Below are 72,089 nucleotides of genomic sequence, written 5' to 3'. Positions count from 1 at the left end.
ATAGAGACATTTTCAAAGAAAACTGTGACCAAATTCAAACAAGGACATCAAATTTTGGGGAATAGCCTCTGTCCAAAATGATTTACAGAGGTTGGAGCATTTACAAATTATATCAGCAATCTCTAAAATTTGCCCTTTAATTCTTACATTTGTTCCACAAAACTATATTTAACAATTTGGGTCATTTGCCTGGAAATGTAAGTTCCATCTAATTATCCCTTTTGTCAGTCATAACATCACAAGGTTTTGTTCATTTTTTTGTTTGTTTGTTTGTTTGTTTGTTTGTTTTTTTCCAAGCAAGTGTTTCGTCTGAAATTTCATAGAGTCAGGGAACTTTGTGAACAATTTTGAAGTGGGCACAAAAGATCACTGGGAAACTATTTTTGTCTTTTACCCTGAGACATTTTGCACATCTGTAAATTATAAAAATATTGATACTATTGCAGACCATTTTGCCCAGAGAGATGAAAATATACCATCCAGTGGAAAGTAATTATTCCCTGTGGATATTGACCGCTTTTGCTTCTATTTATAAATTCAGTTCAGCATTACTGAGTTACTCATATTAGGTGTGGTTATTTGAATTCTCCTCGGAATCAACTGTAACATCGTAATGTTTTCCTCATTAATTATTGGTTAAACAAAATCTTTAACTTGTGTGTATTTCCTATTTGTATGAGACTCATGATTTCCCCGCCTTTTTTTTTTTTTTCTTTCCTGATAACATGGCTAGAGCCAAGGGTCATGATTTAAACTGAAGAAGGCACATTGGTTTCTCAGGAAGCCTTAAAAGATGTTGCCGATTCCCTTGCGGGTGGAAGAAGGATGGCTCAGCAGCAGTGCAAGTAAACATCAATTGAAGCACCAGAGGCTTTAGGTGTCAAGTTGATACAGGAAACAACTTAAAAAGACAAACGCACGCAATGCTTCTTAACTTCATCTGTGATTTTTATGATCAACTACGGTATTTAAAAAGCCTGCTGTGTAGTACGTTGAAAACACCTTAGAGAATGACAGGGTATGATTTCTGTTCTTTTTTATGGCAGAGAAAAAAAGTAATTTTATTGTTGTTTGAATATTTTTATACACATCCTTCACGCTTGGGCTCCCTTATCATGAAAATTGTGGGTTTCCTACTGTTGCATATCGTTATCGGGTTAAGGACAAAAGGTTTACATCTCATGCAAGATTAATTAGGTTTTTTGCCAATTTTAAAGGCATCATCTATATCCTGTGGGCTCAGAGAGAACTTGGCAGCATCGTCAATCACTTCCCACTTTGCCTGTATACTAGTATGTACAAATAATCGGAAGGCAAGCATGCTTTGTGTATAATCACAGAGAAAAACGTGGGCTTTTTTCTAAATGTTTCTATTTCATGTAAAAATGAACTCACAAGTACCTTTGATAACGGCGCAAAGCTTCAACCAATATGAAGTGTAAATATATATATCTGTATATATAAATTAAATATAGATAGATGATAGATAGATGGATAGATGGATGATAGATAGATAGATGGATAGATGGATGTTCTTTGGCCTAGAAATGGACCTTAATGCTAGGAACAGTAGTTATGGGAGATGAGCAATTAGAAATAAAAACTGACATATCTAAGGATTGCTTAGTGAGTGGTACTGTGGTTTAAACAAACAAAACAGTACGTGGTTGGAATTTAGATCTACTAACCCTTTTTGGCATGTGAGAAAATGTTAAGGGAAAAGGTGATTGTTAAATATTAACATTAAATCTAGTTTAAAATTTCTCCAATATTTAGCTAGAGAATATAATGCTAAGACTCTTAACTATAGACAACTAACCGATCGTCACCAGAGGGAAGGGGAGTAGGAGGATGGATGAAACGGGTGAAGGGAATTAAAGAGTACACTTACCCCGACGAGCACGGAGTTATGTAAAGGACTGTTGAGTCACTATATTGTACCCTTGAGACTAATGCAACGCTGTATGTTAATCTAAAAACATTCCGCCATAGAATTAGGTATTCCTCATTGCTTAGCTCTTAAAATATGGGATAAAATCCTTTATTCGTCCTCATTTCCTATAGACTCTGAAGCTTTGAATTTATTCTTATGAGTTGATGAAAATAAACATAATCCCAATGTTTCTTTCTCTCTTTTTGCAAAGATTTATTTATTGATTTACTTACTTACTTACTTTAGAGAGCATAAGTGCACAACTGCGGGGATGGGCAGAGGGAGAGAATCTTGAAGGACTCCCCACTGAGTGTGGACCCTGAGGCAGGACTCAGCCCCACGCCCCATGAGATCATGACCTGAGCAGAAACCAAGAGTCAGACCCTCAGCCAACTGAGCTACCCGGGCACCCCAACCAATGCTTCACCTTTAAACAAGTTCTGACTTATTACTACTGACCAAAATAGAAACAAAATGACCATCAGAATATTTTTTCTCCAATAAGACGTACCGGTTAGTGTGCTTTAGGATGGGGCCAATGATTTGTGGTCACTGCGATTTGCTATGTTGATTTTAATGAGCCCCAGTTAGTCCTAGGAGGTCGCCAAGAAACCTCAAGTGTTTAGAGGCTGATAAGCAGATAAATGACAAGCAGATCTATTGACCTTGATGCTAATTACTAAATCATTTCTTTACTTGGGTCAGATTAATAGTTTCTCTCAAAGTGGAAGACTGTCATTTAAAAGGAATTACTAGCCATGGGGTAGTCCAGACTTACGATTCATATGCTGACTAGTAAACACGGAGATAGTTACTTTATCAGCTTCCAATTAAATTTCAGATGACAGAGTAAGTGTGGAATGGACTGCCTCTATTTGTGATATGAATAAAAAAAAATGAGCAAGAATTAATTCGATCAAAAATACAATGACTTAGAAAACGTGCCACTGATCCCTGTTACGTATTGACATACGTTCCCATCATCTTTTTGGCTGTAGGATCAAGGATAATTTCTGGGTTTCTGTCCCCAGGGTAAAGTGAATTTGTCCTCGTTTGGCATTTATAGAGTTAAAACTATGTGATTTATGATACTTGATTGACTACAAAGCTAAGCATAAAATGCAGACATACTTTAAATACCATTACTTGTCACAGACTATTTTACACAAACATACAAATAGAAAAGTATAAAAAAAAAAAAACTGCATACGTTCTAAACCTTCAAAGGGGATTTTAGTTTGCAACCAGTAAGAGTATTAAAAAGTTGCATTAGTCTTTTGTGTATTGACCAAACTTTTAGTACAGGACTTCTACACACTTGTTTCAGTAATGTACAGTGATATGATAAAAGGTACTAGGAACTCATACATTCCAATTACGTCAGCCATACATCATGTTGACTTTGCCTTTCCATTATCATTGTGGTCTTGAGTTTACTTAAAACATTTATCTTGCTGCAAGTGGATAAAATCTTTGCTTTTCATTCTTTTTTTTTTTTTTTTTTTTTTTAGATTTTACTTATTTATTCATGAGAGACACAGAGAGAGGCAGAGAGAGAGGCAGAGGGAGAAGCAGGCTCCCTGTGGGGAGCCCAATGTGGAACTCGATCCCAGGACCCCAGGGTTATGACCTGAGCCAAAGACAGATGCTCAACCACTGAACCACCCAGGTGCCCAATATAGAAGAAATTTTTGAGAGCATTATTGCTTCCATTGACCATGAAATGTCCCAGGATCACCTTGTTTTTCCAGTAGAAAGGTCCAGTTCTACAGGAATCAAGGAAACCCAGATTCCTGTTGTAAACGACAGTGTAATGAGAAGAAAGTCAGGGCATGGGGAAAGCAGGCGTCAATCTTACCTGCTGGGGCAAACAGGTGACATCAGGGAAGCAACGATTTAATGAAAGTTTGAACTTTGTAATGTGATCAACTATCAGCTTTTCCCAGTTTACTCTAGAACATCCTCCAGCCACTTTAACTGTATCATGTTTAATAATGGATTGACTTGTAATCCTGCCCACCACTTCACATTCATATCACGCATATTCAAATTCCAGGCTACTAGTATTATGTCTTTGTGTGTAGCGGTGGTGAGGCATGTGGGGGGGAGGCTGGTACTACTGGTTTAAGGCCCTGAATTTACTTTGCGTAGTCCTATTTCACTTTATTCAATTTGCCACTAACATGTCCATCCATGGCACACACAGAACGGCAGCAGGGACAGTTCTACATAAGATGGGATTACACTTCTCTGCAAGTTTTGAGACATGTAGAATGAGTGTAGACTAACTGTAAAACAGAAACTTTTATATATTTAAATTAACATCCAGATCTAGCCAATATGCACTAATTAAAAGCAAAAAGCAAATCATGGAATTGCTGTCATCAGATATTCAGAGCCGTCCACGTACGCTCTACATTGTAGAGAAAGCAGTCACCTAGGAGGCACGGATTCCCCGGTGACATTTCATCGCCTGCCCCATTCATTTCTTCCAATCCTCCTCTTGGGATTATTTACTCCATGTGTCTATTGGATGAGAGAGTGAGGAGTTCGGACAGCTCTTCAGAGTGACGCCACTTTTTATTTCTTGACAAACCACTACTCTGCGCTTTCCACGCTGTGGGGTGATGCATCTTCTATCACAGACCCTGTGATTGAAAACTGTTTAATGGTCCGATATTTAACCTCGACCAATGATTTTTTTTTCTCCTAAAAATCTCTTCCCCATCAGCAACATATAGAATTGCTTTATTTCATAAGGCTAATAGTTGTGATCAAGGTTTCCCTAAGGTAGGATGCCAGCTACTCCAACCCATGCACAGGTTATCCACTGACATCTCTCCCATCACTCCTCTGAGTAGATGGGCCAAACTTCAGGAAGCGTCTGGTTGATGGAAGGTTTGATCGCCAGGCTGCACTCCACCCTCCCCCACCCCCCGCCACCAAAGAACAACAAACAAACAAACAAAAACATGTTAAAAAAGTTTGTAAGTGGGTTATAGTAAGCTGGCAGATTTCACGGCTGATGGGAAGGATCGATGCTACCCGAGAGGACCTAATTTAAGGAAACAACAACGACAACATGTCATCTGTGCTTATAGTAGGCTTATTTCTAAACTTTACATCACCAAAGCTGGAAATCCACTTGCTAGTTGGCCTCTCTTTGTTGATAATAATTATATTTTGATGTGATTTGCCATCTACTTACTTATCAATAGATCTGTAGAGGGATGTCCCTGTGAGTGAGCAGGATGTCCCTGTGGCACACTGTAGGCTTTGTCATATACCTGTGTTCGACCAGTCCCCACCATAATGCTGGTAGCCATTTCATATGCTGGCCTCTGCTCTCAAACCCAAATGCTTCTTCCTTGAACCTTACACTCAAATGATTAACTCCTTTGCTTTGGAGAAATCGTTCATAACTTCCTACAATCACATCTACTTACCGGCCTGCCTCTGAGTCCGTGTACTACGCCCTTCATCTTATTATTTTAGGTCTCTCTAAAGCAATACATATAAGTTACTATCTAAGGCCGAACTTTCCATCGTGCCCTAGTTTTCACTCCTCTTGCTTTCTCAGGAACATTGAATCAATAAGACTCTTATATATATTATGCATCATTAATATTTTCCTCTTCACTGGATTATTCAAATCAGTGTATAGTCATGGCTTAATTTCTCACATATTTAAAAAAGTAGAGAAATGAAAAAAAAAAACCTCTCTGGTTCTCACATGTGCTTCAAACTACCACACCATCTCTTTTACTCCCTCTCAGCCCTGTGTCTGTTATAAATCTTCATTCATCTCTCTAAAATATCTAAGTTCCCCTCAAGATTTTTCCCTTTTTATTCTAATGAAATGGTTTTCTTACCAGTTACATGTATATCCCTAAATCAAAGACAATCTAACCAATCTCATCACACTTAACCTATTAGGAGCATTTGGTTCAATTTATTTGTCCTTTACTACCCTCTACACTCAACTTTTAGGATACCATGCTTCTTGAAAAACAAGAAGATGGTACCAAATAGGAGTCTGTGGGGATATTAGGGAACAGATTTTCAAAGATCTTACATTTTACATTAAGAAGCTTGAATTTATCCATAAACCTCCGGGAGCCAAAGGAGGATTTCTTTTTTTTTTAATTTTTTTTTTTTTTTTTTTTTTTTTTTTTTATTTATGATAGGCACACAGTGAGAGAGAGAGAGGCAGAGACACAGGCAGAGGGAGAAGCAGGCTCCATGCACCGGGAGCCCGACGTGGGATTCGATCCCGGGTCTCCAGGATCGCGCCCTGGGCCAAAGGCAGGCGCCAAACCGCTGCGCCACCCAGGGATCCCGAAAGGAGGATTTCAAGAGAAGAGTGACGCAATAGCATTTGTTTTGGAAGTACAACTCTGAAAAGAGTGTTATTATGGGGCGCCTGGGTGGCTCAGCGTTTGGACGTCTGCCTTCGGCCCAGGGTGTGATCCTGGAGTTCTGGGCTCCCTGAAGGTACTTCTCCCTCTGCCTGTGACTCTGCCTCCATCTCTGCCTCCCTCTCTGGGTCTCTCATGAAGAAATAAATAAAAATCTTTAAAAAAAATGGAGTGTCATTAAATCAATCAATCAAAACATATAAAAAATGTGAGGGATTTTAATATTGTTCCTTAAAACTCACCCCCTCCCCTGCAAAAGAATTATACACCCATGCTCTTTGCCATAAGAAGCCAAGTATCTCTCCATAGACAGATAATACTTCTCTATCCGTCTTTATGTTTGGTCATGTGACATATTTTGACCAATGAAACATAATTAAACTTGAATTATGTCATATTCAAGCAGAAGCTTTAAGTGCGATTGTGTACTTTGCCTTGTCCTCTTGTTTTCTTGCCTTCTGAAATGAGAACAGCACTTCCCCAGGGATGGTTGTTTCCTTAGCTTGGGTCCTAGAAAGGAAAAACACATGGGAGAGAGGCAAGAAGAGCCCAGCAGTCAGAGCCAACCCATAGATTTTTAAGGTAAAAGTGATATTATCATTAAGTCAACTACACTTTGGAGTTAGTGGCTATGCCTAGGTGTTTCCCAGAGTAAATTTGAAAGAACTTGGTGATTAATCATTTGAAATATAAATAAAGAAGAGTGAAAAAATGTTGTTAGGGGAAGATAAGCTTTAGTTTAGAAATGTGTGAGTATAGTTGCAGATACAGTCATCTGTCTCCAGAAATTATATTAAAGCAGAAAATCAATGGAAGCCAAAAAAACAAGGACTATGGAAATGACACTGTCATTCTGAGTGCAGTGTGAAACTGTGGTTGAGAGGAAAATAAGATCCTTGGAAACGTATATTTAAATCCACACACTGGTAGTGGTAATAGAAAAAAAATATTATTTCAAGAATTATTTCTAAAATAACTTTTAGATTTAGGCTGAAGAATGGCAACAATTTATTGCTAACATTATAGAAGAAATCAAGCAACATTTTTGCTCAAAATTTGGTTAGAATATTATGTAATTTGGGGCTGAAAAATTTGAACTTGTCCTTGAGGATTATAGAGTGTTCTTCTCTAAATCTAATAGCCAAGTATCTAACTAAAGTTATTTGGAGAATCTGTTTAACTATTCCTAAATAATGTGAATGACTGGCTCAATATCAAAAATGGCATGAGCTCTTTGAAAAACAATTAATTTCCTTTTTGCCTCTTTTCAAAAAGCCAAAAATGCATAAAGCATATGAACTAATGTTGTTTAAATTTGACGATAACCTCACTTTACCTGATATGCTTCATTTAATCCTCACAATCGCCAAAAGTAGATACTATTTTTATTTTCCCCATTATATAGATGAGCATAGGCAATTTTTCCAAGCCCACACAATAAGATAGGAGGCTAGAATCAAACCTAGGGCTGTTTGCTCATTACATAAGTGCTCAGCTTCTATGAGAACTATGTAGTCATTTAACCATGAAAATATTGTAATTTGCAATTCATGGATTTTAAATGCTACATATCAAAAGAAGAATAACAAATGCTAAAATTACAATAGGTACAGAATTTATCTCAGGATAAGCTGAAGATCCATTATTTGAATATTAAGGCACAAAGCTGGAATTAGTTATTGTGATGGTATCTACGGAACTGGTTAGAGAATAATTTCACCTGACATCTGTCCCCCAATGTGTGCATGCAAACGTGCACATGTGCACACAAACACACCTTTATCTTACAGCCAATTATTTTCCCATAATTGTGTGGTTACCGAACATCTCTGTTTTTACAATATTACTCTGCCCACTTGCTATACATAATTGTTGGCTCTGGGATATGCTAGGCCTATGGCACAACAGAGTATAGCCCTTGGATTCTATATTTTGAAACTAGACCTGAGAAAGTTATTCAATCTCACTTTAGAGCTAAAGTTATAACTTGGACAACTTAGGGAGCATTGGTGGCCATGAGTCACTCAATGACAGATTCGCTTAAGGAAAAAAAAAAAAAAAAAGCCAAGTATGAAGCTTGGGAAAGTGGCAGAGTAGAAGAATCCTGAGCACCAAGCCCTATGGTTTTAACTAGTTATTATCCACCTCCAAGTCAATAAAGTGGAGAGTAATCCAAAGACTGGCAGAAAAAAACTCCATAACTAAATATACAGAAGCAGCATGGAGAAGTCAGGAGGGTCAGAAAGGCAGAGGGAGGATGCCGAGGAGGAAGGGAGCATCACACATGGAAAAGGCAGAGAAATGGGAGCTCAAAGGAGGAAGGCTAATCCCTGTAACTTTTGGCTATAAAACCCAGAGGAAGTAAATTCTGTTAGTTTGTAAAAATGAGTGGAAATTGGAGTTTTAAAAGTCAGCTGACTCAGTATGGGCGAGCTGAGGGGCAAGTGATAGCTGGGTCACTGCCCTTAAAGGGACAGCAATCCTATGTGGATAGGGCAGTCTACACAACACAAGGGGCAAACGGGAGACAGATCTGTTCATGATGATTTTGGAAGGTGTTGGGAGACTTCTCCAAAAATGAAGGAGCAAGTAGGCACCATTTCTTCCCCTGCTTTCCTTCATAGACACAGAGCCGCCTGCAGTAGGTGGGGCTACACACAGATGCTAACTTGCTAACAGAGCACCACGTCCATGAGTTCTCCTGAGGACTCACCCATTCCAAGTCTGCTAACCTCTGTCCTATTCTCAGGGCAAATTTTGTTAAAGCCATGCATGTGCCCTCCTTAGCTGCCAAGTACTCAGCTGCTCCATGCTTCATGCCTAGTTACTGTGCTGGGCTCCATGGCCACATGGTACTCAGCCCTGTGCCCCTGGCCATCCTGGCACACAGCCACCAGCCACCACAGTGTTTTAGGGGATCTGGCATTGGACTACTGGCCCAATGCAAATTTTACTAACACTACTCTTTGCCTAGATTCCACTAATACCACAGAGAGCAAGCATAACCCCTAACAGGCACAGACTCAGTCCAGACAACTGCACTGAAAAGAAACATAATTCAGATACAACCTAAGGATATAAACAACTCATGTAGGATAGTCTCTAGAAGTGCCAGGTTCTGAACAGAGGGTGGTGCACTGCGAGGCACTACAGGACTTCTTTTTCATAAAATCACTACTTTCAAGAGTAGACACAGCTGATGTTCCTAACACAGACAGAGATAGACAAAATGAGGAGACAGAGAAATTTATCCAAAATGAAAGAAGGGAACAAGGCCACAGTCAGAGATCTAAATGAAACAGATATAAGTAGCATGCCTGATGGAGAATTTAAAGGAATGATCATGAGGAAACTCACTAGGCTTAAGAGTGGAGGACATGAACCATTTAACACAGAGATAAGGAGTAACATAAGAGAGATAAAGGGCACTGTAATGAAATGAGGAACATACTTGTTGGAATGAACAGCAGGATGGCAAAGTAGAAAATGAACTAAGACTTAGAAGACAGAGTAGTGGAAAGTAATCGAGCTGAAAAAAAGAGAGAAAAGAATCATGCAAAACAAGTACAGACAGGAAACTCAGTGACTCCATCAAATGTAGCAACAGTCATATCAAAAGAGTCCCAGAAGAAGAGAAAGAAAAGGAAGCAGAAATTTCATCTGAGGTAATAATAGCTTAAGACCTCCCTACACTGGGGAAGAAAAGAGATAGATATCCAGATCCAGAAGACAAAGAGAACCCCCAACAAAATCAATTAAAGCAAACCCACACCAAGAAATATTGAAAGTAAATTGACAAAATATTGTTGTAAAGAAAAAAAAAATTTCAAAGCAGCAAGACAAAAGAAGTCATTAACTTAGAAGGGGAAACCTATAAGGCTAGCAGGAGATGTTTCAGCAGAATCTATGCAAGCCAGAAGGAAATGGCATGATATATTCAAAGTGCTGAATGGGAAAAATCTGCCGCCAAGTATATTCTATTCAGCAAGGCTATCATTCAGAACAGAAGGAGAGGAAAGGAGTTTTCCAGACAAAGAAAATTTAAGGAGTTCATGACCACTAAACCAGCTCTGCAAGAAACATTAGAAGGGGCTCTGAGTGGAGAGGAGAGATCAAAAGTGACAGCATAGAAAGAGGAAACAGAAAAACGGTAAAAATGAATATTTCTGCAAAAAATCAGTCAAGGAACTCACAAAAATTGATATAAAATATAATAATGTATACCTAAATGTGGAGAGGAGAGGAGAAAAAACATGGGTTCACCCTTAAACAACCATCAACTTAATAGAGATATTAATATTACATATACCATATGTAGAAGAGGTTATATACAAACCTAATGGTAACCATATATCAAAAACACCTAATAAATATACAAAGCATAAAGAGACACAATCCAAATATATCATTAAAGAAAATCAACAAAACATGAAAAAGAGAAAGACAAGAAAGGATCAGAGAAAATCTTGAGAAACAACTATGAAACAAGTAATGAAATGACAACAAATACATAATTATCAAGAATTACTTTGGGGATCCCTGGGTGGCACAGCGGTTTGGCGCCTGCCTTTGGCCCAGGGCGCGATCCTGGAGACCCGGGATCGAATCCCACGTCGGGCTCCCGGCATGGAGCCTGCTTCTCCCTCTGCCTATGTCTCTGCCTCTCTCTCTCTCTCTCTCTCTCTCTCTCTCTGTGTGACTATCATAAATAAATAAATAAATAAATAAATAAATAAATAAATAAATAAATAAAAAAACTCGGAAAAAAAAAGGAATTACTTTGTTCTTTTTTTTAATTCCCCAGTTTTTTTTTAAATATATTTTATTTATATATTCATGAGAGAAACAGAGAGAGAGAGAGGCAGAGACACAGGCAGAGGGAGAAGTAGGCTCCATGCAGGGAGCCTGACGTGGGACCCGATCCCAAGTCTCCAGGATCACGCTTTGGGCTCAAGGCAACGCTAAACCACTGAGCCACCTGGGCTGCCCTCAATAATTACTTTGAATGTACCTGGACTAAAAGCTCCAATCAAAAGACACAGTATAACAGAATAGATTTTAAAAAAAGAAAAAAAATCTAAACAAACAAACAAACAAACAAAAAGACCCTTTTATACACTGCCTATAAGATAGTCATTATAGACCTAAAGACACCTGCAAGTTGAAAGTGAGGGAATGGAGGAGCTTGAGGGGCTCAGTCAGTTAAGCATATGCCCTCACCTCAGGTCATGATGCCAGGGTCCTGGGATGAGCCCCACTTTGGGTTCCCTGCTCCTCAGGGAGCCTGCTTCTCCTTCTCCCTCTGCTTGTGAGCACTCTCTTTCTCTCTCTCTCTCTCTCATAAATAAATACATAAATACATAAATAAAATATTTAAAAAAAAGAAAGTGAGGGAATGGAGAAATATCTATAATGTCAACGGATGTCAAAATAGCAATATATATATCAAACAAAACAGACTTTAAAATGAAGATTGTAACAAGAAACAAAGAAGGGCACTATATAATAATAAATGGGACAATCCAATAAGATATAACAATTATCAGTATTTATTCACCCAATATAGGAGCACCCAAATATATAAAAGAGTTAAAAACAAATATAAAAGAATTACTCGGTAATAGTATAATAATAGTATGGGACTTTAACACCTCACTTCCATCAGTGGACAGATATTCTAAACACAAAATCAATAAGGAAAGAGTGACTTTGAATGGCACACTAGACCAGGTGGATTTAACAGATACATACAGAATATTCCATCCTAAAGTAACAACATACATAGTCTTTTCAAGTGCACATGGAGCATTTACCAGAATAAATCACATATTATTCCACGAAACAAATTCAAAAGTTCAAAGTCATGCCATGCATCTTTTCTGAAGAAAATGCTATGAAACTAGAAGTCAAGCACAAGAAAAAAATCTGGAAGCAACACAAATACATGGAAGTTAAATAACATGCTACCAAGCAATGAGTGGTCAACTAAGAACTAGAAGAAGAAATTATTAAGTACATAAAATTAAATGAAAATGAAAATTCAATGGTTCAAACCTCTACAATCCAACAAAAGCAGCTCTAAGAGAGAAGTTTAGAGCAATACAGAAGTTTAGGCTTACCTCAAGAAGAAAAATTTCAAACAGTCTAAACTTGCACCTAAAGGATATAGAAAAAGAAAAAGAATAACAAACAAACCTAAAACCAGCAAAAGGAAGGAAATACTAAAGATTAGAACATAAATAAAAGATATAGAAATTAAAAAAAATAAAACAAAACAAACAAAAGAAACAATAAAACAGATTAATGAAACCAGGAGCTGATTGAAAAAAAAAAAAAAAACAATACAATTGACAGACTTTCAGCCACACTTATTTTAAAAAAGAGAGAGAGAAGGGACTCAAATAAAATTACAAATGAGAGAGGAGAAATTATAACCAATACCACAGAAATACATACAATTATAAGAGAATATTATTAAAAACTATATGCCAACAAATTGGGCAACCTAGGAGAAATGGATAAATTCCTAGAAACATACAAACTACCAAAACTGAAACAGGAAGAAATAGAAAACTTGAACAGATCCAAAACCAGCAAAGAAAAAAAAAAAAAAAAAAAAAACCAAAAACAAAAAAAAAACCAGCAAAGAAATTGAATCAGTAATCAATAAACTCCAAAGAAACAAAAGTCAAAACTGGCTTTACAGGCAAATTCTACCTAATATTTAAAGAAGGTAATACCTATTCTTCTCAAACTATTCCAAAGAATAGAAAAAGAGAGAAAACATCCAAATTCATTCAATGAGGCCAGCAGTTACCCTGATACTAAAACAGGGTAAAGGAGCCCTAAAAAGGGGAACCATAGGCCAATATTCTTGATAAATATGGATGTGAAAATTCTCAAAAAAATACTAGCAAGAAGTAATTAAAAATATTTAAAAAAAAAAACCATTCCCCACAACCAAGAGGAATTTATTCCTGGTTTGCAAGGGTGGTTCAATATTCACAAATTCATGTGATACCTTACAGATCAACAAAAGGGAGAATAAGAAATGTGATAATTTCAATAGATGCAGAAAAAGCATTTGTAGGTTTAGAGGGAACATACATCAATATAATAAAGGTCGTCTGTGAAAAACCCCAGGTAACATTATCCTTAATGAGGGAAAGCTGAGAGCATTTCCTCTAAGTTCAGCAATAAGACAAAAATGTCTACTCTTACCACTTTAATTCAACAAAGTACAAGAAGTCATAGCCACAGCAATCATGTAAGAAAAATACATAAAAGGCATCCAAATCAGTAAAGAAGAAGTAAAATTTTCACTATCTGCAGATAACATAATACTATATAAAGAAAACCCTAAAGATCCCACCAAAAACTTCTAGAACTGATAAATGAATTCAGTAAAGTCTCAGGATACAGAATCAATGTCAGAAATCTGTTGCATTTCTACACAATAATAACGAAGGCACAGAAAGAGAAATTAAGAAAAAAATACCAGTAATAAGTGCACCAAAAAGAATAAAATAGCTAGGAATAAACTTAACCAAGGAGGTGAAAGACTTGTGCTCTAAAAAGTATAAAACACTGATGAAAGAAATTGAAGACCACGCAAAGAAACTGCAAGACATTCCACACTCATGGGTTGGAAGAATAAATATTGTTGAAATGTCTGTACCACCCAAAGCGATCTACACATTTAATTCAATCCCTATCAAAATACCAACATGAACAAACAATCCTATGAATTTTATGGAACCATAGAGGGACTCTGGATAGTGGAAGCAATCCTGAAAAAGGAAAGAAAAGCTGGAGGCACCACAGTTCCAGATTTAAGTGTATCACAGAGCCGTAGTGATCAAAACAGTATGGTACTGGCACAAAAATAGACACGTGGATCAGTAGAGCAGGATAGAAAACCCAGAAATAAGCCACAATTAATCTTTGACCAAGCAAGAAAGAACACCCAATGGGAAAAAAAAAGAGTATCTTCAACAAATGGTGTTGGGAAAACTGGACAGCAACATTCAACAGAATGAAAATGGGCTATTTTCATATACCATGCACAAAAATAAAACCAAACTGGATTTAAAAACTGTGAGCCCTGAAATCTTAAAAATCCTAGAAGAAAACAAAGGCAGTAACTTCTTTGACATCAACCATAGCAACATTTTTCTAGGTTTTGATACTACCTGCAGTTTTGGGCATACACTGAAGGTGCAATGAACTACCCATTAGGGCCGTGGTCTCATCAGGTGACTATGGAGGGAACGTGCTTCCAAGCTCACTGACCTGGTTGTTGACAGGCTTTAGTTTAGCCATCTTCAAAACATCTCAGGGAAACTGAGGAGCACCTGTTTATCCTGGAGCATAGCCTGGGCATCACTCAGTGGTCCCTGCAGCCAAACGATGAACACCTGTGTATTGAGTCGTGCAGGTAGGGACCTTATGCCAAGGGAAAGTGAGCTTGGCAAAAATTTTCTATTGTCTAGCCGAATCCCATCTTTTTAAGACAATTCTGCAGTTATCCTGTTGGGAAGTCTTAAGTAGATTAATGTCTACTCATTCAGTTATGCATCCTTTAGCTTAACTGACTTTATTTAGCATTTTATTAGTAGGACTTAACAATGAAAGTAGAAGCACTCTAGGTATTCTCGGTTGGAAGATATTCAATATCGGGCATCGTGTAGGCTTTCAAACCACTGGTAGTGTGGGAGAGCAAAGTTTAAAACAGGTTTTGGGAGATTCCAAATCATGGTGATGACAAGGTAACTATCACTGATAGTGTTAGCCATTTACAGCTCGGAAGTGGAAATTCTCAGGAGGATGTTTCAAGCCCCAGGTGAAAGTTCGCATTTGTTATCTTTCAAAGCTAGAGACCTTGTAACAGCATCTCAGTGGCATTTTTCCTTCTTTATGTCCCTAAAATTTTGCCCAGTTGCCTCCACAAGTAGAATGTAGCTCAAGCTCATTATGAAGGGAGTCTTGATATCATAATTTCTAGACTTCGCCTCCTTGAAGTACAAGAGATAACTTAGAAAAGTGGACATGTGTCAACGAATACCATTGTTATCAGTGAACCGAGCGCCCATCCCTGATTACCTTGGCCCCCTCTAGAGAAAACAACCCTCTACAGAAAACCAAAACTCAAATACAAAAAAAAAAAAAAAGGATAAGTTTCAGAAATTATCCTGGAGTATAGATTTGAAGTTTAGAAAGGCATAAAATAAGTAGAAGATGAAGAGACTATACGTCATCCAAGAAGTTTTATACAATGAAATTCAAATTCTGATCCCAGTGGCCTGGCTCTTTTAATTCTAGATCTGTGCAGTCTGGATTTCCAGAAAATATACTGGGACAAAAGCCTGAATTCACAAAATATTGTCTCCTACATGATACTGAACTATATTTAAATAAGCCATTACTTTATTCTATAAGGCCACCTGTTTCTGTGTGCTGAGGTTCATATGAAGGCTGGGGTAGATCCTACTTAGTATCCCCACCGCCTAACATTTCTCACTGCGATGTGAGTTCCTCATGCAGAAGCATTGCTGCGTGTAAGACTAAAATCGTATACAGTAAGCCAAACACGTACGTCTGGGAAAGACCTGACTGGCATAGGAATAAATACAAGCCAGAATGTGTTAACGTAAATGAGGATAAATTACTACCCTTTGCTTTCTGGCAGGAACCTAGCGTACTTTACTTAACATTAGGTGCCCGGCTATTTCCCCTCAGTAAGGCCATAGTGGCAGCTGAGATGCACGGGGCATTTGGCAGGGCCTGCATCAACCTTGGTGAAGCAAAGACCTTATTACTGAGTCCATGTATGGTTTTCATCCTTATTTGCATTCATTCAGTTTAAGAGACCAGATGAACATTCAATGAGGAGCCAAGGAAAAGTAGACTGACTGAAATAGATTAAAAAAAAAAAGTGTGGATAATAAACAGCCTTCTCTGCAGTAAGGCCCCTTTGGGAAGCATTCCTGTGGGACACACATAGTAACTGGACCTATTCTGGAAAGTCAACTCATTGTGTTTTTCTATATTTTTTATTATCAATCTTTTTTTTTAAATAATAAATTTATTTTTTATTGGTGTTCAATTATCAATCTTCTTATCTGTCCTTCGAATCCCTTGGTTACCTGAATAGCTGTTGGCTTCTTGTATCCAACCATCTCTATTTCCATGAAAAGGTGAAAACAAGATGCTCCAACATCTTTTCACTTGGAAGATTTACTTTCTCTAATGTCCCTTATAAACATCCCAAATGGACTTGTAGAATGGAGGTAGACCATTTCGGACACATGCCAGTGTATTATCCAGAACATTCCATAAAAGAGGTTTTTAATTTTTCTTTTTCATTTAACTGATGACCTAAACTTTTTACAGGCATCTGTACATCCTGAGACAGGCGCTATCTCTGTAGTTAAACTGCAGGGCATACTAGGAAATTTTTATCCTGAAAATTCTTTGTGTCTGAAGTAACTATTCAAGCTAGACATCATATGTCAATTCTACTTAACTGAATAGTCTCTGTTATTTACGACTCTGAAGTTGCTTGATTCCTTTTGGGCAGCTCTGGTCACATGATCAAATGTCACCTAAGAGTCATAACTCACCCGCTATCAGATCCTGGGTAGAAAGGATTTGTCAAAGATGTTACTTTCTTTTCTTATTTTATTTCATTTATTTTTTTGTTTGTTTGTTTGGTTGGTTGGTTGGTTGGTTGGTTCGTTGGTTGGTTAGTTGTTTTTTTTGTGTTTTTTTTTGTTGTTGTCATCTGGTTGGTTTCTTTTAGAGAGAAAGAAAGAGGGAACATGAACAAAGAAGAGGCAGAGGGAAAGAGAGAGAATCTCAAGCCGCTCTGTGTCCCACACAGAGCCCATCGTGGGGCTCAATCTCACCACCCTGAGATCATGACCTGGGCCAAAATCCAGAGTCCCAAGCTTGACCAACTGAGTCATCCAAACACCCCAAAGATGTTACTTTCTAACTACGGAATGGCTGTTGCTTCAAAAGCTGGTGTCATTTTCTCTGATCTCCTAATGCAGGCTGCCATCACGATTGCTCGGCCTCCCTGCTGGTCACAGATTCTTCAGGCACAGAGGATTACTTGGGCATATAGGCAAGTGGAAGAACAACTTACTCTTCAGTGCAGATACCAGCTGCTTAGCCATTTCTTTATTTGTATTTCCACAAAAGTTGGTCGATTTTGAGCCAAAAAAGTAAATTAGGTCAAAGCAGGATTCCAAAATGTTACATATTTATTAGCTACAGGTGATTCAAATTATTAAAAGGGTTTATCAGGCAACATGTATGCTGATAAATTGGGAAATTATGTTGACAGAAGTTGAAAGAGAAGAAACAATATATTTAGGAAGTCATTACGGTTAGTTAGAGTAGGATATATTAAGGCCCTTAAAAAAGGCCATGGCGATAATAATTGAGAAAAGGAGACTCAACTGAGAATTGTTAACATGAAGAATAGCTTGGTTTAGTGACCAATTATGTTAGGAAAGAGAAAGAAGTTGAAATGATGCCCAGATTTCATGTTTTAGCAATCGGTTGAGCAAAGGAACCCCTAACAAAAATACGAATGGACCAGAGTCTCTAGAAAAGGGATGAAAATGGGAAGAATTAATTTTTTTAACAGGTTTAGTTTGAGGCGAGGCTTGTGAGATATGAAAGGCTGAAGCAGAAAATAGAAGTTTGAGCTACTCATTTAGAAGTCATAGCATTTGGCTACTGGTAATTGAATCCACTGAGGCTGGTAACGTATCCTTTAAGCCAAGTACAGCGCTGTTGCTGCCCGGCGATCATGTAGTGCACAGGTGTCCTTAAAAGTTTATTGGCTAACTTTTGCATTATAATATTAATATATGAATACCTTGTCTTTTTTTTTTTAAGTTTTTTTTTTTTTAATTTTTTTTATTTATTTATGATAGTCACAGAGAGAGAGAGAGGCAGAGACACAGGCAGAGGGAGAAGCAGGCTCCATGCACCGGGAGCCTGACGTGGGATTCGATCCCGGGTCTCCAGGATCGCGCCCTGGGCCAAAGGCAGGCGCTAAACCGCTGCGCCACCCAGGGATCCCTAATATATGAATACCTTGTCTTAAACAACAATCACTTAGTACATTTTTCAAGGATTTTGTGCATCAGGGTTTGGGCGAAGAGCTCATAAGAGCAGCTCTGGCTTATGGTCTTTCCTGAAGTTTCAAGTATTTGTTGGCGGGAGCTCTGATTACCTGAAGGCCTTACTGTGCTGCTCACGTGGCAGCTGGCCAGGGCCTGGCCGGGGCTCAACCACGCAGTTGACCAGAGGGCCCACTCATCTCTGTATAATGTCTTCTTCACAGCAGTGTGGCCTCAGGGTACTCAGGAATTCTCCCAAAAAGCTGAAGATTTCAAGTGTGATTGTACCACACGAAGCAGAGGTCCAGCTAATTGCCTTCAATAACCTGGACTCAGACCTAACGTAGTTTCTCTTCTTTTGCATTTTGCAGGTAAGAATAAGTCGTGAATTCCACCCACATGTACGGGAAGTGGATTAGACTCTTGTCTCAATGGGAGGAAAATCATGATTTTTTAGATACGTCTTAAAACTGCCAAGCCTTGCTAATGGGTTTCCTCTTTGTTCTCGTGTTGGTTTCCTGTAACTGTGGTAACAGATTAGCACAAATACAGGGGCTTACAAAAGCACAAATTTATTATATTACTGGGATGCCCGGGTGGCTCAGCAGTTGAACGCATCTTCCTTCCACTGAGGGCGTGATCCTGGGGTCCTGGGCTCCCTGCATGTGCTTCTCCCTCTGCCTGTGTCTCTCATGAATAAATAAATAAAACCTTTTTTTTTTAATTATTATATTACTGTTCTGGAGGTCAGAAGTCTGAAATGGGGTCTTACATGACCTTAATCAAAGTCTGCTTTCCTTTTGGAAGTTCTAAGGGCAGAATTTGTTTCTTGCTTCTTTAGCTCCTAGAAGCTACCCACATTCCTTGGCTCCTTACCTTATCACTCTGACCTCTATGTCCATGTATCATGTGTCTTTTTTTTTTTTTTAACTCTAATCATCTTATCTCCTTTTTATAAGGACCCTTATGAGTATATTAGGCCCACTGGATACTCCAGGATAACCTCTCCATCTCAGTATCTTTAACTTAATCACATCTCTATGGCCCCATTACCATGTAAAGTAACAGGAATTAGAAAATGGATATCATTTTAGCTCATCATTTGGCCTATCATCCCCCTTGGTGAGAACTGGAAGGCCAACCATGTCTTGATACCACAGTTTGCGTGTAACCAGAATGGACAGATGTATGAATATTGATCTGCTAGGCATCTCGGTCTACTAGGATCTATAGTTTCAAAATGTATTCGTATTCATCTATTTCAAAATGTTATATATTTGAGAGAGAGAGAGAGAGAGAGAGAGAGAAGGCACATACATGAGTGGGGGGAGGGGCAGAGGGAGAGGCAGATTCCCGCGGAGCAGAGATCCTGACGCTCAATTCCAGAGTCCTGGAATCATGACTTCATCTGAAGGCAGACACTTAACCAACCGAGCCACCCAGGTGCCCCTCAAAATGCACTAATATTCATAGGAGTATGTCAAGATAATTTTTCCTAAGTCTATCATTGTAATAATAATGATAATCTATAAAGCTAAATCTTCATGAGACTACATAATATATTCCAGCCAACGGTGGGAAAAGTATAACTAGCACCTGATCTGCCTCGCTCCTAATCTAGCCCTTATTCAATTTTACCACTTGTCCTGCAAGTTAGCAGAAAGTCATAGTCTTGGTCACACTGAGTTCCAAGAAAAGTAGTTCAACAGTATTCAGAAACAATGAGTCAGGAAGAAACAGAAACTCTAAATAGATCAATAACGAGTAAAGAGATTGAATAAGTAATCAGAACCCACCACACACAGAAATCCGAGAACCAGCTTTCCTGGGGAATTCTATCAAACATGTGAGGAATTAGCATCAACCCTTCTCAAACTCTTCTAAAAAAAAATTGAAAAGGAAGGAATACTTCCAAACATATTCTATGAGAATAGCATCTCCCTGCTATCAAAACCAGATAAGGATACTATCAGAAAGGAAAATTTTGGGCCAGTGTCCTTGATGAACATAGGTGTAAAAATTCTCAACAAAATATTAGCCAACTGAATTTTAAGGATTCACTGAAAGAATTATACGCCATGACCAAGTGGGTTTTATCCTTGGAATAGAAGGATGGGTCAACATATGCAAAGTAATAAATGCAATACAACACATTAAAAGAATGAATGATAAAAATCACATGATTTTTGCAATAGATATAAAAAACTACTTGATAAAATATATCTTTGCATGATAAAAACCTTCAACAGACTTAGTATAAAAGGAACATACCCCAATATAATAAAAGCCATTCACATTAGCTAATATTATGCTCAACATTAAGACATTCCCCTAAGATCAGAAAAAAGACAAGGGTGCCCACTCTCACCACCCTATTCAATATAGCACTGAAAGTCCTAGCCAGAGCAATCAGGCAAGACAAAGAAATAAAAAGGCCTCCAAATCAGACAGGAAGAAGTAAAATTGTTTTTTATTTGCAGGGGATATCCTTAGTTAAATATATTCCTGTCTTTTTATTGTTTTTGATGCTATTATGAATGGGATAGTTTTTATTTCTTTTCAAGATATTTCATTATTGGAGTCTAAAAACACAAGAATTTCCACATGTTGATTTTATATCCTTCAAATTCACTGAATTCATCAATTCCAATGGCATTTGGGGAATGTTCAGGATTTATATTTATAAGGAATGAGATATCTATATAACAAACTCTGCAAGACTTTGATGAAAGAAATGGAAGACACAATGGAGTAAATGAGCTCCAGAGATCTGAGGCACAGTCTCAATAATACAGACTACAATATTGCATGAGCATCCTCATGACAGCGTCGGCAGTTAGCTCGATACGAGCAGGAAATGGGACTGTTCAATTGTTGAAAAAGAAAGCAACCACCAACTACCTCCAGAATCCGAACAGCTGGGAAAAAACCCCAGGAACACGCATGCATGTTAAAATTTCCCTATAACCACTGCCCTCAAGGAACCTTTAACTTCATTATGATGTGTTGACAATATGGTTTTGACCCTGTTTGGGAGGATGGCTGTCATGACCATTCCAACAAGGACCATGTAGGGCTAAAATCTCCTCCCTCCAAGCGGTAAGTGGAGTCCCTTAGAGAACTGGAGGCCACCTCAGTCAGAGACCTTATAACCCTTGCAGTTTAAGAAACCACACATACCTCTGACCCCCTCGGCCCACTGTCTACCCTGAGAGTGTACTTTTTTGCCTTGACCATTGTTAAACGCTAGCTTAAGAGTTTGGCTACAAATTCTTTCTCGGTGAAACTCAAGAGTTGAGGCCAGGGAACTGGACTCTCTGCTAACAAACATGCTTAGACAGTACACCTGAGTTATCTTAACCACTAATGTGAAATGATAACCACATGACAGGATAGAGGTGCTAATCGTCACTGCGATGGCGATCATATTATAATTCATAAATGTATCAAATCACAATGTTGTAAACCTTAAACTTTTACAGTGTCATATGTCAAATATATTCCAGTTATTTATTTAAAAATTTTTTTGATTAAGTAAAAAAAAAAAAATAGACTAAAGCCTTTTTAGTGGGAGACTGCCATAGAAAGGATGCTCATGATGATGATGATACAGCTAAAAAGAAAACGACAGGCCCAAAATGGGGTCAGTTAGGCCAAGTCATCAATTTGGGGCTTAACACATAACCTACTTACACTTTATATTTGCCCCAGAAATGCAGTCTTAATGGGTCGGTCGGGAATTTTCTGGTAAGCACAGATGAGGTCATGTGTACATGGGCCCTCTCCACCACCCCAAGGAAGATAATCTGCATGAGACCCCCACCCTTCCCCTAAGGAAAGCTGACCTTCCTGAACCAATCCTGCCTTTCCTTTTACTAATAACTTCTTGTCCCCCCCACCTTCCTCTCCATGAAAACCTTCCATTTCGAGCAACTGTTTGGATTTTCCCCTCTGCTTACTAGAGAGGATGCTGTCCCAATTCATGAATCATTTAATATAGCCAAGTAGATCTTCAAATCTCTTTGGTAGCTTTTTTTTTTTTTTTTTGACAATATCAAAACTAATCATCTTTACCTACTCTCCACTTTTCAACCAAGCTAAATCCTACATCATTTCATTTATTTGTCCCCCCACCCTGGTGGACTTGTTAATTTTCAGTCTTTAACAACATATACGCATAATTGTATTTCCCATTTGGACTACACCCAAGTGCCTCGGTGCTGAGAACCACATATATCTTTTCACTGTAACCTGTACTTATTCCTAAAGAACTGAAGTATTTGCTGAAGCTGCAGAATTGAGTAATACCTTTTTTTTTTTTTCTTAAGTTAGTTTACTGAGTAAACATGCAGGTACACATTTTTTCTTTCTTAAGAAACGAGACTCCTTTATTCAATTATGTTTCTATTAATTCGAAATAATTGTCTACATTGATGACAGATGGTGTAGGGACACCAATCATATTTCTCCAATGACAAGCCACCGAAGCAGGGTCCCAGTTCAGCCCACAAAGTGAATGGAAGGATGGTTCTTTAACCTCCTCGGGTTGTCGTTAGCATGAATGCATATTATGTTGGAAAACCTGGTTTATAAGTTGAGAAAATATCACGCGAGGTCCAGATATTATTTCTCTTCGCCTATTCCTTGCCTTTCTTCCAATGCAGCTATTTTTTCCTGTAAATCAATAAAGCATCACATTTATCTCAGTACAAAAGCACCTTCAGGGATAGTGTTTGTGTGTGTTTTTAGAACACCAGAAAAAGGATTAAATCACACAGAAGAAAGAGTGTGGCTCAGGAACTGACTTTATCCACTCTGAGGACAAGGTTTGGAAGGTCCTCCTGGGTGGTCTGTCGGAGACTCTGGGCCTGCATTTTGCCTGCAGGGTAGATGTGGGTTTTGCACATCATCACCTTTAGCTGCTCTGTCCCGTCCTGTCCTGTCCTCTCATGGCGCCCTTGTGCGTTCTATCCTGAGAAAACTGCTGAAATCGTTAAATCTACAGATTTGCGCATTCCCCTTCTGGAGATCCCGGTGGCGTGGGTTCTGGGTAAGGACCGGGAATCCATAGTATCGATCTGCCCCAGGTGATCCGGACGCAGCCAGCAGGTGAACCAGCATGCAGTCCCCTTACAGGCACCTTAGAGTCTGGTCTCAGCAGACTCAGAAAAATAGAGCTCAGAAAATAGTTGTAAGAATTTATTTACAACTCAACTTACAGATTTAGGTCAGCTATGAGACCCAGTTATCTTCGTGCGATTCCTGCACTGCTCTATGGGTTTGCTGAAGTGCTTTGTCTCCCTAAGGGACCTGACTCCAATAGCATCGGCCCTACTGCTCCCCCCACCCCAGGCCAGCTCCTCAAAGACCCTTTTTCCTTGCCTGACTTAAGCCCATCATGTGTAAAGCTCTTATTCACTATATGTTTCCTTGGTGTTATAGTGAATGAAAGTTGAATTTTGAGAAAGTATTTTCTTTTCAGGAAATTAAGCAATTTTTCCATATATAGTCTACATTTTGCTCCTGGCCTCTGCTCTGTAGACCCTGCATTCAGCGTCTGCCTTGTTCTGTCCTGGTCATGTGCAATTGGCCTTCATTTAGCATCAGGAGCTATGGATGGATGGCCAAGCCCATCAACGATTTGGGGGAAAAGGTCAAGGAATAGATCTCTTCTTTAATCCTTCAGTTTCCTGCCGGAACCCGGGCATCCTACTGTTGTAACCCACAAAGCGTCTCCAGTCTCAGACTTGCGATCCTTCCCAGGCCATTAGGATCGCCAGTCTCTCCTCACAGTGGGGACACCTGGCTTCAAAGTGATCCTCCTGTGCAGCTCACCCCAAATCCTCAACCATCATCGCTTGTCTTTCAGAGGTTGCCTCCGGTGAGTATCCTGCTTGGGGACACAAGTGCCGGGACCAGTACACCTGTGCCTCTTTCTCTTCCTTTGCTCTCTTCCCTCTTCTTTCCTGTGAGCCCAGGAGACTCATTTGCAAATCCAGGTGCCCACATTCATCCACCTAGAAAGGGAAATGATCATCTAAATGGGATATTATTAACTGAGTTAGGGAGGATTAGATCCTTAGCCTTTAGTAATTTTTCTTAAATATCCTTCCAGGGACACACACACACCCTCCATCTCCATCTTTCCCTCAGCTTTATTCTTCACTGATGCCCCAAACGACCACTACAAATACACAGGCTGTGTAGTGTCCAAGGATACGAACCCATCTAAGAAGGGGCTTTTGGGTCTGTAGTAAATTCTCGCCTTTGCTTACATGGGAATTGATCAAGGGTGCACTACTAATAGCTATTTGGGCCACTAGGTCATAACTTAGAAATAGAAAAAAAATCTAATTTGGTTTAGAAGATAGGGTATCATCCATAAAACAAGGGATATGGAAGACGTCATTCGAAGTGAGCTGAGTCACAGCTTGAAGTCAATTAAGGACAGTTGCTTATAGATTACACTGGTTCTCTGAGCTGTCAATCAAAAAAACCCAACAAACCCACCGAAAACTGGAGCTTACATTTGCCTGAATAAAAGCAAACAGTTCTAATATTCAAATATTTCCACCCAAATAACTCCAAACAAAAGCAGTACCTCCCACAATCTCCGAATCCCAAACATTTAATAATACACAGGATAGAGCTGCCTACCTGGACTAAATTAATCTCCACTGATGCTATGACCTTTCCTATCATTTTTTTTCTTTTATTATGTGATTGTCCTCAGTGAAATTTTTCTGATGTGCCTGTACCTCTCAAACCGCAGAGGGGGAAAGAAAAGGAAAAGGTCACAGCACTGCACGGTGTGCAGCTCCAATTTCAAGGGAATGTGAAATTCGGATACTGAGTAGCTCTGGACGGCTTCCACGAAGCTGTCAGGAGAGAGCAGCAGCCTTTAATGATCACAGGCCTCTAGGTTCAATTGAGTGTGACTAGATGAAGCAAGAATTCAAACTGAGTCTCCGCGGCGAATTGTCTGCTGATTGAGATGTAGCTCAGTGAGAGGAAAATGCTCCCAAGGGGCTGGGATTCTATGGAGAAAGCAGAAGCACAACCTGACTGCGGGCTTGGGAGTCTACTTCAATTTCGGTGCAGTGTCGGATTCCAACCCAGTAAGTAAGTGAAGAATGGGTTCAGACTTTTAAAACACTTTCCTTTCTGTTTATTAGATATTCCACATATCGCTTAGGAAATATATATATATATTATAATTTATATATTTTATATATTATATATATAATTTATTTCTCAAAACTCTCAACAAAAAATAATGTTCATTTCATCAAGTGCCATTTAAATAAAACAAATAAAAAAATAATTTTCATTTCAGTAAATCACGGCATCTTTATCAGCACCTTATCCTCTACTTACACCTACATTTCCAAATAGTTAAGTATTGCTTAAGTCAAAATATGTCAGTTTGTGTTAACATAAAACAGGCCAAAAAGTATAATAGCATCCAACTTATTTTTGTGCATATTATTATTTATATGTAATATAGAACTACATTTTATCACACGGCCTAAGCACTGGGTTAGCAATTCTATAAAGAATGCTTAGGAAGAAAGGTAGAGAGGTCGCGGGACCAACCCATCCATTTCACAGAGGAACACGCTGAGCGCCTACATCACACCCTCCAGTAACTAGCACGTCAGCATGTCCAGCACGCTTCTCGCTTTCTCTCTTTTTAATAAGAGCTCTCAAGTTTTAATGATGATTGATTTTATGATTATGTGATAAAAGTTCTTGCCTTCTAGTATGAAAGCTCAGTGAGAATTTCTCTGATTACTCAGAACACAGTTCTCTGCTTCTTAACATTCACTATTTGGAGAGCATGGCTATATCACGGGTCCTAAATTTATACTTGTCCTGTTAAGGTACAGGTAAATATAAGACCTCGTAATTCCAATTTCAAATTATCAATAAGGAATCTTTCTAGAACACCTAGATTCAGTTTTCATCAAATCTTGTTACTTAGACTAGACTACATATTGCAAAAATTATTACCGGCATTCCCAACTTGAAGCCACAAAAGCACAGCAGTGGGTTATCATGAATTCAAAATGTACACAAAAAGGATATTACAGATTTCCTCTTCTACAGTGTAAGTTCCTCACGGTTACACCTCTTTGTAGACAAAGATGCTATTTTATCACACCTAGACATGAGCACAATATTTGCATACAGAAGGCAAAGTAAATTTAATATTCTAAATTTAGATAAGTAACAAATATTAGAATTTTGGAAATTGTGGGTTGCCTGAGCGGGTCAGTAGTTTAGCACCTGCCTTTGGCTCAGGACGTGACCCCAGAGTCCTGGGATCGAGTCCCACGTCGGGCTCCCTACATGGAGCCTGCTTCTCCCTCTGCCTGTGTCTCTGCCTCTCTCTATGTCTTATGAATAAATAAATAAAATCTTGAAAAAATACAAAATCATTAAAAAAATAATTTTAGAAATTGTAACTTTACTTTTATTATCTTCTTGTCAAGGTCAATGTCATCTTTACTAACATATAAATTAAAACCAAACTTTTATATATCTGTAAAACATCTGTGTGTATTTGTGAATGACTATATAAAATCAGCATGTATGTAAGTGTTGAATCACTATATTGTACCCTTAAACTAATATTATACTCTTTTAATTTAAAAAGTGTATAAATATATGTATTTGTATACCTGTACATGCATGTTTGTGTAGATATGTGTATCTATATATCTATCTAAAAAGTATATATATGAAAGTGTGTATATGTATGTATGTACATATAGATAGATAAAAAATCAGCATGTAGGAATATATGTATAAATAAAAAATAAGTAGCTCAAAATAGCTTACAGATAAAGGCACAGGTGAAAAAAATCAGTAGATGCAAACTACATACAATTGTTGGTGTTCAGTGTAGATGTGGGACATATACCAAAAAAAAAAAAAAAAGTCTTTAAGCCTACAACTGGCCCGGCCCCTCTTCACAATATTTATGTATATAATTTCTAGTGTTATTCTAAGAGTGATCACAGTGCTAATTTAAGACAGAAATAAATTTTAGAACATCTGGTGTTCTTTTTACATGGAATGTATTTGCACTTATAGAAATATATAGCTAAGAATGAACTTCTACCCAAGACTTAGTACGGGATGAAATTCATAGGTGACAAATATTGAATAAAGAAAGTCCCCAAGAGTACCTTTCCTGTATCATTGCTTAAGTCTTTTTAATGAAAAACTATGAATTTAAATTAGACAGTTTAATAGATGCAAATTAAGAAAATAAAAATTAAAAGTGCAGGTTAGAAGAAGATTGTTACGTAGGTGCTAAAATAGCAAGGTGATGGAAAAGGTTTCTTGGTATTCCGCTACAGTGAAAAGCTGCCCAATTATTCACAGACACCTATATAGTAAGGTACATTTTTAATAAGATTTAAATACTTAATGGCTGTCTTTGGATATATAATGGGACAATACCTAGTTAAATTCCTTTAAACCCAATAAAACTCAAGATTCTTGGGTGGCTTGAGTATCCACCTTTGGCTCAGGGCGTGATCCTGCATCGGTCTCCCCTTGGGGATCCTGCCTCTCTCCCTGTGTCTCTCATGAATAAATAAATAATAAATAAAATCTTAAAAAACAATAAAACTTAAATTGTATTAATTATCTGTGAGAGTCAATGTTTTTGAAAAATAGAATGATCAGGCACTCGAATTGTAAACATACCAAAAAACCCAAAATCGTACAATTAACATTTCCTTTTATTTAAAATCACTCACTTCTCCATTCCTTGCCTCCGATTCAGGGGATTATACTACCAATTTTTATTTAATTCCAGAATTAAGACACTAGTTTGGAGATTTAAGAGAGGCATAAAATTATATCACATAGCTCAAAACATTCAATATGTGAGGCAAAAGTGTCAAGAGTGAGATATTGTCACATAACTACCAAATTTGTTTCTGTTCCTAAGGATGTGAGCCAGAAATTTCATTAGTGGCTTTTCATTTCCAGTTATAATTCAGCTATGTGCATGAACATCCTAAGTCTTAATCTTCATATACCAAAATTCACTACGTGAAGAAGATCCCTGCTTTGAGTATAAAATCATTTTAATATGAAAATCTAATATTTATAATTAATAGCCAATCATTAAGCAGATAAATAAGTATTTCATTGGGAAAATAAAGCGTTTTCAAAAAGGCAAGATTATAACTAATTTATTTTATAACTAGGCATAATCATTAGGAGAAATATTTAAGTATTTATGCTGAAGAGTGTTTATGTATGATAACTTTGGAGCCACAATGAGGTTTTATCCTAAGTATAGCATTAACTTAAAAAATAACTCAAAAAACCTCATAAATGGTTTGCCTGGGAATGGCGGACATTAGGAATTAGGTCTGGGACCAGTGTGCAGAACTGGTCTTAAATGTGACCTGATAAAGTACAAATTCCCAGTATCTTTCAATATTTCATTGTGTGTGAGGCCCACTGTTTTTTTTTTTTTTCCTAAGGTCGTTGTTTTTACTTTTTCATCTTCAATACTTTTGAGACATACATAAAATGCCCAAATCTTAACTGTATATCTTTATGCATTTTTACATGTGAAATCACTCATGTATTTATCACCAAGATCAAGACACAGACTATTTCTAAAGTGTTCCTTCATTCTCCTTCATCTTAAAGCCCCAACTTTTCCTCAACCTGAGGTGACTACAATTTTGACTTATATCACTCATTTTGTTAGTCTTGCCTGTTTTTGAATATTTTTTATAAATTTGAACTTATAAAGTATACTATACTATCTTACTTTTTGGTCAACATTATGTCTTTGACATTTAGCCATAGTTTTTCTTCTTTTTTTATGTTTAAAAATTGCATATATGTCAAAATTTTCTCTTCCTTTTGGGGAATATCATTATTTGTCACATCATCTGTTGGATTAAAAAACTCTGGAGATGACACAACTGAACACTGCAGATCAATACTTCCATCTGGGATACTGGGTACAGACTGTGACCTGATTCTAAGTCAAGAGCTAAGAGTGTCAGGACTAAACATGAGAAGAGAATTCATCCTCAGTACGAAGAACTCTCAGAACAAGACATGTGGTAGTAGCCAAATTACTTAATATCACAATTTCTTCATTTGTTCCCAAATCTGCCAATTTTAAAAATAGAATTGTCTGTAGGAATATAACAATAATCTTCTAAAACGGCATATGTACTGCTTCAAGAGACTAATGTCGTATCTTGGTTTCTCTGTTTTGAATCACAATCTGTCCAATCTCACTACCTTGGGTGAGTAGTTCTATGGACTTACTGATATTATTTATGATCCCTGTCAATGTTGGAACCATGACGTTTAAGATTCTCCCACTTTCCATGAATCTTGTAAAGCCTGATATGAAGATGCTTGATGTCAAAAGAGAGCTATCCAGTATTTCCTCTGAATGGTTAAGAATTTAGACAGTGAGTAGAGACTCCACTTTTCTCTTTCTAGAACCAATCTCTTTTACCACTTCCTACACTACAAGGGTCTGTTCATCCATGTAGCCCATGTAGCAGGGTTTCTTAAGACACAGCCTGTGCCTCCTGCACAGTTCTTCCCTGCTCTGTGTTCCACTCGAAGCGGGGAGCCCTTCAGGTCACTCAGTCACAGAGGAGCAGAGAGTGTTCCTACCTATGGAATATGCTGAATTAGGACCCAAAGAGACTCAACAGGCAATATTCATCCTTTTCATGCTAGGAGAGTCAAAATATAATAATTAGCTTTTACTTTAGAAGGCATATCTAGACATGCCACTGGACTCCTAAAATGTATGCATCTGTCCAGATCTATAAAGTTTATCCCTCACTTCTGGAGCTCATGTGTCTTACCAATAACTTCAGGTTGCTCACTACCTCTTGCTCATCCAGACTGTCAGTATAATGTCATTAATGTAATGGATTAGTGTAATACATTGCAGGATGTCTAGATAGCCCGTATTTTTTTTTTTTTTCAGACTCTATTATGTTAGGGGATGAGAGAGTTAATACAGTCTGGGAAAATAACTGTAGATATTTATTTTTTTCCTTTCCATGTGAATTTAAAGTGCTTCTTATCCTCTTTGCTAACTGGGATAGAAAATAATTTATCCACCAAATCATTGGCTCATATCACCTACCCGGGGTCATACAAGACTGCTGCAGGAAGAAAATACTACAACTGGCATCACAACTGCAATTGGAGCAACTATTTGCTTGAGCTCATATTAATCAAAAGTCATGCCGGTGAATGATTTTTATAACTGATTGTCACTTTATATTGAGGTCTGTCTATGCTTCACCTGTGTCATTGATAGAATCTTCACTGCAGCCAACCAACAAATAATCCAGGTAAAAACCCCATCTTAAATATGTTACTGTTGTTGGGTTGTCTAGAAGCAAGTACTGAGACATATTTGACTACATGGTGATAGGGATCAGTACCTATGAAAAGAAGGGGAAATAAAAGAAAGAAGCTAAAGTACAATGTAGACCTGAAAAAAACTTTGGTCAACCTGGTAGACAGCCCCAAACCAATTGTTGTCAAGCAGATTTTTCCATAGTAGGTAGAAGTAGCTGTACCATTTTACCAGTCCAGATATAGGCTTTTATGAGAAGAGGGTAACATTGGACAAAGTGGTTCTTTTATTGAGGCAGTCTCCAAAGGAGATGTCCACTGAATGTATTTCTTACTGGGCAACAAGTCCTTCCTTGAGAGATCTGGGTGGTTCATCCCAGTGCCTACTACGAATTACAAGGCCTTATCTATGATACCTTCTCAACATCATGCTCCTGAAATCCTAGCTCACCTGATGAGTGCTAAAGTCAATTTCAAAAAAAAAAAAAAAAGCGAGCATAACTGAGTCCATTTGCTCAACTCCAATGTTATGGTGCATTTAAGTTCATGGAAATATTTACTAAAAGAATTGTATATATTACAGCAAAAAAGGTAAATATCTTTACCCATGTCCATGGACCATATTCTCATCAACTTTTATATTTTCATGTGCTCTCAGGAAATAAATGATTTTTAGGCATTAAAATGAGCAGCTATATGCCAATAAATTAGGCAATCTAGAAGAAATGGACTCATTTCTGGAAAGCCACAAACTACCAAAACTAGAACAGGAAGAAATAGAAAACCTGAACAGGCCAATAACCAGGGAGGAAATTGAAGCAGTCATCAAAAACTTCTGAAGACACAAAAGTCCAGGGCCCGGTGGATTCCCAGGGAATTCTATCAAACGTTTAAAGAAGAAAGCATACCTATCCTACGAAAGCTGTTTGGAAAGATAGAAAGAGATGGAGTACTTCCAAATTTGTTCCATGAGGCCAGCATCACCTTAATTCCAAAACCAGAGAAAGACTCCACCAGAAAGGAGAATTACAGACCAATATCCCTGATGAACATGGATGCAAAAATTCTCAACAAGATACTAGCCAATAGGATCCAACAGTACATGAAGAAGATTATTCACCATGACCAACTGGGATTTATCCCTGGGACACAAGGCTGGTTCAACACTCGTAAAACAATCAATGTGATTCATCATATCAGCAAGAGAAAAAACAAGAACCATAGGATCCTCTCATTAGATGCAGAGAAAGCATTTGACAAAATAGAGCATCCATTCCTGATCAAAACTCATCAGGGTGTAGGGATAGAGGGAACATTCTTCGACATCTTAAAAGCCATCTACGAAAAGCCCACAGCAAATATCATTCTCAATGGGGAAGCACTAGGAGCCTTTCCCCTAAGATCAGGAACAAGACAGGGATGTCCACTCTCACCACTGCTATTCAACATAGTACTGGAAGTCCTAGCCTCAGCAATCAGACAACAAAAAGAAATAAAAGGCATTCAAATTGGCAAAGAAGAAGTCAAACTTTCCCTCTTCACAGATGACATGATATTGTACACAGAAAACCCAAAAGCCTCCACCCCAAGATTGCTAGAACTCATACAGCAATTTGGTAGCGTGGCAGGATACAAATCAATGCCCAGAAGTCAGTGGCATTTCTATACACTAACAATGAGACTGAAGAAAGAGAAATGAAGGAGTCAATCCCATTTACAATTGTACCCAAAAGCATAAGATCCCTAGGAATAAACCTAACCAAAGAGGTAAAGGATCTATACCCTAAAAACTACAGAACACTTTGGAAAGAAATTGAGGAAGACACAAAGAGATGGAAAAATATTCCATGCTCATGGATTGGCAGAATTAATATTGTGAAAATGTCAATGTTACCCAGGGCAATTCACACGTTTAATGCAATCCCTATCAAAATACCATAGACTTTCTTCAGAGAGCGGGAACAAATTATTTTAAGATTTGTGTGGAATCAGAAAAGACCCCGAATAGCCAGGGGAATATATTAAAAAAGAAAATCATAGCTGGGGGCATCACAATGCCAGATTTCAGGTTGTACTACAAAGCTGTGGTCATCAAGACAGTGTGGTCCTGGCACAGAAACAGACACAGAGATCAGTGGAACAGAAGAGAGAATCCAGAAGTGGACCCTGAACTTTATGGTCAACTAATATTCGACAAAGCAGGAAAGACTATCCACTGGAAGAAAGACAGTCTCTTCAATAAATGGTGCTGGGAAAATTGGACATCCACATGCAGAAGAATGAAACTGGACCACTCTCTTTCACCATACACAAAGATAAACTCAAAATGGATGAAAGATCTAAATGTGAGACATGATTCCATCAAAATCCTAGAGGAGAACACAGGCAACACCCTTTTGGAACTTGGCCACAGCAACTTCTTGCAAGATCCATCCATAAAGGCAAAAGAAACAAAAGCAAAGATGAACTATTGGGACTTCATCAAGATAAGAAGCTTCTGCACAGCAAAAGAAACAGTCAACAAAACTAAAGTCAACCTACAGAATGGGAGAAGATATTTGCAAATGACGTATCAGATCAAGGGCTAGTATCCAAGGTCTATAAAGAACTTATTAAACTCAACAGCAAAGAAACAAACAATCCCATCATGAAATGGGCAAAAGACATGAACAGAAATCTCACAGAGGAAGACATAGACATGGCCAACACGCACATGAGGAAATGCTCCGCATCACTTGCCATCAGGGAAATACAAACCAAAACCACATTGAGATCCCACATCACACCAGTGAGAATGGGGAAAATCAACAAGGCAGGAAACCACAAATGTTGGAGAGGATGTGGAGAAAGGGGACCCTCCTGCACTGTTGGTGGGAATGTGACCTGGTGCAGCCACTCTGGAAAACTGTGTGGAGGTTCCTCAAAGAGTTAAAAATATACCTGCCCTACGACCCAGCAATTGCACTGCCTGGGATTTACCCCAAAGATACAGATGCAGGGAAATGCTGGGACACCTGCACCCCGATGTTCACAGCAGCAATGTCCACAATAGCCAACCTGTGGAAGGAGCCTCGGAGTCAATCGAAAGATGAATGGATCAAGAAGCTGTGGTCTATGTATACAATGGAATATTCCTCAGCCATTAGAAACGACAAATACCCACCATTTGCTCTGACGTGGAGGAACCTGGAGGGTATTATGCTGAGTGAAGTAAGTCAATCGGAGAAGGACAAACATTATGTGGTCTCATTCATTCGGGGAATATAAAAAATAGTGAAAGGGAATAAAGGGGAAAGGAGAAAAAATGAGTGGGAAATATCAGAAAGGGAGACAGAACATGAGAGACTCCTAACTCTGGGAAACGAAAAGGGGTGGTGGAAAGGGAGGTGGGCGGGGGTGGGGGTGACTGGGTGACGGGCACTGAGGGGGGCACTTGATGGGATGAGCACTGGGTGTTATTTGATATGTTGGCAATTGAGCACCAATAAAAAATAAATTTATATATGCTGAGTGAAGTAAGTCAGGCGGAGAAGGACAAACATTATATGTTCTCATTCATTTGGGGAATATAAATAATAGTGAAAGGGAATACAAGGGAAGGGAGAAGAAATGTGTGGCGAATATCAGAAAGGGAGACAGAACGTAAAGACTGCTAACTCTGGGAAACGAACTAGGGGTGGTAGAAGGGGAGGAGGGCGGGGGGTGGGAGTGAATGGGTGACGGGCACTGGGGGTTATTCTGTATGTTAGTAAATTGAACACCAATAAAAAATAAATTAAAAAAATAAAAAAAAAAGTATTTTTGAATCCAAAAAAAAAAAAACAAAAATAAAATAAAATAAAATAAATTTATAAAAAAATAAAATGTCCAGTCCTGTGTAAACAACAACAACAACAACAACAACAACAACAACAACAACAAAATGCTTACACTCTCAGTTCTGAATATCCTTCTTCCCTAACTTGGTCTTCCTTCTCCCTAGGGAGCCTGTACGTATCAAGGCACAGGATCACCTTTTTCTCTCCATCTCCTATTGTAGCCTGGGACTGCTGGACTGCTATTTGTTGCAGAAAATACCACCTCTAATTGATGCTTACAACCTAGACGTTGGTTTCTTATCTAAATATACATGCCAACATTGTTCTGCTGGTATCAACTAGCCTCTGGGAACAAGGACCTCTGGTGTGGGGTTCTTTTCAGAATAGTTCATAGTTGGTCCTACTTTGGAGGATGGCCCCTGAATTCTTAAGCATCCTTTCCTGTTCTTCAGCCCCAAAACAAATACCAAGCTAGACATTTCAAAAGCGAGTCAGATATCATTCCCTGGACTATTGCATCTCCAAAGCACAACATGCCAAAGTCCACAAGTAGTTATCTTGAAATTTCCTTCTCATAGCTTGAAGTGTTATAGGTTTATCTCCAAAAGCACGGTAGACAGGCAATTCCTCTGAAATAAATTCATGCTCTCCAATCTCTACAACTATCAAACAAATCTCATTTATGTTCTGAGTTGAATAATAAACAAGTTGATTGCAGCAGTGCACCAGCCAGAATGGACCCACAGAAGCCCTGGCTTCCCTAGTGACAGCCTCGAGAGATTTTGATATACAGTATGTAGGTACATCAAAGGGTCACAGACCCATTTCAAAATATTCTATCCACTATGACTTAAGAAAAGTAGCATTCATTTTACCTTTCCACACTTCTGGGATCTCTGCCCAAACTTTTAAAAATGGAAACATTCTCATTTAAAATGTGTGTGTAGGAGCGCTCAGGTGGCTCAGTGATTGAGTGTCTGTCTTTGGCTCAGGTCTTGATCCTGGAGTCCTGGGATCGAGTCCCACATTGGGCTCCCCATGGGGAGCCTGCTTCTCCCTCTGCCTGTATCTCTGCTTCTCTCTCTGTGTCTCTCGTTAATAAATAAATAAAATATTTTTAAAAAGATGTTTATGTATACAGACTCTTTTCCCAGCCATGGAAATTCAACATCATCCTTATATTGTTCTTCTGCAGAAGAGGAAAAGTCAACTTAAGAGAAGAGAATGACCTAGGATTTCACAAATGGAGAGTGTCAAAAGAAGTAATAAATTATGTATAAATACTTTGATGGTTTTGTGTCTTTTGTATAAATATCTAAATGTGGCATATCTACTGTATACCACATGATTTTTCTATCTGATCCCACACTATCACTGAAAATGCGGTCCAATAAATATATCTGTTTATTGGTTGAGGAAACTAAGGATTCAACATTTGTTAAAGTTTCATCACAAGAAAATAGTGGATCACATTTCAAATTCAAGTCTGTCAGAGTCCAGAGACCAAGCATTTCCAAGGACATTTTTCTGGACAGTATTTATGGATGATTATTATGAAGAGAGAAGTTAAAGACCCTGTTTAATCTGTCTATTTTCACTTACATCTAGGTTATTAGACTTAATTTTTAGGGTTGATACAACTCCTGTCATGTCAGTAACAAATTTTTATCCAAGCATTGTTTTGTTTTTAAACAATGTAGTGTGTTTGCACTGAAAAAAGAAACCCAAGATTGAAATGGGTAAATTCAAATTCAAAGACGACTCTTTGGGTCATAAGACAAATCTTAGTATTAATCACTCCACAATGCATTAAATAATAATTTGTATTTATTCTAATTGGGGGAACTTAATATATACATCCATATATATGACATGTATATTGTAGAACATATACTATATATATATTATGCTTGTATAGGCATATGTGTATATTTGCATATTTACATAGAAGAGGAGAGGGAGAAAGAAGACACACATATATAAAAAAAAAAAAAGATGAAAAAAAAAAAGATGGAGGAAGGCCTGGGAAACTCATTCGGTGGAGCAGTGGACTTTTGATTTTGGCTCAGGTCATGGTCTCATGGGTTGTGAGATTGAGCCTGAGTTGGGCTCCAAACTCAGCAAGGAGTTTCTTTGGGATTTTTTCCCTCTCCCTCTTCCCCTGAACCTTCCCACCCCTCTTTGCTCACATTTTCTTTCTATAAACTAAATAAAAATAAAATCTTAAAAAAATATATATGTGTTTGCACAAGAAATCAGAACACAAAACTGAGGATGGACAACATTATTTAGATTGGCAAAATGAGCAGGAAAGAGGTGTTTATTTAGACCGCCTCTAAGGAGCTAATGATTCACAATAAATATGTTTTAGGGACCTAGAATATAATGGATGAATAAAATAGAGGCATTCTTTGTCTTAATGGAGCTTATACTTCATTGGATTCAACAACTAAACAAGATATGATAAGTAGGTAGGTTTGAGTACATGGTGGCCGCCTCCTCAATGCTTACTACTTAACTCACACCAGTAATTAAAGATAATTAGCAAACCCTCTGTTTCAAACCTTTGTAATTATACCTTCCTAATGCTTTCCAAAATATTTAGCAATTTACTTCTTATCGCTTCTTCTGTGAAGAGCCAGTCTTAGATTAGAGAGGACATTCCCTCAGTAGGCAAATAAAAATTTCCTTAAAATGAATCCACAAAGTGGACATTTAGTGACCAAGGCTATGGAATTGATAAACTAATGTAACTCAAACACTTGTAGAAGCCAAATTATCTTAGAGATTTAGACTAGTGAATGTTTGGCCTGTCATGAACTCTTGGATCGCATATCATAGTTATGAACCTTAAAAATCTGTTTATCGTTTGGAGGTCAGATCACTAACTCACATTTTCGGAATATCTTACTCAGTCAAACTTGGGTTTGAAATTGAGCATGAGGAGAAGCTGTTATGAGAAAAAAAGTTATCGTATTTCAGTCTGAACCTAACAAGAACCTAAATATTTTATGTTATGATCCTACAGAAGCTTAAAGTGACCAAGAACCCAGGTCACTACTGCTGCTGCTACTGCCACTGGTTAAGAGCCCCAAATTGGCCGCACTGATCAACAAGGCAAGTCCATTGCAGCAGAGCATCAGCCAGAAGGGACCCGCAGAAGCCCCGGCTTCGCTAGTGACCGCCTGCAGAGGTTTTGACATGCCGTGTGTAGGTACTTTATGCCCATGGGAACACTGACCAATGGGAGGCAGGTTTTAGCAAGAAGCTATGGGATAAATTCTTCTCTCTCCCTTACTTAGAAAGGGCTCTTTTAAGAAATGGTACTCCACTTGGTCTCCGTAAAGATATATAGGGAATCAATATTTGGTTACTTCTTGCTGGAATGGAATCTTGTAAGATTCTATTTCTTAAAGTCCCTCCTAATTTGGTGAAGATTTACCCAATTTTCTCATGCCTAATCTATCCTCTTGTTTATTTATGTCTTATTTTACTTAAAAACTATGGATAAAATGCTTACTGCATACTAATAAACTATTCAGGATATAGCACCAAAAATAATTGAAAAAGCTTCTGACCCTATGGAGCTTACATTCTATTGTTAGAGAGTAAAATAAATTAATATACATACATTTCTATAGCAATAAGTGTTATGAAAAAAAATAAAGCAGGGGTGAGGAAGATGCATTGACTAGGGAAGACCTATTTAAGGATCTGACACTTGACAATCGACCTAAATGAATTGAAAGGGTGAGGTGAACAAATTGAAGGAAAGTGACATTCTAGAGGAAAGAGCTGAGCAAAGGACCTGTGGTAGGTTTATGATCAGTGGTTGCACAGTTTAATGTTGCTAGAAAAATAATCAAGTCTGACTTTCTTGCTTTAGGAATTCAGATTACCCTCTAAGGGCACCAAAGAGACCAAAGACAAAAAGGCACGATAATAGCATGTTTTCTAAACAGTGAAGGATTATTCATGGGTCCCCTTAACCTTTGCCAAAATGAGCTTCAACACATCGTAGAGGCAGTGCAAACCTTTAGTGATGTGAGACCCTGTGTTTATGTTACCTAATTAAGCCTCCTTCCTCCAAAATATTTATTATGTCACATGTTTTGTGAATGAGAAAAGCTAGCATGTCCTTAGACATCATAAAAATATTTGTGGTTATTTAGGGTGGTGACAAAAGTGTTTGTGGTTATTACTTTTAAAAACATTACTATTAAATTTTAATAGATTTTTTGTAATAGATTGAAAATGAATTAAATTTATAGGCTGGTCATTTAACAGTCTCTTGTGAATGAAGCTGAATGTGGTATCAATAGAGATATGAGTGATCACAGATAATAAGAGAAATATATATATATAGTTATATATATATAGTTATATAGTTTTATATATATATAGTTATATAGCTATATAGCTATATTTCCTCGTTGACATTGATAATAGTTTAGATGGTTAGATGGTCACTTCATATATTACTATCTTTTCAAACCAGATATTTTGATTCAATAGATATGTATTATGTGGCTATTAAGCATCCTGCACTGTTCCAGATTCTTTGGGCATATTAAGAAACAAAACACAGGAAAAGCTCTACTCTCTCAGAATGAATTCCCTCTTTTGTACTTTTAGGTCTACAACAGATTTTAGGTGGAATGATAATTTCTTCTGTAAAGTAGTAAAAATTCTGAAAATTTACTGAGTTCTAATTTTGGTATAGAGTTAAGGAATTAAGACAGCTACCACAGGGTTCCTGGTGGCTCAAGTGATTAAGATACAGACTCTTCTTGATCTCAGGTCAGGTCTTGGTCTTTGGCCATGAGATCAAGCCTTGCATGAGATCAAGCCTTACATACTGAGGGGAATATAAATAAGAAAAAAGCTTCCATGGACACAGGACTTCCATGTAAATGATTTGTTTTCCATTTTTTATATCAGTAGCAACATTAAATACTATTTCTAATAAAATTGAGTCTCACACATGGCATTTTTAATAAAATGGCATTTTATTATCATTTTTAATAAAATAAAATACTTTTAGGGATAGACTCATTCTGAATTTTAAAGAGTCTTACATTATTTTACCTAACATATTACATTTTAAATTTTACATTAAACATTTAGTATGCTTTTTCAGAAGCAAGTGTTTCTGATTGGTAATACAGTAACTTTTTCCAAAGTTTATTCATATTTATACTGATTCTCTTCCATTCTTTTTGAGATATCATTATGAAGAACTTATTTGTTAAGCGAAATAAAACCAAATGACAGATTTCCCGTGACTTTTTTGTAAATCCAGTGTTAAATTGCAAAAGTAACACAGAAAAAGTGAGCCAGTGAAACAAGTATGCACAGGGATGAAATTAAATATCTCCTCAAAAAATTAAAGGAACAAAGAAAAGCAAAGCTGGAGGTATCACAATTCCAGATATCAAGTTACATTACAAAGCTGTAGTATTCAAAACTGTATGGTTCTGGCACAAAAACAGATGCAAAGATCAATAGGACAGAATAGAAAATCCAGAAATAAACCCACCATTGCATGGTCAATTATCCTTTGATAAAGCAGAAAAGAAAACTCAGTAGGAAAAAGAAAGTCTCTTTGCCAAATGGCGTTGGGAGAAGTGGACTGCAACATGCAAACAAATGAAACTGGACTTTTTCTTATACCATACAAAAAGGTAATCTCAAAATGGATTAAAGACCTAAATGTGAGACATGAAATCATTAAAAATCCTAGAAACAAACACAGGCAGTAATATCTCTGATGTTGGCCATAGCAACATTTTTCTATAGATGTCTCCTGAGACCAGGGAAATCAAAACAAAAATAAACTATTGGGACTTCATCACAATAAAAAGCTTTCTGTACAGAAAAGGAAACAATTAACAAAACCAAAAGGCAACCTACAGAATGGGAGAAGATATTTGCAAATGACATATCCAGTAAGGGGTCAGTACCCAAAACATATAAAGAGCTTATAAAACTCAACAACCAAAAAACAAATAATCCAACTAAAAAATGGGCAGAAGTCATGGACAGACATTTCTCTAAAGGCATTCAGATGGCCAACAGACTCACGAAAAGATGCTCAACATCATCCATCATCAGGGAAATGCAAATCAAAACCACAATGAGATGTCACCTCCCACCTGTCAGAATGGCTAAAATCAAAACCATAAGAAACAGCCAGCGTTGGTGAGGATGTAGAGGAAAAGGAACACTTGTGCACTGATGATGGGAATAAAAATTAGTGCAGCCACCGCAGAAAACAGTTTTAAGTTTCCTCAAAAACTTAAAAATGGAACTACCTTATGATCCGGTAATCACACTACTGGGTATTTATCTCAAAAATACAAAACCATGAATTCAGAGGGAACCATGCACCCCTATGTTTAGAGTGGGATTATTTACAATAGTCAAATTATGGAAGCAGCCCGTGTGCCCATCAACAGATGCAGAGATATAGAAGACGTGGTACATAGATGCAGTGGAATACCATTCAGCCATGTAAAAGAATGAAATCTTGTCATTTGCAACAACACGGGTGAAACTGAAGAGAATTATGCTGAGTGAAATAAGTCAGAGAAAGGCAAATACCATATGATTTCACTCATAAAAGGAGCAAAGGCAAAAGAAAGAGAGACTAACCAAGAAATAGACTCTTAGCTTTAGAGAACAAATCAATAGTTACCGGAGGGGAGGTGGGTGGGTGGGGGTATGGGTGAAATAGATGACGGGGATCAAGGCACGCACTTGTAATGAGCACTGGGTGATGCATGGAACTGCCGAGTCGCTATATGTACACCTGAAACTATGGTGTATCTCAACTATATTGGAATTATTTTAAAAAAATAAAAGAATGTATTTTTAAAAAAAGAATGTATTTTGCATTTTTACAGGACGAATGCTTTGCCAGCATCCTCTTGATCTTATCTACCCAAATTTAAATATAAATAAAATATTATTAATGGCATTCTTTTCAGAGTTGCTTTATTTTTTTTTCTCCAAGATGTTGCCTTTCCACTTGTCATTTATTCCACATATGTTTAAAAAGTGCACATTATATTCTGTGTACTGGGATCATAAATAAACAAAACATGGTTCTCGTACGTTAAATGTGATTAAGTGAAGGAGACTTATTGAACAAATAATTACATTAGAATGTGACACTTTATTGTTTAACCATATTCTTTCATTAAGCAAATACATTTTGGAATTTATGGTTAGGAAAATAAGAACTATGGAATCTGTTTACAAGGAATCTATGAAATAAATACTTGAAATATCTCAAGAAGATAATATAAAACCATATTATCAATGCCTCTTAATAATATAGATGGGAGTGATGTAGGGAGAACTCTGAGAGCATGTCATTTTTAAGTCCAGTCATCAAGGGCAGGGAATTTATCGGGTAAAAGGGGGGAAGGAGAGTGTTTGCAGTAGATGAGGTATTATGTCAAACAGAGAAGGAAAAGAGATTATGGAGTTCTGGAAATGGCAGGTTTGTCAATATGATGTAGACAGTGATTTTCAGCAAGTAAAGATTTTCTCTCTAGAATCAGTTAGGTGAATAGAGAGAGCTTGACAGAAGGAAGTGAGATATTAGAAGCAGATTTTTTTTTATTAACAATCCACAGCAAAAAAAAAATAGTGATACCCTAACTTCATAAAGGGAAAGTAATAAAAAAAATTAAGGCATAATATAGATGAAGAGTTGATTATTCTTCCTGACTGGTAGGAAATGGTAGGTGACAGGAAGACGGTATCAAGAAAGACTCCAAGTTTTTAGGAGATATTCTTGGGAAAACTAGAAGCATTAAAGCATAATTTCCTGAGATATGAAATTTCAAAAACAGCACAGATTTTGGATATACTGTATATTTATATTGGGAGATTGGAGATATCTAAACATTAACAGAAGGCAGGAAAAGAGAAGAAAGTTGTGGTCAACCATGTCAAATGCAACAGAAAAGATAGATGATAAAAAATTTTGAGAGTAACCATTACATTTCCTAAGAAGGACACTTTCAGTGGTGGGGAGGACGAGTTTCAATGATGTGGCAAAGAAAAAAATGATGATTGTACTGTATCCAATCAGTACAAAGATCTGCAAAAGTACAAGGTCTGCAAAATATACATTGCTTTGTAACCAAAATGATTTAATGGTAAGCAGAAAATGCATATTGTAGATATTTCATTTTCATTTAAATATGGTAGAAACAGATTTAGGTTGGGGAGGAAAAAGCCAGTATGGAGATGAAGATACAGACAGGAATAAAAGTAAATGAGGAAAAGGTTCTTTGAAGAGATGGGAAATTACTCAAGATGTTATGGAAACACAAAGGAGGAACCCATCTCTTCCTGGGAGAGTTACAAAATGCCTCACGGGTAAACGTCCAGGCTACCTAACATATTTTATAAAAATAGTAACTTGTGACATAGTCAAGTCTAGGTGCCTCTTCTTCCTTTTCAGATAAAGATGTAAAATATTACCGGGGTGAAGTCTCTCCTCTGTAGTCCCCTGCATTAGGGTCTCCAAGCCAGTGCACCTGGTCTAAACATATCTATTTATAAAATAACAAGAGACTGATGGACCTATGAATGATTTAAAGATTTTTCTGCTGTTTTACTCAATAGATCTTATTTCCTATTTAAGGAACACATTGCCAGTCATACGTGCGTCCGTGTCCGCTTTGTTCAAACATATTAAAGGTTTACTAATAGCAAAAAGATGGATGAGCACTAAATTGAAGACAAGGGTAAAAGGAAAAGGTAACATCACTTACTTCTTTACAGAATGGGCAAAATGTGAGCATAGTTTTAGACTTTTGTGTGCCTGAGCTTTTCTTAGAAATGCATTGCAGGTCACTCTAATCCCATCCATTAAGTTCCTGCTGCTCAAATAAACTTAGAGTGATACTATGTACTTGAAAGAATAGCTTCCTTAAGGGGATTTTTTTTTTTAGAATAGTATCTTCAAGATGTTAATTAGTGTCGTCTCAGAGAAAACCGTGAGCAAAAAAAATTCAGAAAATGCTAAGTTAAACAGATTTCATTGTCTTAAAAAATTCAAAGCGTCTTTGTTGGATTTAAAACGCACATATCCTTTGATCAGCTTCTCATGGAAAGAAGGCATCTAAGTCTCCTGCCTTAAATATAAGCTGGCCTAAACAACTCAATTCTAACCAATGGCATGAGATGGAAACGAGGATGTGTAACGTCTGCCAGGCCGTGTAGACTCACTGACTCTCTCTCTACTCGTTGGATGGGCGTCGTTGAAATACGGTCACCTTATTGTGCCAAAACCAACAGCCACATGGGAAGTCCACCGGTTGGCGTCCCAGCAAGAGCGCCAGGAGGGGGGATCTAACTGACAACTGCATGAATTATGAGAGTTATGGTGTCGTGATAGCAAAGGTGGTTCCAGCTCCCAACCATGGCCCAGACCCAGCTGATGCCCAGCGAGCTGTTTCCCTATGAAATCTTTCTTAAGTCGCAGATTCACAAATGAAATTAATTCATAACAGATTTAACCTTTGACTTTTAGTGTTTTTTTTTTTTTCAGCAATAAATACTAGAATGTCCTTCCATTAGCTAATGATACAATGAACTTCGTAAGAGGAATAAACTACACGTTGCCCTCTGAAATTATTTTCTTGGATCTTTTTCTATAAGGATTTACACATGGACCCATTTTGGACAATGTTCAGCATCAGTCTTTACACATGGACCCATTTTGGGCAATGTTCAGTATCAGTCTTTACTTTTTTCTCTGAAATGTTTAGATTCATTACATTTATGTATGTATGTTTTTAAAAATCTTGCTTTTTCTTTTCTTTTTTTAGATTTGTTTATTTATGAGAGACACAGAAGGAGATAGAGCCAGAGACATAGGCTACCCCATGGGATTTCATCCCAGGACCCTGGGATCAGAACCTGAACCAGGCATCCTGATTCATTACTTTTCAATTTAAACCTTTGCTTAGTGTTATTTGGGATATATATCTTAATATGTCATGGTTTTTCTTTTATGATTGTCAAGAATTAAAAGACAAAAATATTGCATCACTTCTATGGAAACATCATTGCACTGAGAATACATATATATATATATATTTTTTTTTTCTCTTTTGATAAGTCAGAATTAAATATGGAGAAGTTGCCCTAACTTACTATTCTGATTTCTGAGAGAAGAATTTATGGGCAAAATAATTGAAGAAATTCTCAGACACTAAATGTTAAGCAGATACATTCTCAGTAGAGCTGCCTATTTGAAGTACTTCCATGAAAATTTTGTCTTCTCTAAAAAACTATCTTTTTTTCTATCTCTGTAAAGGCACATAGCATATTCCCTTATTCATATTATTTCAGTCTTACTCTCCTTGGTTATCAGCAACTTTCTACCCTCACATTTATATATTTCCATGAAGGAATATGCTTTCAAGTACTAAAATTTTCTTCTCTCTCTCCTCTTAAGAAGTATATTTCTTTTGAAAAGAGAATATCCATAGTGCATTGCCATTTTCCAATCTTGATTTCCATTTCACAAAGTTACTGTGATAACAATAAAATTATATCTACCATTCTGTTTTAGATTCTCAATTTAAGGTTACTTATTACTCATCCTCACTATGTTGGTTTACAGCTACTGAATCCATAAACATACTGAAATAATAACATCTTTAAGCAATGGTATGGAAACCCAATTTCAATTCAAAGATGACATTTTCAAACAAAGGTACCTCTTTAGAGGTTTTGTTTTCTTTTCTGTAGCCCCATGGCTTTAGAATAATGTGTTATGAAGTTGATAAAAGGTTTAACATTAGATGTATTGGGTTTCCATATTTAAGAATAGCAAAACAAAACAAAACACTATTTCAGTTTTGCATTTTTCTTGCTTTACGTAGTCACCTCCCTACCTGTAGCCACATGTAATTATATCATTTTAACAGTGTTTATGTCTATGAAAACTCTTTATGAATACATATGCAATCCCTTGAGTATCAAACTTAGACAAAAATCCTTGTATTAATAACAGGGACATCTTTTATCTCCCTGTTGTTATTTTTGTAGAGTATCTATGAAGGAAACAAGAACACAATATAGTCTGAAGGAACATAGAAGTGATTGTTAAAATCAAGAGAGTAAGTTAAATTTTATGGTAATTCAATAAATTATCTAAATAGATGAGTGAAGGAGAAGAAATAATTATAATAAAACATGTATAGTTTCCCAAAATAATAATCCAACATTATTTTTGTCATTTTCTAAAGCATATATTTTTCCAAAAGTTAATCTGAATATAAGAAAATTACTTTTAAGAAATATTTACTTACCTATTCTAAGAGTATAGAAGAGGAAATGGAACAGTGAATTGCCATCCTTAGAATACATTTTATTTTATTTTATTTTTTTATTTTATTTTATTATTTATTTATTTATTTATTTTTAGAATACATTTTAGTAAAAGCTATCAATATTGCATGTGTAAATAAGGAACAATAATACATTTTCAGGAAATGTTAAGTGCTAAGAAAAAAATTAAAATTAATAAATGATCAGGAGCTAGGTTGGGAGTTGTATATGGGAATGGGGGTATAAACAGACTATTTAGATGACAAAGTCTATGATGGTAATAATAATAATATATTAATAATAATAAATAATATTTTAACTTATACTTGAAAAATGTATGAAAAGAAGCCATGCAATGACCTGGGACAATAGCATTCTAGACAGAGAGAAAAGCTATTCAAAAGGCTGAGATAAGAGAGTAATCTTGATTGCTGAAGAAGCCAAAGAGGAGCAAGTCTTGGCTGCAGAAGTGAAAGGAAAAAAGCTAAACCAAGCATGACCCTGAGGACAGAGCTTACAGTCAGAAGGTCTCAAATCCTGGCTCCACTATTTCAAAACATCAGGTAATTTATTTAGTCCCTGTAACCTTAGTTATTTAATCTGTCAGGTGGGACGAATAGCATATCCGTCTCCTAGAATCACTGCAAGTATGGAGTGACTCATACATCAGAAGTCCTCAGAAGAGTCTAGGAGGTGTCGGAGGATCGTCCTCTGCTGCGCTTGTGGCAGATGAGGTCAAAGTGTCAGGACAGGATTACATCTTGCCTTGTAGGCCATAGACAAAGTTTGGGTTTTATTCCAAGTATGATGAGAACGCTAGAGAATTTCAAGCAAGTAACGGATGTGAACTGATCTATATTTTTGAAAAGAAATCACTTTTTCCCGTGACGAGTGGCTTGGGAGAACTAATAGGAACAAAGGAACCAATAGGCAAACTAGTTCACTAATCCCAAACAAAAGGAGGCTGGGTTGTACTAATCATGAAATTAAAATACTCTTAGTTTTGATTTTCTTGACCATAATTTGTCTCCAGTCCTGAAAAAAATATCTCCAGGACTTCTACATGTTATGGAATGTTAGAAAACCATCAACCTTTAAAGGATTAAAAGTTCTTAGTTTAGTTTTACATCTGCTATTAGTACATTGTATTAACTTGGGTGATATTTCTAAATCATGTTTACACAAAATCAGTTGCTAAACTAGGTAATAATGGCAGTTATTTCTGGCTCTAAAATTCAATGATAAAGGTTATTTAGAGTTTTGAAATATATTTTAATGTGAAAAGAGGTATGTTAGATATTATTATATCAAAAAGGCATTTAAAATAGGGCACTGGGCTCATGTAGTCAGCTAAGAGTCTGACACTTGGTTTCCATTCAGGTCTTGATTTCAGGGTTGAGAGATTGAACCCTGCATCAGGCTCCACACTCAGTGGGAGTCTGCTTGAGATGCTCTCTCCTCCTCCCTCTGCCCCTCCCATTCATGTTTTCTTTTTCTCTCTAAAACAAATCTTAAAAGAAAAAAGGGATTTAAAATTACGAGCCCACTTAAATTTAGCTCTTTTTTTCAAATGAATTTTTTGTTATTTTTGAAATTGAAACTTAGGTCAAATAAGTATTTTTTATAAGCCAATGAATTCCTCATTGCTTCAAAAAGATGTTATTTATTTATTCATGACAGACACAGAGAGAGGCAGAGACACAGGCAGAGGGAGAGGCAGGCTCCCCGTAGGGAGTCCAATGAGGACTCAACTCCAGACCCCAGGATCACGCCCTGAGCTGAAGGCAGATGCTCAACTGCTGAGCCACCCAGGCACTCCGAATTCCTCATTTTTAATAAGACATGCATAATTTCTTAATTTTAGGGTGATAGTTCAGGATAAATACTAAAGATTTCCAAAATTTGCATTTAATGAATTGTTGAATTATTTTCAGAACTATGCATGATTATATCTAAAAATATTTTCAGAATAAAAGCATCTCATGAGTTCACATGAATATTGATTTCCTCCTGTAGACCACAGTCTCTCACCAGTATTTACCCTATCTCTGCCCCTGCGTCAGCGTTCTCCTCTGTTTATTTCCCCATCCCTTACATATTCTTCTCTATATCAATTCCCTTTTGCTTTTTCTAAAAGCATCTCATTTGGTCTATTAAGTATTAAAGTATTTTATGGGAATACATAAGCACTTCGTACTTAGCAATAAATACAATTTTAAAACTTCTATATCTTAGAGTTGGAGTTCCTTCTGAGGCTTTAAATTTCCTGTTTTTTTTTTTTGTGATTAAACTTCAATAGGAAGTATTTTTCACAAAAAAATATAGCTATTTTTTTATTTGTTGCATGTTTTTTGTTTTGTTATTTTTTTGCTAAATTATAACATTAAAAATTTGTGGCAGTAAAGTTTTTAGTATCAAGCACTTGTTATTTAAAATACTGTATTGCCAAGGAATATTTAAATTAGCAAACCTAGTATTAGACTAAATTAATCTGTATAATAGTTACTTAATAGTAATTAGCCCATAGTTCTATATAAAATACAGAATTCTTTTTCTTCCATTGATATCATATATCGTGATGAGTGTTAGAAAGTACTCAATGGACATAGCTTTATGGTTACCTAGAAGGGCTGTAAAATATTATTTCCCAATTTTTTGGAAATTTGGCTCTAGAGGTCCTCTAGCTATAAAAGTAAAGGAAAAACAGTCCTTTTGCTACCAAAAATTTCTATACAGCTTCTTAAAACATTCTTCTTTAATTTAGTTTCCAAATTAAATTATAATTATTTAATAAGATAGTATTTTCTAAGGAAGTTACTTATATTCATGATATATGATGAAAGTTTGATTTCAACTTTTAATAATATTTAAGCTGATTAAGAACTACAAAGATTATTGAAAATTAACTCATATGTACTTATTCCTCATAGATGGCAAATTAGAGGTATTCAGCAGTTTGGTAGGTAATCTTTTAAATCTAAACAATTACCTTTGAAAACACAGAAACTATATATAAGCTAAACAGTGTAGTTCAACTTGGTACATAATCTTACTATTATAATGAAATCTTCTTAGTAGAGTATAAATGATGAAGTCTGAACACATTTTAGTATGGAGATAAGGGTCCACGGATTCATTTAGGGAAAAGAAACTTGAGAAACATTTACTTTTAAATCAGCGACTTTCATAAATTGGCTCATTTGCTTGGAGAAAAATTATTAAAATATTTAGAGCTTAAAAAACATACTAAGGTGCAAGTTTCAGACTATGTTCTGATGTGAAATAGGGAAAAAGACAACTGTATTATTCATCAATATCCGTAGCTATCCATTACTGCAAAATTGTCTATATGCAAATAGTTTCGTTATCTGAGGTGCTAAGCCCTATAGACTATAAGATTTAGAAAAATACGTGTATAAAAATTCTTGTTCAACTCATAGCACTGTCAAACCAAACAGTTACCAGATAAAGTTAACCAGGCGAGGAAGAGTTCTGTCAAGGGAATTGCAATAAGCACAAGCAACCAGACTCTGAGCTTAACTACACCAAAACAAAGGGCAGGAGAGTTTGTTTTTTTTTTTTTAAAGGGAATAGGGGAATCTTAAATCCTCCGTGTTCTCTCAATGGCCTTATCCAAAGAAAAATTAACTGACTCTTATCTTCATGACAAGAGGCAGTTTTCCAACTTGAAGCAAGGAGCCCACAAAAGTTAGGCTCTTACCCAACCACAAATCTGGGAGCACTATCTGCCTCGATGGTTACATTTCAAAGGGATGGCTCTTAGGTCATTGAAAAAGACAATCCTGGATTGTGAACCTATGTAAACTTCAAAAAATTTACATCTCAAAAAAAAATTATATCTCAAAGGGACAGAGAAAGAACTTAAAAGTTTTCTAAGTTACATGCTGTAAGAAAAAGGAGTATCAGGGCCTAAAGTAAGGAACAAGCTTAGATAAACTTTAGTCAAGGACAATGTTAAGGTCATCTTGGTCAACACACACACACACACACACACATACACACGCACAAGTTCTTAGATGCTGGTATAAAAGGAATAGTGATAATAGTAAAAGCAGGTGAACATGGTAAGCTTATTATCTTATTTGGTATTTGATCTGGTAATCAATCCTACACTCTCTTCCCTATCATTATTCCAATTTTAAGATAAGAAACCAGAGCTGCCATGTTGGTGAGCATGTGGGAATGTGGGAAGAGTGGTGGCCTAGAGAGGGCAGGGAAGGCGCGTGGCCTTTCTCCATACCTTGCCCCATGTAAGTCTTCCACCTGGCTGTTCCGGAGTTACATCCTTCTAGGATCAACCAGTGTGATCGATCAATAAGCCCTATGCCCGAGATGGAGCTTGAACCAAGACTCCGAGATCAAGAGTGGCATGCTCTACCGACCAAGTCAGCCAGGTGCTCCTGGTGTTCTCAGCGGTTGAGGGCTCCAGGGGCTCGTGCTGCTGCAAGTTGCATGGGGAGGAGACTACAGTAAGAAGAAAATGAGGCCGGTGATGACAGTGGCAAATGTGGAGACTGCTGGGCTGGAGATGAGGAGGCAGCAAGTCGGTGGAGATGATCTCAAACACAGCACTTTGCTTGCATTCATCATTCTTCCGTGTTTGGGATTTAATGCCGAGTTACCTCTCACCAGCCATTGTACCCAATAGTCATCCTACTCCAGTGCATGAGTATTGTTTGGTTGGAGGACAGTGTTCAGAGGATTTCTTGTTGGAGCAGAATGCTATCGAGGATCACATTTTTATGGCGTTTTGAAATCTCTCAAATAGAAATAAAGCTAAAGAGATGGGGGGAAAAGACATAAGTATCTTAAGGAACTTGCAGGAAAGTGTTAGAACATAACCTCAGTCTCACAGTTTGACTTCGGGGCTCAAGCTCATAAAAGCAGGTAGAGTCAAAATGCCCTTGAGTCAAGGTTGTATTAGATCTTTCTGTGCATCTCTGGGGAGTACTGGGCCCCTTTCTCAGGTGATGAAAGTCCGAGAATAACACCGATTGCTTCTACTCAGCCTGGCACTTTTGACAGCTTGGAATATTCAGTGAGAAAGAGGAGATACTAAGGCATTTCTCCCTTTCTTGTGGGGGCGGGAGTGTATTCACCCAGAGTCACAGGGAGACTTTCCCACCACTGTGTCTCTTCTTACTCCTACATGTGGGTTTAAAATACGTCTATAAAGGGAAACGTGTACTCTCCTTCCCTCTCCTCTAAAGAACATGATGCTGGAAGGTGAGCCCCGGAGCACAGGCCCGAAGTGGAAAGGGCCCTATAAGATTAACGTTGCTCAGTTCATAAGAGTAACTGGGGGACGGGTGGATGAGCACAAATAGTTTTAAAAATCAGTGCATGATTTTAAAGCCCTCCGTGCTAAGGTAAAATTTCCCTCCCTTCTCCCTACAACCCAAACCTCATCTTAATTTAACCAAATATATTCCATTTGAAAGCAAAAGGAGTGTAGTTTTTTTGCGTTGTAAGTCAGATGATGAAGGGAGTTAGGGGTTGGAGGAGGCACACGGAAACAAGAGTAGGGAGCTGGCCCCCTAATTCATCTAATGGACTTCCCTTAGGTCTAATCCACACCACAGGGACACGACGCCTCTCACCCTGACTCTCAGGGCTTTATTCCAACTGATTCTAGCTAGATTCAGCCAACTGAAGAGTTGTTCAAAGGTGAGATAATGGAGAATTCATTTTTCACAATTCTGGAGATTAGATACCCAAATTCAGGGGGAGATGAGAGCTCCCTTCCTGGTTCATACCCGGAATGTGTCCTCACATGGTGGAAGGGACTAGGGACCTTTTCCTCTCTCTCTACTATTCTCCATCCTACTATCGATGAAGTCGCATATCAAGTCATCGGTGTCGGTGGAGTCAACCCGTGTTCGGATCTTATTTTTATCCTCTTAGTTTAATGACAAATTTTGGATCATTTGATGGGATTAGCAGCTGCATAAGGACATTCAGTCTGTGGAGATCACATACTTAAATACTACAAAATAGACTGTGAAGATAAGAATTATGAGTTTATAGTCCATTTATAAATCAGGAGCTCAGAATGACCAAATTAAACCCAGAAAACAGATAAAAGTATCTCTAATCCAAAGAGTCTGCAGAACCAGGTAATGGACACATTAGCTAAATTACCTGAAATTTCCTCATTTTTATATTTGTTTCTGGATTATTTTGGTACATTAGAGTCCCAAGAAAGTACTGTATTGCTGTAAGTACAACTGTTTCCTCTAAGTGGCACATGTCACTTTTATCTCTAACAGCTCAGCTCTGAACCACTAACATTCCTGAGTCACATGAAACTGTTGCATGAAAAATTCTATGGCCTTTATGACATTATTAGCATCTCTGGAAATCGGTGAACCAGAGGGTATGGGCATGTCATGACTCTAAGAGCGTCTTATAAAATGTGAAATGGAGTGGCATGAGCATATGAGCATAGAGGAGAGCAGCCCATAACTTCCCTTGGGTAGCTGATTTTTCAGAACTCAAGTCAAAGTCTGATTTTTAATCTTTTGCAAAAAAAATATATTAAATGTTTTCTTTTTCGATGAAGGAAAATTGGCAGGTCAAAATAACGTCTGAAATAACAAAAGCTATCATAAATAAATAAAAATTAAAAAAATTTTAAAACTATCATAAATAAATAAAAATTTAAAAAAAATTTTAAAACTATCATAAATAAATAAAAAATCAAAAAAATTTTTTTAAAAAAATTGGGATCCCTGGGTGGCGCAGCGGTTTGGCGCCTGCCTTTGGCCCAGGGCGTGATCCTGGAGACCGGGATCGAATCCCACATCTGGCTCCCGGTGCATGGAGCCTGCTTCTCCCTCTGCCTATGTCTCTGCCTCTCTCTCTCTCTCTGTGACTATCATAAATAAATAAAAATTTAAAAAAAAATTTGAAATAACAAAAGCTTCTGCATGTTTCAAGTAGGACACAGTAGGCCTTTTTTTTTTTTTTTTTTGCCTTTTTTTTTTTTTTAACAGCCATATGTTAAGGTTGTGGTGGACAAACTCTAAGGCGACCACCGGCAACTCTTTCCTGCTGGTGTTCACACCTTTGTACATGCGGTCCCTTGAGTGAGGGCAGGACCTGTCATCTGCTCCTGACCAATAGACTATTGCCAAGGTGACAGGATGTCTGTCCTTCCTGTGACTAAACCACGTTATGTGGGGCTCCATGCTGGAGGACGGGAGCTAGACACTCTCCTGGCCCGTGGGATGAAGCAAGCAGCGTCTAGGACCTGCAAGCATCATCCTCTCGGACCTGAGGACGGCAACCCACAAAAAGCAGGGGCCCTGGGTGGGATTGCAGGCTGTGAACTCTACCAACTTACATGAACTTGGAAGTTGATTCTGACCCAGCCGAGCCTCACGATGAGGGTACAGGCTGGCTAACACCTTCTCTGAGCTTCTACCCAAAATCCTGATCCACAAAACCTGAGAGCATAAGTGCGGGTTACATTCAGCTGTTAAGCTTGCGGTGATGTGTCATGCGGTGAGAAGTGCCTAATACAGAGCTGTAACTGCGATACAGTAAAATTAACATGAAGAACCTCCTCGTAGAGGGCCAGACGCGTGCATATACCTGGAAACAGTCACAGTGCATCACCCCGAAAGCTGCACTGAGCCTTTGTGATCTCTCCCTGCTTTCCGCGTCTGCACCGTCCTCACCTCTTCATTGACTCACCGTTAACATAAAATAAAAATTGATTTTTCATGGTTCTAATATGAATGGAATCACTTTTTTTGTGTGTGCAGTTTCTTTCACGTAGCACAATTATTGTGAGAGTGATCCATCTTGTTATATGCATCAACGGTTCATTTCACCTCATTGCTCAATAATATTTCATTATGCGATTATATCAAAGTTTATGATGCATCTTTTGATGGATATTAGTTGACAGACTAGGTTGCTGCCACTTTTGACTATTATAATTAAAGCCTCTATGAATATTTATATGAAAAAAAAATGCTTTCATTTCTCTGGGGCTTGCCTTATAGATTGGCTGGCTCATACGGTAAGTGGAAGTTCTAATTTTCTTTTTTTAAGAAACTTCCAAACTACTCTTCAGAATGACTGTGATATCTGGTCGTATTTTTTATTTTTTATTTAATACACAATGTATTATTATCAACTACAGGCAGAAATCTGTTGTACAGCACATCTCCGGCACTTCACTATGTTGTGAAAATAACGTCATGCTGATTAAACAGCTTCCCAATCCTTCTTTTACTCCCTGATAATCACCATTTTATTGTCTACTTCTATACCGTGGACCATTGTAGATGCTTCATATAACAATAGTCAGACAAATGAGTTTTGCCGTGATCGATTGATTTCACTCAGTACATGTCTTCTACGTCCATCCCGGAGAACACTGCTGCAAACGGTAGTCTTTCCTTCTTTTTTAAGGCGGAATTATATTCCATTGGGTGTACACGAAACATTTTCTTTTTCCATTCACCCATCAGTGGACATTTGCGTTGTTTCCGTATGTTGGCTGTTGTGAATAATGCTGCGATGAGCACAAGAGTGCAGTTATCTCTTCAAGATGTGGATTTCAATTCTTCTGGATATATGCCCAGAAGTGGGATTGTTGGATCACATGGTAGTTCGAGGTTTTAATTTTTTTGAATAAACTCCATACTCTTTTCCACAGCAGCAACACCATTTTACATTCCAATCAGCAGTGCACAGTGTTTGGATTTCTCTACATGCTGGCCAACACTGTTTTTGTTGTTGTTGTTGTTTTTTGTTTTTTGTTTTTTGTTTTTTGTTTTTTGACAACACGGTTTTTTAAATCACTATCCTAACTGGTGTGAGGCTGATAGTCCATTTGGTTTTGACTTGGATTTCCTGACTATTAATTATGCTGAGCATCTTTTCATGCACCTGTTGGCCATCTGGGTGTCTTTTGTAAAGGTCTATACCATTTTATATTCTCATCAGTGGTGAATAAAAAGTTCCAGCTCCTCCACATCCTTGCGGATACATGGCATGGTCAGAATTTTTAGTTATAGTTTTTCTACTACCTGCATAGTGGGATCTCACTGTAGCTTAAGTTTACATATGTCTAAAGAGGAGTGTGATAGTGAACGTGTGTTCACATGAGTTCTGGCTATTTGTATTGTTTTTTGATGTCAAGATCTTGGCCCACTTTTTAACTGGGTTGTTGAATTATCGTTATCAAGAGTGCTTTATATATTCTGGATGTAAGTTATTTATCAGTTTAATGATTTAAGATTTTTTTCTGGTTTATGCCTCACATTCCTAGAGAGTAAAAATTCTTAATTTTGATGTATCCTAGTTTATCAACTTTCCTTTATGGATTGTGCTTTGGTACTATATCTAAGAATTATTTGCCTAACCCAAGGTCACAAAGATTTTCTCCTATGTTTTATCATAGAAGTTTTGTAATTTTATGTTTTATACATTCAGGCCTGCTACACATTTTGGGTTACTTTTTTGGATATGGTGTAAGGAATGGGTAAAAGTATTTTTTTCCCTTTGGAAAATTTGTGTCCAATTTTTCTAGCAACTCTTTTGAAATGGTTATTCTTTTCTATATAATTGCCTTTGAATGAAACAAAAAAATCAATTGATTAATCATAAGTGTGGCTATTTCTGAACTCTCCATTCTGTCCTATTGATCTTTTTGTGTATGTTTACATCAATACCACATTGTACTGATTACTAAGGCTTTGTAATAGATCCGCAAATCAGATGGTGATTGTCAATTTCTACAAAGGGAAAAAAAAAGACTTCTTGTTCTTTTATTACATTCAGTGTAAGCAATAGGCAAGATGTGATATATTAACAATATTGAGTCCACTAATCCATGAACACAGCATTAATCTCGATTATGTCAGCCTTCTTTCAGTTTTCTCAACAATGTTTTACAGTTTTTGATGTACCAGTCTTACACATATTTTTCCCTATTTCTAAATATTGCTATTGTGGATGATACTTTTTTTTTTAAGATTATACTAAATTCAATACCAGTGAATAGGGACCACCCAGGGATTTATTTTTGGCCAAATATTTTGCTGGGTTGCTACTTCTGTTAAGTCTTCAGCTCTATTCAACAAGAGTGGGAGCCTGCCAGGTAATAAAATTTCTTGTATCAAAATAAGAAGGTAGACATAGCAACGATATGTATCATCACATTCACCTAAATATTAAGCCTTCTTAAAGATTATTTTATGGTTGTTTATGTATACTTTGAAAGTATGTGTATTCTGTTATAATTGATGTATAAAAGAGAAAACTGAATATCAAATTGTTCCATAGAGAGGCTCAAGTCCTCTGTTCCTTTACTGGTTTTCCATCCATTGATTCAATTAATAAATTAAAGATGTTGTTAAAAGCTTCAAAAATAATTGTGGATTCGTCAATTTATTATTTTTGTTCTATCAATTTTGGCTTCATTTGTTTTGCAGCTTGTTATCATGTATTCATTTATAATTCATATGACTTTTTGCAGACTTCTTTATCACTAGAAAATGCCCCGCTTTATTTTTGTTAATATTTGATAATTTTAAGGCTATTTTGACTGATATTACTATAACCTTTCTATCTTTCTTAGAATTAGTGTATATATGGTTTGACGTTTCTGTCCTTTTACTTTCAGCCTATCTATAAGTGTCTTGAAATTTAAATATGTTTCTTCTATAGAGCATGTAGGTGGGTCAAGCTTTGATATCCTGATAGTCTTTTCAAATTAGTACATTTGAAAATATTTAATGTATTAGTGATACATTTGGACTCAAATCTACTATCTTACTAGAGCAGTGTTATATGTCTGCTTCATTTAGTGAAGATGATCATATTCTCCAAACCTCTAAGAAACAATATCTTTTAGAATCTGGACCATGATGCTAAACCCTTTGTCATAGCAAAGTGTTTTAATAAAAAGATTCATTATCCATATGATCACCATAATAAATGCAGAAAAAGCATTTGACAAAATATAACATATTTTGGTTAAAAAAAACGCTCAAAAATTGTATATACAAAAATATATCCCAATATATTAAATGTTGTATATGAAAACCCACAGCTAACACCATTCTCATCAGTGGAAGGTTGCAAGCTTGTCCTCTAAGACCAGAAGAATGCAAGGGCACCCACTTTCACTAGTCTTGTTAACATAATCCTAGAAGTGGTAACTAGAGCAATTAGGTAAGGCAAAGAAAGAAGAGCATTCACATTGGAAAGAAAGAAATAACATTGTCATTAATTCACTAAAGTTGGAGGATACAAAATCAGCATACAGAAATTAGTGGCATTTCTATATACTAACAACAAAATGTCTGAAAGAGAAGAAAACTTCCTATTCACAATAGCAACAGAAACAAAATACTTGGAACGAATTTAATCAAGAGGCTGTAAGATTTGTACAATGAAAAATACACAACTTTGATCAAGGGAATCAAAGAGGACAAATGGAAAGATAGTCTGGGTTCATGGACTGGAAAAATTAACATTGTTAAAAAGTCCATATTATCCCAAACCATCTATAGACTCAATGTCATTCCTGTCAAAATCTCAATATTGTTTTTATAGAAATAGAAATGACAGTACTAAAATTTATGTAAGACCGTAAAGATCCCCCATAACCAAAGTAATACTGAGAAAGAACAAACTCGGAGGCATCACATTCCCTGATTTCAAACTATATTACAAAGCTATAGTAATTAAAACAATACAGCACTGGCATAAAAATAGACATATGGAACAATTAAACAGAACACAGAGTCAAATATAAACCTCTGCATATCAAATAATATTTAACAAGGGAGCCGAGAACCCACAATCAGGAAAAAATGCTGTTGGCTATCCTTGGTAACCAAGAAAAATAAATTGGACATCTATCATACACCATTCATTAACTCAAAGTAGATTAAAGACAGAAACATAAGACCTGAAAACATAAAACTCCTGAAAGGAAACCTAGGGGAGAAACTCCTTGACATTGGTCTTGATAATTTTTTAGATAGAACAACAAAAGTACAAGCAACAAAGCAAAAATCAAAAGGTAGGACCAAATAAAACTAAAAAGCTTCTGCACAGCAAAGGAACAATCAATCAACAAAATGAAATGGGAGAAGATATTTGCAAACCACCTATCAAATAAGGGGTCAATATCCAAAGTATATAAAGAACTTTATATACTATCAACTCAACAACAACAAAAATCTGGTTAAAAAATGGTCAAAAAAAAAAAAAAAAAAAAAAGGATGGCTCAGTGGTGTAGCATCTGCCTTCTGCCTAGGGCATGATCCCGGGTCCTGGGATCGAGTCCCACATCAGGCTTCTGCATGGCGCCTGCTTCTCCCTCTGTATGTGTCTCTGCCTCTCTCTTGTCTCTGTGTCTTTCATGAATAAATAAATCTAAAAAAATGGTCAGAGAAACTAAATACACATTTTTCCAAAGAAAATATCTAAATGGCCAATAGTTACATTAAAGATGTTTAATATCAGTAATTATCAGGAAAAGACAAATCAAAACTGCAGTGAGATATAACATCTCACATCCATTAGAATGTTTATCATCAAGAAGATAAGAAATAAGTCTTAGCAAGATAGGAGAAAAAAAGGGAACCCTCATACACTATTGGTGGGATATAAATAAGTATAGTCACCATGGAATACAGTATGGAGGTTCTTTAAAAAACTAAACATACAGGGACACCTGGGTGGCTCAGTGGTGGAGCATCTGCCTTCGGCTCAGGTCATGACCCCAGTGTCCCGAGATCGAGTCCCACACTGGGCTCCCGGCATGGAGCCTGCTTCTCTCTCTCTCTCTCTCTCTTCCTCTGTCTTTCGTGAATAAATAAATAGAATATTTTTAAAAAGAGATTTAAAAAATTAAAAATACAACTACCATATGATCCAGCAATCCCAAATTTGGGTATATATCCAAAGGAAATGAAAGCAGGATATCAAAGAGATACCTTCATTTCTGTGTTCACTGCAGCATTATGTAAAATAGCCAAGCTATGGAAACAACTTAAATGCCCATTAATGGGTGAATGAAAAAATAAGATAGACATGCACAATAAAAAAATTATTCGGCCATGAGAAAGAAAGAAACCCTTCCATTTGCAACATGGATGGATGTTACAGGCGTAGGCTAAGTGAAATATGTCAAAGACCAATACTATATGCTTCCCTTTATACCTGGACTCAAAAAAAACCAAACTTGTACGAAGTAAAATGGTGGTGATTAGGGACTGAGGATAGAGGAGTAAAGATAGATGATCTTTAAAGGTACAAACATGCTGGGCGCCTGGGGGCTCAGCGGTTGAGCGTCTGCCTTCGGCCCAGGACGTGACCCCGGGGTCCCAGGATCGAGTCCCACGTCGGGCTCCCTGCATGGAGCCTGCTTCTCCCTCTGCCTGGGCCTCTGCCTCTCTTTCTGTGTCCCTCATGAATCAATAAATAAAATCTTTAAAGGTGCAAGCATGCAACTGGTAGATAATTACTGAAGATCCAAAGCACAGATAGTAATTACACTCCACATACCATATTAGAAACTTCAGTGTTGCTGAGAAACTGGACTTTAATAGTGCTCATCACAAAGAGGAAATGCTAACAATGGAGGTGTAGAGGTGTTTGCTAATGCCCTGGTGATAATCCTGTTGCAAAATATATCAAATCACATTTTATACCATAAACTTCCACAGTGCTTATGCCGATTATAGCTCAAATTAAAATATATATATATATATATATATATATATATATATATATTTGCACCACAGCAGGCACTGCACAGACTTCCCTCTCCTGTGTGGGTGCCTTGCTCTATTCTCTCCACAACCGTGTCTAAGCCCGATGTGGCTAAGGTGGAGAAATTTGATGAGTTGAAATTGAAGAAGAATGAAGTGCAAGAGAAAAATCCGTTGCCTTCAAGAGAGATGACTGAACAGGACAAGCAATCCGGTAAACCATAATGCTGTGTGCACCGCCGAGAAGCACTACCCATTCCACAGGCATCTCTCTTATTTTACTTCTTTTCGCTATTTAATTTTGCAAGATTCAAAGAGGTTGTTGGATCAAGTTTAAATGACTGCGCCGTCCCTTTTCATTATCAAAGAAGCAAGAACTGCTGGCAACGAAGGCCACACCTGCCTCTCCCACCTGCCTGCTTGGCTGGTGGGAAAGGAATAATAACTTGCATGTCGGTGAAGGAAGAAGCTGGGTGAAATCTAGACTAAAAACCAAGCTGGCCCAATGTGCTTTGAGGGTGTAAAATGCCGTTTAAATTAGAGGGCCTTTTTTTTTTTTTTTTTTTTTTTTGGTTCGAAAGATTCTAATTATTGGAATGCACGACTTTTTAATATGCAAATAAAAAGTTTTAAAACCTGAAAAAAAATTTACTTATCCAACTTATGTCTTGCTCCTATGATCCACTACCTCCTTGATCCAAAACACTGAATGTTTAAAAATATTTCTGGAGCTTTCCTACTTTTACAATGAAGTCTTGGGACCTCATTCTCAGCTTTTCTACTCTTCAGCTTTAGAAGATACAAGTCTTTGTAAATACCAGCAAAAAGATCTTCTCTTTCAAATTTGCCTTAAGTTAGCAGTTAATCAACTCTGGTCTTTCATTGTATTTTATTCTCTGATTGCATCTAGTCATTCTCAGCTGAAGCCATCCAATTACAGGTCTTTACAATTCCGATTTCTCGATAACTTCCTAAGTCCTTGAGATATGGCATGTAGCAGTGTATTTCCATCCTATTTTACCAATAACGACCATTTTAACGGTTGCAGGAGCTACCCAAACTCTGCCTACCACCAAGGATGGGGGGCCTCATCACCAGATGGCTCCAGGCACCACTTCCACAATTCTGTTAGAGTCGGTTCCTATGGACCATTCTTCGCGGGCGCCTACCCTGTTAGAGTGGCTCCCCCGGGGCAGTAGAGTCTGAGGCAGACAACTATTTTCCAGAAGTGCTTCGGGGAGTGTGCATCGGAGCAGCACCTGTGAGGGCCTGGAGGAGGGATTACAGAAGGGAGAGGCGAGGCAACTACAGTTCAGTTGCAGCAGGGACTCCTGGTTCTATGAGGAGCCCTGGAGCTAGGATGACCGTTCGGACTTGTCCTACATGGAGGCTAAAGGCTGAATCTTTTGGTCTCCACGCTGATAGCCACTGGACCCGACTGCCCCTAAGAAGGGACATAACCTTTCTTGGGTAAGCGTTTCCTCCACGGAGGGAAGTGCCCGGGGAGACTCGGCTGTGAGTGATCAGCAGGCAATAGACAGTCCCAGCAGTGGAGGCCACGGTGGCCCCAGGCCTGGAGGTGAGGACAGGGGATGGCGTCGCAGCCTCCACCTCACTTCCACAACGGGCCAGAGGGTAAAGGGGGAAGGAAGACTCACACCACCGTCACCCAGGACAGCAGAACAGTCTCACTGTGAACACTAATAAGATGAAAAGGCCGTGTTCAGTGTTTCCTTGACATGGAGGATCAAATTGCGAAAGTGAGACCAGGGCTCGGACAAGGACTTAGGGAAGGCATCACACTTCTACTAAGGTTAGAGTTTTGCTAGGATAGAATGAATGGAAGAGAAACAGGCAAGGGAGTCAAAGGTAATTGTGGAGGAATGATAAGCGTGGGACCAGCAAGTGTTTGCTGGGGCGCCGCCTTTATGAACACTTTCTGTCTTGTAACTTTGAATTCACTTTCTCCCAACTCCCCACTCATTTCCATTCCGTGTCACCAGTAAATCAAGATCGAATGAAGACACAGTTTTTCAGTTGATACCAATTTCTTTAGACAAATATGAACATAAGTAAACACAATTATATTTCAATTGTCCCTGCCCCAAGTTCAGTCGGAGGCTTCCAATCACAAATGACATTTGTAGGAAGAACTTATATTGGAATATTCAAAGCTTAAAGAGAATACGTGAAAACTGAAGCTTTTTTAAGATTCTTTGTGAAGAACATTGATAAAAAAATATTTCCTCATATGAAAATATATATCATCTTCTATAAATAACACTTCATTTTTAATTAGATAACTTGGTGCTGATTATACTGAGTGCACATTATCCATTTTTTATGTTACGACATGGTACCTGCTACAGTGTAGACTGCGTTTGCAGTGTTTTATGCAGTATTTAGGATTGCAGTACGTTATCCCCAGGTCGATTTCTACATTATCCAGCCATTAAATGGAAATGTTATGGAATTCGGTGAACTATTGCTTGATATCCAGAATGAGTTATTTCACGTTGATAATATTTTAACTCAAGGGTCTCCTACAGCAATTTGAACAGTAAAGAATTGATTATAACTTTCTGAGCTGCTTTTTTGTTGTTCCCCACCCCACCCCCCGCCCCAAATACTGTCATTGCTGATCTCTTTACTCATAGTTAGAGAAAACTCTTTGGGTCTTTTTTTAGCTTGTGACTTGAAGTGTCAGTTATAAGTAAGACAAAGTTTGTTTTCATGAAACATTTACCATTTAGTGCCTGTAGAACCGTCATACAAGAATCGGATTAATTTTTCATAAGAAACTGAAGCAGGTCTGCTTGTTCATTAAAGATTTGAGGCTTTTAGGAAACCATGATCCATGACATTTTTTTTTAACTTGGGAGGCAATGGGAATTATATGTAAATGTGTATATTTTTTTATCGAATTGCATATGTATGTAAAATTTCTATGCATGTTCTAGTTCTTACAAGTTAAGGCAGAGGGCTAGTAATCAGTTTTAGTGGAAGAATATTATTTAGCATCTGGTTTCTGATCTCTTTTTATTCTTTCTGAAACTTTGAACCTTCTGAACTGATTATAGTTGACCCTTGAACAATACAAGGGTTATGAGCTCCAATTCCCCATAGAGTTGAAAATCCATGTATAACTTTTGACTCCCCAAAAACTTTACCAATAGCTTCTGTTGACCAATAACAAACTACTAATTAACACATATTTTGTATATTACATATTGCATTCTTACAATAATAAGCTAGAGAAAAGAAAGTGTTAAGTAAATCATAAAGGAGAGAAAATATCTTAATAGCACTGTAAAAAAAATGTACATGTGAATGAATCCATTCAGTTCATACCTAAGTTGTTCAAGGATCAACTGCATAGGTCACGAGGCATGAGTCCACAGGTCAATATTAGTATAAGACCCTTAGAAGCAATTTGAGCTCTCATATCACACCCAGACTATACGATTTCTATAATGGAAATACTTTGTCACTAAAGATAGGGCGATTTTTAATTTATCAAAATCCCTAAGTATGTTAATTAACAGGAAAATTAGGCCAATATGAGGTCAGCTTTGTTCATTCTATGCCTGCAATATATTCGTAGTTAGGTACTAATCAAAGCTGAAAGTTCATCCATTAGTTTCTGTGTTTCTCTATGTGCTTCCGAATGTCTTGCAAAGTTGCTTCCTTTTATTTTTCCTACGAACCTCATTTCCCTGAATAAAAGCTATAGGAAAAAAAAACCCTCAAATAAGCCTTTGATCAAAATATACAGCTATTAGAGAAACTGATTACTCCTAAGGGCAAAGAATCCCACTTTTCCAGTCATAAATGGACAAAAAACATCCACACCCGCTTCTCTGATCTAATGCTTTGAATTTTTAATGATTTCAGCTAAATAATAAAAGTTCTCAAAGGTAGCAAACATAGTAACATGAGGGAGGGTCTCTTTAGTCAGATGTGGAGACAAAACACCTGTGAAAGATGTTTTTCTTTTATACTATGGAGAATATGACCTTTAAAATGTCTACAAATCGCATCTTTAACTACATGCTGAGAAATAGAGGGTAGTGTTTACGTTCTAAGTGCTCCTATTCATGTAAGTGGCAAAAAGTGGGGGAAGTCCAGGGTTACCATGACTGGTTACTAAAGTTAAGAATAGTGATTACTTAAAAAAAAAAAAAGTGATTACTTTAACCATCTCTTTAACATGGTCTTAAATCTATGTATTGCACACAGTTCTGTCTGGAGAATGATCCATCCATGGGAGAAGTAAAGCAAAGGATGATTAAGAACCAAAGACTAATGGAAAGGACTTAAAATGGCCAACTTAAGGAATATTGGAAAACTAGAAAAAAATATTCAAATAAAGTGTTTGAATAGTACCATTTAGGAATAAATATGACTAGGAGATACTTTAACACATCAAACCCAAAATAAATACATTTTGAAAGCAAAACATCTTATTGTATTTAAAATTACAATTGATACCTTAGGGGAACTGCACCTGACTTTCAAATACTTGACTTTCATATAACCTATACTTTCATATATTAAACTCTGATGCCTAAAATCTCCACATTTATATAAAGTATTATTTTTCTTTTTTAAAATTTTTTAATTTTTAATTTTTTATTTTTTAAATTATTATTTTTCATACATTATTTGACCAAATATTTGCAATCTTGCCTGCCAACCTCTGATGTTGGAGAAAAGGTTCAGGTCTCGTTCAAATCGCAAGATGGCATCTGTCAAGTTCCAGTGTGCCCAAAGTCGGTGCCTAGAGTTAAGCACCTCTGCATCCTCTACTTGCTGTTGCTGTGTGAACCATAATTTTCTATCTGGGTTTTAATTAGTTTTGAATCTTCCATAAATGATAATCCTCATAAAATACATCTAAGGGTGATTCTTCAGATAGTCAGCTTTCCATTTTTATAAATGCAAGTCAGAAAACACCTCTAAGAAAACAAACCCAAGCTAACTTGAGTCATCACATTATTTATCTTAGTAAAGGCATTTGAGAGAATGTATTTATTTATAAACTTCATTAAAAGATTTTCAATATAAGGCCAGTCACAATTATTTCCTGTACCATGACCTGCTTTTCCTGATTCCCATGGCCTATTATTCATCTGAGAAGTTACATAATAATATCTGTAGACTGTCCAGAATGCCTGTATTGACACTAATAAATGGTATATGATATTTTCAAAAATCACAACCTCTGCTTGAAGCAAAAATAAAAAGAGTGTTTGGCAACTGGCTTCAAATAACAATATCCTTTTTTGGGGGAACACATTAATTTTAAAGAATTCCTAAGGTTAACACCCCCAGCCCAGTGTTTCAGAAAGGAAATGGAATTTTATAAAATAGTTATTTATTATTTTGTTACCCTAATTAGAATGGCTCTGACCCCTAAGGACTTCCATTCTTTTCTTCCAGTGTTAAATTCATTTCTTTCCCCCTCTGTTTCTTCTGCCCGTAGGTTCACTTTCAATACAGAATTGGTATTCTCCAAATCCTTTATAAAATATTGATATGTTACTGAACAGCACAAATTCTCAGTAACTTGGTAAATTTAATCTGCAATGCTGGATGCCAGAGGAACAAATAACGGGAAGAGTTAATCAAATGTGCCTCTAGCTGTTTTCGGGAAGATGTATGTGCTATTTGTATCGGTAAGAGTTGAGGAAAAACACAACCAAGTGATGGCAGAGAGAAAAAAATGGGGACAGACGTTTCTATATTATGGCTTCTTTCTAAATTACCCTAAACAACACAAGTGGTTGAGCCACTTGGTTTGAATCCTGGCCTTCCTAGCATGTGATTTGGGACAATTTACCTAAACATGCTATGCCTCAGCTACCATGTCTATGAAATGGAGGTGAAATTAACAGGCTGTCTAATAATTAAATGAGTGGATGTTATTATAACCACTTAGGACAGTGTCTGACACTCACCAACCTGCCAATATTCCACCCTTTTCCAGGCGGTAAAGAGGATAGAGAAGTGGGACGGTTGTCAGCAACATTGCAAGAGTTCTCTCCCTTCTTCAAGGGGGAGGCCATAGAGGTACTTTCCCCTTCAAGTCAACTGAGTGAGGTTTTCCAAGGAAATCCTTCCTCTAGGGAGATAAAGTGGCATCTCGTTCTCCTGATGGGTGTTGCTGATATGAGAAACTTATAGACCTACCCTAATGCCACCATAAGAATGCAGTGTAGTGAGTTCCTAGGAGAACACTCTGAGAGCCGAAGAGAATGTTGGGTGTGTTAGTAAAGAGGAGTGGATGCTTAACAGGGGACCTCTGAGCGTGCGGGCACAAGTAAACACAACCGGAAGCAGCCTTCTAGTCTAGGGATCTCTGAGGCAGTGGCGTGTCTTCAGTGGTGCCCATTAATCCTCTTTTTAAGAAAATCCACTTAATTCCTGTTTTTCCCTGCCTCAGGCCAGATGCAAAGAGGACTTGCCACTTTTGTGTCCCGCAGTGAGTGGTGAGTGGTGGTGGGCAGAAGTGACTTATCTAGACAGGCAACTATAAAGCCTGGAAATTATTATACCTATCTTAGAGAAGAGGTGCGGTACATGCAGCAGATGAGGACAAAGGGACACGCGAGCTAACTCTCTGGGAAGAGGAGTTCTTGGGATAGAAAGAGCAAAGGCAAAATTCAACATTTATCCAAGGAACATAAGCACATTGACTCAGAAACTACAGTATAATCAGTGCCACCAATATTACACAGATACTGAGTGAACCAGAGGAAGGCCCTGGATGCCTTCTTACCATGGGTTTTCAACTCCGCAGAAAGGAAACATCGCTCATCTGGTATCTCTACCCTCAAATTCAAAGGCACTTATGTCTAAGAAACCGATGAGAAGCCAGGACCTTGGAGTCTGACCACTTTCACTTTCCTCTACTCCAAAGAGTGGTGGACACTTCAGTAACCATCTCTTGGAAAGAGGTAAGATTGATTTTTAACAGGTCAATGTTTGAAATAATAAGTCTGAGAATTAAATCCTGAAATTATAGTCTTCTAGTAAACCAAAGTGACAAGATAATTACAGAACCAGAAGAACAGAAAAGTGTTGTTGAAGATCCAGGCATCCAGTAGGTGAAAGAAAGGAAGAGTTAGTAGAAGAAATAAAACCATAAGGCAGCTAAGACTGGTTACACATATAATAGATTCTTAACAAATGGATTCTATCTAAACTCTCAGAAATGCTGGTCCCTACAAAAGGATTATGCTCACATGGCCCTGGCCTTTGGGTGAATACATATTAGGATTTTTTGGAAAGAAAATTAACAAATAGTCAAGTCACAGTGTGTACAAAATTCCAGAGCTCTCATTATCCTATGGATGAGACTAAGACGTGCTGAGGGTTTACACAGCAGTCAACATGCCAGGAGCAAATCCCCAATGCTCCCATATTTATAGGGAAGCTGGAAGACCACCTATGCCTCTCTACAGTGGCAGCACTCTGGCTGCCCGGGGAGGTGGCTTTATTAAAAAGAAGAGACTCTGGAGCTCAGGGCTGTCATCAGACAATTCTATCAGGAGTTAACTCAAAGCTCCTGCGCCAGATGCCTGCCAAACTCTCCAAAGAGCAGGGGAACCGAAGCCCCCAGGCCATCAGATCTGTCATAGTCTTTGCCTTCAGGTACTTATATTCTGTTGCTATGCTCTTTCTGTTTTTTTCTGATCTGCTGTTCTACTAATCCTGCCGAAAAGAGCAATGAGGTTAGTTGACACGAATTGCCCTTAGGTTGCTCATGCTAGGTCTTTATGATTAGACCTCCCTCTCCTAGGTGCTCACAAATCACCTACTTAATAATTGGATTTAGAATCATCTGGGGGAATTGATGTCAAGGTCATAGACATGCAGTTTACATAATGTACCCGCTTTCCCTTCCAGAGGCTCGGAGCAGCCAACTCCCAGGCCCTCTCCTGCTTGCCACAGCCCACAGCCCGTGCAGGGTCCCTGCCAGTGATCTCTCCGGTGAAATGTCTCAGTGCTCCCATCAGTCCTGGTCTGATCCTGGAGAAATGAGCGGATTTAAAGTGCCTAGGGGGTTTCCTCATAAACTCCTCCTCACCCATCTGACATTCAAATTTATTTCCCCAATGTTCATTCAAACTTTTTTTTTTTTTTGGTCAGAAATTCATTCTGTAAAAATAAAATGGAGTTAAAAATCAATGCATTGGTTCCTTTTGTTGCATGAGAGCAATTGAACATCTTACATAATCTGTCAATACATTGAGTCTTGATGCTACTCAATTATGACAATTTACACTCTGCTTCTGCATGAAACATCGCTAATAAACGTCCCCTTATTACTTAGCTCTGAGAGCTCTAACTCGTCCATTAGGGCCCTGCTGAGTGAGGCATCTGACATTTTTTTTTAAGACAAAAAACAAAGAATATGTATAAATGTCAAGCCAAATTTCTAAAATCCAGTTTCAAGAACTGGAAACCAGTCTTAGACATATTTGTGGTAAGACAAATAATATATCAGAATCAATCTTTTTTTTTTGTTTGAATTTGTTTCACTTTATTTCTCACTTCTCTGAGTACCTTACATTTTAACATCCAAGAGCCTGCCTTTAATAAAGATCGCTATTTTAATTTTATTGAGTGAACTAGTATATTTCATCAATAAGCAAAGCAAGGCCCAATCTTGTGGGGAAAATTAAATAAAAATCTTATCAAAACTCTTAATTAAAATTATAAAAATCTCCTCATTGTTTGTAACTCTCATTCTTAGATTTTCTTTGCTGTATACCATGGATTTTTTTTAACTCATTCTTATGTTTCATGGATTTTTTTTCTTTTCTTTTTTTTTTTTTTTTGGATTTTTTTTTCTTGGTACAATTTCCTATAACATTCAAAATGTACCATATGGTTTAGTAAATAGAATGGTTCATTTTTTTATTTGTTTGGTTTTTGTTTTACCATATCTAGTGCGGAGTGATAATAGGAGACTGACTTCCATTCATGAAAGCTCCAGGTATCAAGATATTTCCCAATACCAACTTAATAGAGTGACTGACAACGATAGTGAAAATGACGGCTCCTTCCTGCCCATATTCCTTCCCACTCTCACCCCTAGGAGTAAGTAGTAGTTGTAGGGCAACCATTTTTCTTGAAGTTACATACTTAGACTAACAGGTTTTAAAATGTTATGGATTTTAAAAGAATAGCTTTTAAAGAATAAAAACTTTTTTTAAAGTTTTTATAATTAATAAACCTGCTGTTGATAATTATTATTAGTAGCAGCAGTAGTAGCATAGAGGAAGAGTCTGGCTTTCCATATATGTTTTTATGGGTTAGAAAATATAATGTAAATTTGGAAACAAAAAAATAACTAACACTGTACATAACAGATCTTAAGCTTTTCAATCGTTCTGAACTACCTTCAACAAATACTTTAAAAGTTAAGCAAATAGGACAGATTAAGCTCATGTATTAATTACAACTTAAATGCTTATAATCATCTACAAAGTTAAACTGTTATCATGTGAAAATACATATGGAAATATGAAAATAACAAATATATGGCATCTGAAAATACGTGAGACAATGAAATTGAAAGTTTTTTTCCTAATTAATAATTCATAATAACATCTGTCTATTTGTATTTTCTAGATCTTTAAACCACACATGCAAAATTCTGGTCATGATTTACCCAGTAACAATTCTAAAACACCAACCAAATGAAAACAACTTGTCCCTGAACTATACAGCTAGATATTTATAACATCCCAGAGAGGGAATCATTTAAAATATTGGTAAGGTGCATATATTATATCATTGATATGTTCCAGGTGAAATTTGAGACATAGCAAAAAAAATGGGAACCCCAACATTTTACTGAGGGGGAAAAACTTCACTATTCAACTGTGTATAACATGCTTTATTCCACAACTCCTTGAGGACGAGCATGGTGCCATCTTTAAAACAGAAGGACAAATATTACATATGAGTTGGTTTGTTCCACCTGGAAAGAAAAATAGGTTCCCATAAATAAGAGATTGAAAAATAAAAAATAAAATTGTACTGATTCATTTGGAAGTCTATAAACTTAATGCATTTTCTAAAAATCAAAAAAAAAAGTTTGCTGATATAAATGTGCAATGGTATAAATAGAGCAGGATGACCGCAACAATTAGGAACATAATTTTTATAGATGTAAACTCCCTCATATGCAGTCAACTAACATTTAATAAGGAAGTCAGGAATATTTAGTGAGAAAGGATAGTCTCTTCAATAAATGTTGCTGGGAAAAATGAATAACCACATTTAAAAAAAAAGACAGTTGGACATTTTTTTTACACCACTCACAAAAATTAACTCAAAATGATTAAAGACTTAAACATAGAATCTGAAAACATAAAACTCCTAGAAGAAAACATAGGGAAGAAACTTTCTGACAGTGGTCTTAGAAATGATTTTTTTTTTTTTTTTTTTTTTGGATAGGACACCAAAGAACAAACAACAACAAAATCAACAAGTGGCACTATACCAAACATGAAAGCTTCTCCACATCAAAGGAAATCCTCAGTAAAATGTAGGGAGAATATCTGCAAACCATGCATATGATAAGAAGCTAATACCCCAAATCTATAAAGAACTCATACAGCTCAACAATGAAATGAAATCTAATTAAAAATGGGCAGAGGAACTATAAAGCATTTTTCCAATGAAGACCTCCCAATGGCCAACAGGCACATGAAAAAGTGTTCAACGTGACTCATCATCACGGAAACGTGAATCAAAACCATGCTGGGCTATCCCCTCACCCCTCAAGAGTAGCTATCATCGAGAGGACGAGAGACAGCCAGTGTTGGTGAGGACATAGAAGGGGGAGGCCGTGTGCACTGCTGGCGGGAATGTAAACTTGTGTAGCCACTATGGAGAATATATGGATGGTTCTCCAAAAAAATTAAAAATAGAGCAACCATTCGGGTACATGTGCAAAGGAAATGAAAACACGTTACCAAAGAGACATGTGCATTCCCCTGTTCATTGCAGCATCATTCACAACAGCTGAGCCATGGAAGACCTAAGTTGTCTCTCAAGTGCCTGTGAACAGACGAATGCATAAAGCAGTTGTGGTAGACAGACATACAATACTAATCAGCCAGGAGACCCAAAATCCGGCCATTTGCAATGACATGGAGGAAACTTGACATTGCTAAGGGAGAAAGTTATACAGAGAAAGACAAAAACTGTATCATTTCTCTTGTGATATCTAGTGAAACGGTGGTTTCCAGGGATTGGAGATTAGAAGGGGAAAAATGTCCCTTAAGGTTACATACTCGCACCTAGTAGATTAATAAGTCCTGGAGACCTAATACAGAGCGCAGCCATTACAGACAATAAAAGGAGATTATAAGCATTAAACCTGCTAAGTAGATCTAAACTGTTCCCAATACCAGAAGAAATGATAACCATGTGACACAACAGTATTAGCTAATGCTGCAGTGACAATCATACTGCAATCAATACATTTTACAGACTTAAACTTGTCAATAATTAAAATTAAATTAAAATTAAATTAAAATCTAATATTTTTAATTCATTAGAAGTAATGAATTATTTGTCAATACAAAGGGAATTTCTATAATATGGCAACTTTATTAGTTAATTTTTATTTATTAATTTCTATAATATGGCAACTTATTTATAACTGCAGAATTCATTGCTTCCTTACAAAATATCAGTGCTGTAAGGGAAAAGTAATCGCAAATGCATACTGACTGAAAGAAAACTACAAGACCTTAATAAAAATAGTATATTTGAGACTTTACTCAGAAATCACCTTCTGAATCAGTTTATTATTTTCAAAAGAAAAGCAATATGATTATTTATGAGTTACCATTAGTAGTTTCTTATATTAAATATGGAAGGCATTTTGATTGCTCAAATAACTTCTGTCTAATAAGTGTTATTTATTATTCTTAAATGGAATAAATGATCAACGCAATTAAAAAGATCAAAAATACAATCTAAAACTCATAGGAAGGCAGAAAAAGTCCTGAAACTTCTGTAAATATCACAGGAATATACAGAACAAGGTCACATATACCGTTTTGAACAACAAAGATTCCCTACTTCACAATTTTAAGTATTGTAACATTTATGATTTCTCAACATTATAAAATGTCAAAATATGAGACCATGACTCCTACACTTTTTGTATTACTGTAGCTTTAGTCAACAGATGTATTCTAAAGCCTTTAAAAATCTGATTTTCTATTACTGAAATCAAGTAATGA

The 72,089-nt window shown here is 37.2% G+C and overlaps 1 long non-coding RNA gene across 1 annotated transcript; it reads right to left on the bottom strand.

Moving 5' to 3' along the window:
- Positions 1–22,879: 22,879 nt before the first annotated feature.
- On the bottom strand, positions 22,880–50,460 carry LOC144281706 (uncharacterized). Its single transcript, XR_013350129.1, has 3 exons — positions 50,310–50,460; positions 24,324–24,505; positions 22,880–23,162 (listed from the first exon to the last, which is right to left on the bottom strand). It is a non-coding gene; the product is annotated as an uncharacterized LOC144281706 (long non-coding RNA).
- Positions 50,461–72,089: the final 21,629 nt, after the last annotated feature.

Source organism: Canis aureus, chromosome 13 (genome assembly GCF_053574225.1).
Source record: "Canis aureus isolate CA01 chromosome 13, VMU_Caureus_v.1.0, whole genome shotgun sequence".
Classification (NCBI taxonomy): domain Eukaryota; kingdom Metazoa; phylum Chordata; class Mammalia; order Carnivora; family Canidae; genus Canis; species Canis aureus.
This window is presented reverse-complemented; position numbering and strand designations above follow the sequence as displayed.